Raw genomic sequence first — 66,315 nt, forward strand, 5'->3', positions numbered from 1 at the left:
AGGTATACAAGGAATCCAGATGAAATAGCCTGATATTTGTAGTTATATAAAATTTACAGGATATTATCCTGATATTAGTTTGTTATTTGTATGTTCCCAGATTGCTTTCCAAAAAATATGCTAATTTCTGCATGCACAAAATGTTTTTCTTGGGTTGGTTTCTGCAGTATATGCATATGCACATGCATTATACTCAACACACATTGTCAGACTTCATTTCAGAGCTGATACATGTGTTCCTTTTTTATGATTTAAACTTGCTTCTGTAGGAGGGACTGTATGTACTGTCAAAGTTCAAAAGGCCATTACTTGTGCATGCTGAGATTCAACCAGATTCTTGGAGCCATCTAGAATTGAAGGATGGTATGGAAGACCCTCGGTCTTATTCAACATATCTTAAAACTAGACCTCCTTCATGGTAAGATAGTTCTATGATGTTAACTTCTCATCTTTTAAATAAGTGAACAAACTAATGTATTTTATCTTAGAAGTATTGTTTTCATTATGGATGTTTTAAGCATGACCAAAGTTGTGCATTTTAATAATAATGAAAATAGTTGTAGAAAGCATGGAATACAGAAAAGGACCTCAGAAAGAAGATATAGAGAAAAGGGCGGAAAAAGAGGATAGCCAAAACATAAGGGTTATAAACAACCAGTAGAAAAGAGCCTCTATGCCAGCAAAAAATGAACCCCTTCCCAATACATAGACCGTCTCCTAAGACCCTTTCTGTGAAGCAAGTTTGCCCTCCTGCTTCTGTCGTACAGCTTCTTCAGGGGTGGACCTTAGAGGGCCTGACTGTAACAGGCAAGCTGCTTTGGAAGATCTTTCCATCTGCTATCCTTTGGGCCCTTTAGAAGGAAAGGAACAGCCGTATTTTTGACAACCTTTCCAATGACATAGTTTCAGTCAAAAACAAAGTTATATGTTTTTTATGTTCCTGGTTAAGTGTACAAAGAGCTTTCACTGGAGCTCAGCTTTTTTTTTATTTTTGCAATCTGGACCATTCTTTATCTGATATCTGAAATCTTTTTGTAAATTCCCATTGTACATGGGCTGACGTATCTGGTTTCTCTTTGCAATACAATACTTTACCTTCTTCAAAAAAAAAAAAAAAATAGTTCCTTTTTTTTTTTGGTTTTCTTCCTGCCTGAACATTCTCTTCATAAGAATGTTCCTATTGTAATCCCCAAGGAGCAGGTATTTACCTGACTCTGACAACTGAATGATCACTCTTACTCACATTTTCTTTTACAAATAAAAAGAAGATTATCATTCACTGTTTGTGATCTTCATACAGCTAAGATTCCCATGAAGAAAAAAATTATGGTCGCTTTTTGTGGTTTTATTTCCGCATCTATCAAAAAATCCACCAGATATATATATATATAGTATGTATGTATGTATGTATGTATGTATGTATTATATATATATATATATATATATATATATATATATATGTATGTATGTATGTATATGTATATGTATATATGGTTTTATGGTTTTTGGGTCATTTCTATATAACCAATTACAAATAAATTATATGTTTCTTTAGTTTTTCTTCTGGGCAAGATTAGCTTAAAGAATAGCCATCCATCATTAGGAATGTTCAATATCAAGCTTCTACCTTGTATACCATTCTTTCATTCATTCACTCATAATCAATAAAACCTATGTTGCCAATCAGAAACATGTGCAATTTGAAACTTTGAAGTTTGATCTGAACTTGCATAGACTTTTTAAATATAATAAACCTTGTAATATGGTTTTCTGATTGTTTCCTTTCTTCCATTTTCCTTTCAATCAGGGAGGAGGCGGCTATTAGAGAGTTGTTAACAGTAACAAATGACACAAGGAGCGGGGGACGTGCAGAAGGAGCTCATCTTCACATTGTTCATTTGTCAGATGCAACAGCTTCCTTGGATCTTATTAAGGTACAATCAGTGTCCTTTTTTAGTTTGTTTGTTTTTGCTTTAAATTGAGTATGGAGCTCCATTCTTGAACTTTTCGTCATGAATATCCCATTATCCTTAAATTGAGTAAGAAGCCAAATGTTTTTTATCTCTACTTATCCTTTTCATATCCTACGATGAAGACAATGGAGAAGCTTTACCTAAAAAATGGTCTATAAAACAGTGAACACAACCAAATGCAGTTCATGTCTAGGAAAAGGATGTATGTATAACTTAGAGCAACTTTCTAGATTTAACCAAATTCTAGACTAGTCATACTATAATGGAATATTTTAGTATGACTACATCAACGTGGAGAGTAGTGACCTTAGGATAAACCACTTCAAGGAGCTCCTTCCTTTCATCAGTTTTTGTGGACTAGTGCATTTGATTATGTTGTTTTACCCCTGAAGTTTAAAACAAGTCTTACATTTTTCTGTATTTTAGAAGTAATGGTTATTTAGATGAAATACCCTGCTTGTTTCTTGGATGATTCATTTAAGCAGTATATATACTTCCGTATGTCTACTTTGAGTGGTTTTGATCTCATGAACTTTTGTAGTTCCAATTCAAGAAGCTTATCTCTATTGAAAATTCTATGATAAACAACTATCTTTATAATATTGTATATATACATTTAAACTCTTATACATACACAAACAGTCACAAACAAATATACATAAAAAGTTATGTAGTGACTGGTGAGATGGTAATTTTCTGATCGGAAAACACAGGTTGGCCCCAAGCAGGGTTGTATTTTAATTTGTTTTTAACATTATATCCAAAGTATATTATTGCCGGTACTCATGTTTGAGGCCTAAAATAATGTAGTCCACTTTTAGCATGGTATGTACAAGCAAGTTAGATATATGTCCAGTGATGTACAAGTGCAAATCCCCCCACCCTTGAGCTCAATGACTACTGATGAAATTTTGATCCCTCAAAAAAAATCACATAATCTAAGAGTTTCCTTCCATGATAAATTTAGAATGATAATCTACTTCTTATAGGGAGCCAAGAGCAGTGGTGACAGCATAACTGTTGAAACTTGCCCCCATTATCTAGCATTTTCTGCAGAAGAGATTCAGGATGGTGATACTCGCTTTAAATGTGCCCCACCCATTCGTGATGCTACCAATAGAGAAAAACTATGGGCGTCCATCATGGTATTTTCTAGTTCCATGATTCTCTTTCTGTGCTTGGTATTTCCATAGTCTTGTTTACAATTGTTTGATATATTTTTCATGAAAACTCTGTCTCAGGAAGGACACATTGACCTTTTGAGTTCTGATCATTCCCCAACAGTGCCAGATCTTAAACTTCTTCATGAAGGTGACTTTTTGAAGGCATGGGGTGGCATATCATCCTTGCAGGTTGGTAACCGTTTATTTCATTACCAGAAGAGGGATGCAGAAGAGTGTTGGAATTTAGCAAAGAAAACATTCTAATGAAATTGCTGATGCTATCGTGGCATGTTACTAAAACGAAATACAAAAATAAATTTGGTATGTTGGAAAAAAGACACCACTGGGCATTATCTCCTATTTTTCCAAGGGATAATTGTAACCTAGGTGCTTGTTTTGGGGATTCAGTGGTGGAAAGGTTTTCAAAGAAATTGGCTGCTTAGAAGAAAAATTACATCTGTTTAGGAGGTAGGGTAACCCTTATAAAGTCTTCTTTTAATGGAAGCATAACCCATTTCTAAAAATTGTTTGTGTTGTTTGGTTCATTGTTTATTATATGATAAAAATCTTAGTGAAGTAAAATATCTTTTCATTTTCAATGAGTCACTTCAGTAGTACCAGGACCAAGTACTTAAACATGATTTACGCCCTTCTCTTCTGTATTTGCTTTTATGTGTCTTTATAATTCTCTTTTTTTTTCAAAAATTGATCTTGAAGGTTGACTTGCATGTTAATGAGTGTATGCAGTTTGTTCTTCCTGTGACATGGTCTTATGGACGAAAGTATGGAATCACTTTGAGTCAATTAGCTTCATGGTGGAGTGAAAGGCCAGCTAAACTTGCAGGCCAGCAATTGAAGGTTGTATCTTTTGTTGTGAAATTTTATTTTCACCATCAGAATTCAGAAATCTAGATCAGATAGTCCATGTATTAGTAGTACATTTTTTTTAAACAACAATACTAAAAGAGATCTTGTGCCTCTGCAAACTTTACTGGTATTCTTTTCTGGACTGAGTTAATGAGGGATCCCTACCATGACGTGCAGTCCTAAGGCATCAAGTTAGAACCTACTTAAATACCGTGCCCCATTTTATATCAGTCTTTAAGTCCCTTCTGACACCAATCCATTGGTTAAATCCACACCCTCATGTAAGGGGCCCCATCTTAATTTGTGACCCTTCTTTTTTTATCCCACCATAATATGAATTGTTCATGTGGCAACAAGGATGAGTTCTATACAATTTTTTCTTCTTTTCTATGACTTATTTGGGTTTCATTATCAAAGTGTACATATTATGATATGTTTTCTAGGGATATTATACTTAAACCTATTTTGCACTTATAATCATCATCATCTCCTTGTAAGCCTTGTCCCAACTATATGGAGTTGACTACATGAATCCTGCTCCACCATTCTATTCTGTTCAGCACCATATCCATTGTTAAATTATGGGCCCTTAAATCATTTTTCACTACTTTAAGCCCACGTTCTTTTCAATCCACCCCTAGCTTTTCTAGCTCCTTAACTTGAAAGAGATCACTTCTTCTCACTATTGCTGTAGATGGCCTTCTTTGCACATGCCCAAACCGCCATAGTCTGCTTTCCCTTATTTTATCACCTGTTGGAGCTACTCCTAGGTTTTTTGAAATAAGATTATTGCTGATCTTATATGGCACTGAGCAGAGTATAATGGTGGAACCGGATTCATGTATGTTAGCTATTTATGCATATAAATTCAAGAAAGCTGTATAATATGGAAAATTATAAAAACAATGAAATACAAGTCAAGCAAAAAGGTATATGATCTTGCTATGGCAGTGAAGACCCACTTTACAATGCATCCTCGTTGGCCCCCATTTTAGCTAGACCATCAGCAACAACATTCAAATCCTAGAAATGTGCCCCAAAACAGTTGGACAAGAACCAAAGGGAATCTGGATTTCATTAAGCATGTGGAGCAATCTCCACAGGCCTCTTTCAAATCCTATACTACTCTACTTCTATATGGAAATCCCTTTCAATCAGGACAGATGAAAACCTTAATCCCATGGTGACCCTAAACCAAAAAGAAACACCATTATTTTCACTTCTATGAATGTTTTTCTTTTCTTTTCAATGTGTAAATGTTTTCTGGGTTCCAAAGGTTTATTATCTGACACTTTATGTACATGAATAGTAATTATATGCTCCCAAAATTCATTGGTTCATTCAGGATACAACTTCATACTTCTTATATAGTATGTTTTCCTGAATTAATTATTATTCTTTCAATTGTTAATTTCAGACCCATTTTATAACTCCAGAAAAATGGAATTCATGCAGGGAGCTATTGCAAGTGGAAACCATGCAGATATTGTTGTATGGGAACCTGATACTGAATTTGAACTCAACGAGAACCATGCTACATACCATAAACACCCTGTATGTTTTTTTTCTTACATGTGCTTTTCTTGTTCAACAGACTTGGTACTTTGAACTAAGAGAAAAAAATGATCAAGTTGATGCTTCTCAGCTTGATTAAACAACTTCACTTTTGATATAATGCCAGGATTTCATAAAATGAAAAACAAGTGTTCACTCTAGTTTATTTTTCATTGTTTACTATCATTAATTAGGCCCAAAAAATGTAGCAAATGGATGATCATATATTTCTCATTCTCTGTTTTGATTCTTCCATCACAGTTTCCGGTCTTAATGATCTGTGGCCCACAGGTTCCTGAAAATGCTCAAGATTGTAGTCTTCAGTGAAACCATGGCCCAAAATGTCTTAGGATTGACAAAGTTAACCAAGGAATTCTAGCATTTCTTACTGGATTGTGTTTTCCTCTATGCACAGAGTATCTCGGCCTACATGGGAATGAAACTATCTGGGAAAGTTTTGGCAACTTTTGTGAGAGGGAACCTTGTCTACACTGAGGGGAGACATCCTCCCACTGCTTGTGGTGTTACGATCCTTGCAAATTAAAGGGATAAATTGATGGTATGTCATAGAGCCATTATTTAAAGTTTGGTTAGACTTGGATGGATTAGAAAATATCATTCTTATAGGATTTGGACACAATACACAATACAAAATATCATTCATCAGCAACTTCCTTATACATAGTTATTGTTATTTCAACAGGTTCCAATTAAGGTGGGGCTTCCTGAATCCTGATTGTAGGCAATGCAACAACATAAGTTGTTTCCGCCTCCATCACCTGAACATGTCTGACTGTAGCATCTCAGAAATCATTGTATCCTATCAGGTCATTTTCAGAGCTTGTATTGTGTTTTCAATTGCCGGAAGCTTCTTTCTCGCATGTTTTATCTTGGATATGTGTGATATAATCAGTTTAGTTATTGATCAAGAAAAGGAAATTGTTTCCTAATTAGATAGAAGGTTCAGTCCCCCCCCCCCCCCCCCCGGGTAAAGAATAACCAAAAAAGAAATAGCATTCTTCTCGTTTTCACCCTAAAACATATATGACATATTATCAACTTCTCTGGGTATATTTATATATTGACAATGCATCAATAGCTGGATGTCAGATACCAAGATTAGTTATCATATTGGAATTTGAAACCGATACATTCAATTTCCAGAGGTATCTGCTTGTACTCTATTGCCGTCTAGAAGATGAACAAAGAAAAAGAGAGAAGATTCAATGGTGTGGTTACATGAATTGCAGCGGAGGGATGCCCCAGGTTCAGTTAAAATGAACATCTAATGGCAATACTTTCATGAACCTCAAGAACAAAGAACTAGGCAAGTAATTAGATTTTTTTTTTTTTGGTAGGCAAATAAAACTATTCCACTAAATAAAACTGTCACAGAACAAGAGATTGGGTCCAATCTAATCCAAGTTGAATCAAACACCAAAATATCATGAGAAATCCAAAAAATATATAAAAAAACTATAACACCTGTTGCAATCCAATCCAAAGTGAATGAATATAAGTACTTTTGTAAAAGTCATAAAAGTATGTTGATAAAAGTACTTTTATAAAATGCTTTTATAAAAGTACTTCGTAAAAGTGTTTTTATAAAAGTACTTCGTAAAAGTGTTTTTATAAAAGTACTTTCTATAAGTGCTTTCGTAAAAAATATTTTTATAAAAGTGTTTTTGTGCAAAAATACTTTACTTTTGTAAAAGTATTTTTCATACAATTACTTTTATAAAAGTGATTTTATGTAGAAATACTTTTATAAAAGTGCTTTCATATAAAAATACTTCTATAAAAATGTTTTCGTAAAAGTATTTTTGTAAAAATGTTTTCGTAAAAGTATTTTTCATAAAATTACTTGTATAAAAATGCTTTCATAAAAGTTTTTATGCAAGCTTCAGCTTTGATTAATTTCAAATTAGAAAAGAGTTTGGCTTCATGATTGAATTATTGGAAATTTGGTTTAGATCAAATTCAGACTGATAAAAATATTGACCTAGATTAACATTAACCCAATCCAATAATTATAGCATACCATCCAAATTCAATTCTAGTCCAATCCTGTCCATTGACATTAACCCAATCCTAAGGGAAGGGTACAAGAGGTGGATATGGATCCACTAAAGTTCTGTAGGAGCTCGAATTTCAGTGGCGTAGTAAGACTTTTGTTAGTCAATCGACTTATTGTTTTAATGTTTTATTAGTCAATCTGCTTTATAAGTCGAATTATTGTCGTTTTATGTTTGTCTGGTCCCATTTTAATGCTGCAAGTGGGTCACTTGGAGTTCTCAGCTTGAATTGTTAGTAAGCGACCATCAGGGCGTTGCCAAGATTGAACTGGATACTCATGAGTTATGATGTTCAAACATGTGGCACGGGAAATCAGATCTAAAGTGGGTTTGGTTTGTTGACAAAAAAATGGAATTATTAAAAAAAAGGGTAAATTGCCGAAACCTCTCTTGAAGTTTGCGAGGCAGTTGTTGAAATTTCCCCCTTAAGTCTGGTACTTGAAATCATATCTCTTGAATTTTTTAATACAGTTGCAAGTAGATTTCTCTATCTCTACTAAAAGCCATGAAAATATCCACAATACCCATTCCATTACTTTTAATCGGAATATTTTAAAAATTTTTTCTTTATATTAATGACTACCTCAAACCCTTTTGATCTCTATTCCAAAATTAATTTATTTTTCAAATTTGCCTTTTTTTTCCCTAAAAACCGGCTTCAATAATAACAACTGCATAGGTATTTTAAATATTTTTATGTCTCTTATTAAAATACTCTAACAAAAGGTCTGAACCCTGAAGGGATCTATTTGCAATCGTATCAAAAAATTCAAAAAGGTTTATTGCAATTATCAAACTTTATGAAGGTTTCAGAAAACAAAAAAAAAAAAAAATCTCATATTAGAAGAGAACATGATAGAAAGCAGGACAAAGGAAGGAGTGCAAAGCAACTGTGATCCGGTCACACCGGACAAAGACGGTTCCATGCAGCTTACGTCGTTAAATTTTGACGTATAGGAAGTCGACATGACTAAAATGTACAAAAAGAGAGATTTGGTGGACCTACCCGAACCATGACGGGAGTTAATCGCCATTCTCTCCTTGAAAGGCGCCTGATCTGATGATGACCCAGCACCAGCAGCGAGCAAAACATTGAACCCAACCCAACCTTCCTCAACCTATACCCCACAAACTTGAAGTCTCAAATTCCACGAAGGTTCCTAGCTTTCATTAATTGGCATCAAAATTTGAATAACTAAAACCAAACGAGTCAGTCCGGTACCTGGTTGGAAATCCGGATCAATGACCGGTCTGAGTTTTATAATCATGTCATGGGAATACCTACAATGCCGGAAAGTATGATACGGGAAGAACTTTGAATTTGGCGGCATTGATTATGACAATTGACAAAACAGAAAGATTAATATAAATTCGAATGGAAAGGAACATCCTACAAAGCCCGGAATTTGTTAACTGTGATAATGATTTAGCGTCTATTTCGCATCGATGCCGTTGCTCTAGAAAATGGGATATAGGAAAAATGGTGTTGTAGGAAATGATTACTTGTTTGGAATTGTTTTTTTATAAAAGACGGTGTTCTAAGTCATATTTTGAAAATCAAGAAGGTGTGATTTAGAGCAATGCTGAATTTAATGTTTTTTTTTTAGATTATAGTTCCTTGATGCCAATGAGGACGTGATGTGGCAGTGGTATGGACTTCCTATAATAGATATCAATGCTGAAAACAAATATGGAGCACAGTTGCACAGGTACCAAACAGAAAGTGTTGTTATTGCTCTAGGAAACGTCTTTCCTGGCAGCAACGTTTCTGATGATGTGCAATCCGGCCACTCCTAACTGGAAGTGACGAGGCTTCTAACTGGCGATGGGCAAGAAATACCTACAAGAAGGACGAAAGGGCTCGGGGTTGAACACCCGGCGGGGACTCTCCGATGCTTAAGTTAGAACTCGATAGTGAGCTGAGAAAGAGAATGAGTACGCAAGAAGATGAGAGCTAGAGAGTGGTGAATATGCGATACCTTGGTCCCTAGGGAGTTGAAGTGTCTATATACCGATGCTCTAACGAGTTCGGCTGAGTCGACCACATATCCTTGTTGTGGCGGGATATGCTTGTCAGGTAGTGTCTCGAGGTGGCTGACCGTTATTGTCAGGATTGAAGGCAGGTGGGCTACAGTGACTGTTGCTTGGTACGGTCCCGTCAATCAGGAGAAAATCCACAGGTCGCGATGCCACTTGTCGAGAGACGTGGGTACAACCTTCTGAATCTACAGGTGCTGCATGACGAGGTGCGTAATCGTTGCAAGCTTCATAATCGTCGATTACCTGGTTAACCACGAGCTACGAGTCACTACAAATGACGAGGTGCTTCACTTGTACTTTGTTTGCTAGCATGAGTCCGGCTATCAGTGCTTCGTATTTCGCTTCGTTGTTGGATGCCGCAAACTCGAAGCGGAATGCGTACTCCAGCTTTGCTTCACCTAGACCATATAAGATGACCTCGGCTCCACTTCCTTACTGGTTCGACGAACCGTTTATGTGAAGGATCCAAGGCTCCTCGTCCCAGGTTGACTTTGTTCTAATTGGGGCTGGTTCCGCACTGGTGGAGTCTTCTTCCACGTACTTGATCTCCATCAATTTGGGCGTTGTGGTGCTGAAAGTACATTCTTCCATGAAGTCGGCTAGGGCTTGGACCTTGATTGTTGTTCGAGGTTTGTACCGAATGTCGTACTCGTTGAGCTCTATAGCCCACTTCGCCAGCCTCCCAAACAGTTAGAGCTTGAGTAGTACCTACCTCAGAGGATGATTGGTAAGGACGACAATTGTGTGGGCTTGGAAGTACGGTCGAAGTTTCCAAGCCGTTGTGATCAGTGCATATGCCAGTTTCTCAATATCTTGATACCTAGTTTCAGCACCCTGCAAAACTTTGCTCACGTAGTAGATAGGTCATTGGATCCGGTCTACTTCTTTTATCAGTACCGAGCTGATTACCTCGTCGCTTGCAGAGAGGTACAACTTTAAAACATCGCCCTCCTCGGGCAGGGTTAAAACCAGGATGATGGTCAGGTAATTTTTTAGTTCGTCAAAGGCGGACTGGCATTTCTTAGTCCACTCGAAGTCTTTACTTTTTCTTAATGGCCTTGAAGAAAGGCAGGCATCGATCTGGCGACTTAGACATGAAGCAGCTCAGGGCAGCTATACGACCATTCAACCTCTAAAACTCCTTCAATTTGCGAGGTGGGGTCATATCCAGGATGGGCCTTATTTTTTCAGGGTTGGCTTTGATGCCACGTCGGCTAACTATGTAGCCCAGGAATTTTCCCGAGGTGACACCGAAGGCACACTTGTTTGGGTTTAATTTCATATTATACTTGCGCAAGATTTCAAATACACATTGCATGTCACTTATTAAATAGTTCGGAAGTTGGGTCTTGACGACCATGTTGTCTACATAACATTCAACTTTGTCGCCAATCAGTGGCTCAAAATTTCGATTTACAAGTCTCTGGTAGGTTGCCCCAGCATTCTTTAGCCCGAAGGGCATGACCTTATAGCAATACAGGCCCAGTTTGATAATGAAAGTTGTTTTCTCTTCGTCGGCGGGGTCCATCTTGATTTGGTTGTAGCCCGAGTATGCATCCAGGAAACTCAGCAACTCATGCCCTGAGGTCACGTCCACTAGATGATCAATCTTGGGGAGTGGAAAATAGTCCTTCGGGCAGGCCCGATTCAGGTCGGAATAGTCGACGCACATGCGCCATTTACCATTGGCCTTCTTTACCAGAACCGGGTTAGCCACCCAACTTGGGTAATGGACCTCCCTGATGAAGTCAGCCAGCCCGACCTCCTTGTTGACTATCCTCCAGCGTTTTGGGGCGAGGTTGCCTTTCTTTTATCTAATGAGCCTAACTAAGGGATCGGTATTTAGCTTCTAAGTAATTATTTTCGAGTCTATGCCGGGCATTTCTAGCACGGACCATGCAGATATGTCTAAATTTTGGAGTAGGAAGCTTACCAACCGAGTTCGAAGGGGTTCCACTACTGTTGCTCTGATCTGGAGGGTCTTGGTCGAGTATTCCTTTGAAGTCAGGATGGAGACCGTTTCCTCGATCGGCGTGACTCATTCTTCAGGGTATTCCACGGGCCGCTCGAGCTCAACACCTTCTGTCAGCTTGGTTTTCCCTTTAAGGGCCGCTATGTAACGCCTTCGGGATTCGAGTTGATCACCTCGGGCTACTCCTATGCCGAAGTCCGTGGGGAACTTCATCGTCAGGTAGTAGGTGGACACCACGGCGCGAAGCGCATGGGTGATGGGCCTTCCTATAAGGGCATTGTATAGGGAAGGTGTGCTCAAATCTTGCGACGCTAGGCCACGTCTCGATCTCTACCAGCAATGAGATTCGGCCGAGGGGCCTAACTTCCTCTTCACTGAAGCCCACTAGAGGGGTGTTCGCGGGCTAGAGGTCATTCTCCCTGAGCTGTAGCTTGTCAAAGGTGCGTCTGAACAGGATATTGGCCGAGCCTCCTAAATCCACCAAGACACGTCTGACCTCGAAGTCAATGATCTTCATCCTTATGACCAGCGCGTTGTCATGGGGGTACTGGACTCCCCGCGCGTCATCCTCGGTGAAAGATATGGGGTCTAAAGGCCGTGGGTGCTTCGGTGGGTTCTTTTCTTCATGCTCCAGTTTGCGGACCGAGGTCCTCCCTGCCACCGAGGTGCAGCCCGTGACAATGAATCCGTCGGTAATTGTGCTTATCACCCCGCAGACTGGTCTTTCTTTGGGCGGTCCTTGCTGCTTGGCTTGCCTATTACTAGACTCGGGGGCATCTCTCCTCTGCTCCCCCTGTCGATCTGCTTGGTCTTTATTACTTTTTTGTACAAAATTCTTTAAGTACCCAAATGGTGGTCTTTATGGAAATGGAAATGGCAATATACATTCTTAATGGTGGTCTTTATTACTAGACTTGGAGACTTTTATAGTTTTCGATACTATGATCGTGGTCTTTATGGAAATAGCAATATACATTCTTATTCCTGGTGGCGGGGTCCCCCTTCATCCGGGGTGGCCACCTTACAAATGGTTCATCTTTAATTGTCATTAAGATTTCCCCTCGTCTCGCATTGAGAGGGGTGTAGTTCGTCCTCTCAATTGGAGGAGCTCGGGGGTGCCAACCTGACTTGTCCCCCCTGTCCAGGGACTTGCTCTTCTTCCTCTTACTATTTCTGTGGTGTGCCTTGTCGTCGTCTCTCCTCCTCTTCTCCACTGGGGCTCCAGCCTTCTGGTTCATTTCCTCTTCAGTCTCGATGAACTGGTCGGCGAGCTTGAGGAAAGCGGTGAAGTCCTTAGGCTTGTTCGCTACTACATGCCACTTGAACTCCTGGTGAGTGACTCCTCTTTTGGTTGCAGCGAGTCTCACCGCAGGGTCTAAGCTTGGGATTGAGAGGCAGGTGTCATTGAAGCACTTGATGTAGCTTTGGATGGACTCTTCCTCTTTCTGGATGATGCTAAGAAGTCTTTCCTGTGACCTCGGACACTTCTTGCTAGTGATGAAGTGCAAGGTGAATGCTTGCACGAACTGCGCCCAGCTCCGGATTGTCCCAGATGAGAGATTTCTATACCATGTGCGCGCTACTCCTCTGAAGGTCGTGGAGAAGGCGCACACATGCAGCCTTTGCGACTCCCGGATCTGCTCTCGCCTTACTTTCAGGCTGCTTCGGCTAGTCGAGCTCCGCGAGCTGTTCATGGATTAGTGCACGGCGGGCTTTGGGACACCACCTCCACTGCCTTTTGGCTGAGTTCACGCTAGTGCTGGTTGTTTCGGTGCTGCCGAGTTAGGCCTTGGCCTGGTGTGAGTCTGACTGGAACTGGCTTTTGCGAGCTGAAGGATTCCACCCAGAGTTTGTTGCTAGGACTTCAAACCGATTGCCCGTCGACGAGGCTTCCGATTGCACATGCTGGGATGGACCGGACTTGGTGGGGCGGGCGCTCCCCAGCCTGCCTTGTTGCTGCGAGGTAGCGAGGGCTGTTGGTCCTCTCCTACTATGGGACAAGGCCTGGGAGGTCTCCCCTCTGCGGGGAGGTCAGCTACTTCGGTGGTGATCGAATGACTGCTGGTTCAGCGGTGTTATGGGGCACCACAGTTGGGTTGGCTATTGGCTCTGCTGCAACGCTGGGAACTGCTGCTGGTAGAAGTGACACAAGACTTGTTGTTGATAATGTTGAAGTTGTTGGACTTGCTGCATTTGGTCTTGCATGACGCGTACGCACTGTACTAAGTCACCTAGCGGGTTTTGCCCCACCGCGGGGGGAACCACGGTGGATTCAGTGAAGGTGGCGTTCACCGCAAAAGGGAGTGGGGAGTTCACAGCTTCGGCGGCCTGGGGTAGGTGGAGCGTGGGAACTCCAAAGGTGTTGAGGGGTACAATAAACTGTCTAATACGTACAATGGGAGCTTGGGGATGCCCGCCAGATGTGTTTGTTCCGTTGTTCTGCCGGCGTTGTTATAAGACGCCATTGATGCTGGTGAAAGTTTGGTAGAGAAGTTTTTTTAAACGTTCCCACAGATGACGCCAATTGATGATGCGCAATCCGACCACTCCTAACTAAAAGTGATGAGGCTTCTAGCTAGCGACGGGTAAGAGATACCTGCAAGAAGGACGAAGGGGCCCAGGGTTGAACACCTGACGGGGACTCTTCGATGCTTAAGTTAGAACTCGGTAGCGAGCTAAGAAAGAGAATGAGTACGCAAGAAGATGAAAGCTAGAGAGAGGTGAATATGTGATACCTTGGTCTCTGGGGAGTTGAAGTGTCTATATATCGATGCTCTGACGAGTTCGGCTAAGTCAGCCACGTATCCCTACTGTGGCGGGATATGCTTGTCAGGTAGCGTCTCGAGGTGGCTGACCATTATTATGAGGACTGAAGGCAGACGGTCTACAGTGACCATTGCTTGGTACGGTCCCGCCAATCAGGAGACAACCCGTAGGTCACGACGCCACCTGTCGAGAGACGTGGGTACAACCTTCTGAATTGGTAGGCGCTGCACAGCGCCTGTCGAGAGATGTGGGCGCAGTTCTCTGAATCTGTAGGTGCTGCACTACCAAGCAAAGGACGTGGGAGTAGTGCGGCAGGTACAATTCTGTCAGATAAGAAGCTTCTCACTGGAAGCCGCACTACCCTACAGCGAGCTACTCTGTAGCGGGTTACTCCGTAGCGAGCTACCGGTGACGTGCCGAAGTGATTCTGCTTGAGGCGAGTTGTCTTCGAGGTGACCCACTTGCTTGGGCCTGGAGTGAACTTGTTCTCAGTTCGCGGACTGAGGTGAGCTTAGCTCGGAGTGCAGCTCGGGACGTCGACGCACTCGAGCTCGCTTTGTGGCGAGCTAATACTTGGTGAGTTGTTACTTGCGTCAAGTCATGTCCACGTGCCGGTCCGCTTATGCCAAGTTGTCATATATGCTGAATCACATACACGTGTCACCTAGTTAGGGGGTCGGGTCAAATCACCCTTCATCAGTTTCCAAACAGAAAAAAAGACATCATTTTAGAAAATGGTGCTTCCAACCCACACATCAGTAGCAATGTGAACGTGGTGTATCTACAGCATTGATGCCAAACATATACTTAGGCAATGCTTTGTATTGATGCTTTTTACTGAGAAAACGGTAGCGTCACATAGGCATCATATAAGAGAAAGTAGTACTTTAAACAACGCCCTCTTGTTTGGTACCGTTTTTTAAGAAAAATGTTGCTCCAAACCACACCTTAGAAACCAGGAAAGTGTGGTCTGGAGTAACGTCAAATTCAATGTTTTTTGAGAAAACAATGCATTGCTGCCATCGATGCATTGGCATAGCATCAATGTGGCATCATTTTAGACATTGGATAATATATATCAATGTTGAAAACATGGTTTTCAAAACCGGACCAGACCGGACGATCAGACTAGAAAAACCAAGAACCAATCAGGTGACCTGTTCCGTTTTTTCCAAAAATCGGATTTCCCCCCAAAATCGTTGATTTTGGTTAGCGAACCGTTGAACCGGGCGGTTAGCCATTCAAACGATTTTGACTATTTTTTATTTATTTTGTTTTCTTATCAGAATAGACCGAGCATTCGATTCAAACGATCAGACCATTTGACCCAATAACCGGACCTCTAACCGATTCAATCACTAAATCGGTTTTAAAAACCATAATTGAAAATACTGTTACTAATACTGGTACCAAATAAAACCGGTATTATTTTCTTAGATAACACCGATTTAGAAAACGATACTCGTGCCTAGCATCGTTTTCCTCAAAAAACAATCCCATGTTCCAGCATCCATGTCAAACACCTACTTAACCGGTAGGGATTAATCAATTTCTACGCATCACATGCGGATGACGAAGGATTTCTGACTTTTCATCACATTAGTTGTAAATCATGAACAGCCGCCTATCTTTTATACAATAATATTAAATGGACCGATTAGTGATTAGCGAATGAAACCGAACAAAACAAAAGTAAGAAGTAGTGACATTTCTTTTCAATAGAAAGACAACTCATGGATTAAGATAGCTGACAACATTGATTCTGAAATCACATTATTAGATTATTATGCATGGATGTATGGATGTGCTTTCAGCTTGTCATAATCTAAACCCAGAAAACAGATTAATCATCATCATCTATGCCTTAGCCAGAACAAATTTTTTATTCTACCATTTTTCGATTTTATTCATACAATTTTTGGTATACTTCAATCTCATTTAACCTTTCAATGTTTAACAAATTATTTATTCTAACTGACTGAGTTTATGGTTTTTTATGTAAAATCAGATTTGGTGTTTATAAAATTGTGCTCACACTGCTGATACTAGGGTTTTTAAAACCGAATCGAATAATAAATCATTCAGGGGTTTAGTTCTCAGGTTAAACGGTCCAATCATTCGAATCAAATGGATGGCCCATTCTGATAAAAAAAATAAAAAAATAATGAAAAAACAGTCAAAAGCCATTGTATGATTCAACCACTTGGGTCAACGGTTTGCTGACCAAATTAATGATTTTTGGCCAAAATAACAGTTTTGGAATATTCCGACCATACAGCCCGGTTTTAAAGACCGTGGTTGATACAACCCTTTTCAACCGTGCATTGAAAACATCACACCATAAATAAAAAAAAATACAAGTATAGAAATATTCCCAATGCATGGCTGAAAAAGTATATGAGAGTGGTGTAAACACAATTTTGGGAGGACTGAAACCACCCTCCTGGTCGGCTTCAGTCAGTGCACATCCGTTCCAACAGTCTTTATGGCCTTGCATTGGGAATATCTCCATACTTATATACTTTATTTCATGGGGAGATATTCGCAGTGCAAGGCTGCAAGAGGCTATTTGAACGTTGTGAGCATGTACTTGCACTGATCGAAGCCAAACTCATTACGTAGAACTAGAAAAAAAAGGTTAACAGTTACATTGATCCCTCTATTTTTTGGTCAATTTGCTTTAATCTCATAAGCTGGTTTCCTGGCCGGATTTACTGTATTCTTAACAAAATCAACTCAAGCCTTTGTTGGGTTTGATTTGATTGGTTTCAGTTGAGGTCTAAAAAGAGGAAAAGAAATGGAGATGATGAATTGAAAGGATTGCTTAACGAAAAAATAATTTATGGGTTCAAATCAATGGATCAAATTAAATGTTTAACTAAAACCTAACCAACAAAGACTTATTTATTATTTGACAAAAACCTAAGCCAAGATTGAAAGCTGGCAACTTCAAATGTGAAAGCTCTCCGTCTCTGTAGCCAGATGGTACAGTACAATAAATAGCCATTTCTGATGTCTGATCTCTGAGTGAGCCTTGAGTCCACCAGAACAACAGCTGCACAGTCGAAGAACGCCAACCATGGAAGACTGGTGGTTACGGGTTACTGGTGGCAAAATCAGGTGAACATATGTCTGATACAGACGGCTCCGGCCTTGGAACCTTGGAAGCTTCCTCTGATCTAAACAGTTGGATCAAATATCAATTCTTTTAGGGATTTTTAGTGTTCTAGAATCGGAAAATTATTTTTTTAAATATATTTATGCCTATCTCCCTTATAAACACCACCCCACGTGAATTTTACATTTTTTTCCCTCGATGTTGACCAAACAACTACAACCAGAAGTCACCAACCATTTATTTATGAAGCTGAGAGTGACATTTTGTACTTTGTTGTGCTTGTGATTCGTAACGATTAATTAGCAGGTTTATTTGGCATGAAATTTGCACTTGTTGGTATTACAAGTTTTGTATTCCAAAATTTGAAGCAAAACTTACTATTTTTTGTTGTCTCGTTTACACTCATTATTAATCATTGGTCCAGTGAATTCTACATCCAAAAAATTGACATTCGTTAATTTATTGGTTTTAAAAATTTCGTATCTCAAAAATTGAAGCAAAATTGTCTCATTTGCATTCATTCGTCCAGCGATTGACACATTCCAAAAAATCGATATAAGGTTTGCACATTTAGTATATGATGTGACATTTGCATGACCAGATAAAAAAATAGAAAAAAAAAATTTGATTGTTTGGAACTTTACATATGTAAATTTTTATATTTTGATTCAATTCCATTTGCCCATTTGCCCATATTGAGAGTATCAATGCTTTGAATTATGGTTTTCAAAATCGAATTGGACCAAAAAAATTGGGAATGGATCAGGTGACCGGTTTCGGTTTTCCTCAAAATCAGATTTTCTTTAAAAACTGTTGATTTTGGTTAATAAACTGTTGACCCGGGTAGTTAACCGTTCGAACTGTTTTTTATTTTTAAATTTTTTTAATTTTTTGTCAAAATGGGCTGACCATTCAGTTCAAACGGTTGGACCGTTCGACCTGATAACCGGGCCCCTGATCAGTTCAATTTTAAAAACCATTGTTTGAACTTGATTCTATCTCATTTGCACACAGTAAATAAAACAAGGGGTCAAAGACCTAAAAACACCACCCATTGGATCGGCATCATTTATCTAGGGGGATGGGAAAGCCCAACACATCCATGAAGGCAGTCAGTGGGCCTCCTCAATAGCAACATAACCAACATAGCAAAAAGAAACATCTAAACAGCCTGTAATGCACATGATATATTCTAGAAAGAAGGCAACTTCTGATGGGCACTCTGCAAAACTTCAGGGCTTACTTAGCTAGAAACAGTCTTTCCTTTATAATGAGGAAAGTTGTATATGAGGAAAGTTCCTAATGAGAATTTAGGGTCGGTTTGATTTGTGGTTGGAATTGCAATCGGAATTTAAATCTTTTGAAATCTGAATCAGAATAGTTTATTTTCATAAACTGGAATGGAATGAGAATGGAATTTTAATTCTGCCCAATCAAACAATTGAAACCGAAATGAATTATTCCCATCCTGATTCTAGACCCCTATTCTCGCAAAGCAAACGGGCCGACCCTCAATTAAAATCAACTTTGATGATACAGGAAAATAGAAGAGAAATTGTACCATTAGCTGTATTGCTGGGAATGGGGCAGGTAAAATCCTCGAAATTAAAGTAAAACCATTAGGCATTGCTAAAGTAAAATATGGATGTGTCATTGACAGTCCTTGAAGCCCACAAAATGGGTCTCGAAGTTAATTATAGAACGCCTTACGTCGAAGTTATCGATAGTTATGAAGAGATGATTCCGCATATATTATGTCATTAAGGAGACTAATTAAGCTGTTGACTGGTTGGTTAATGTTGGACATGATTCTTACTTCCTGGATGTTTCTAGGAGTCCTTGGCTCTTTAATTATATTTGTTTTTGTGATTGTTGGGGGCGTGTACCCCATCTCTCACCCTGTCTTGTGTACTCTTTTCCTAATGCCCATAAAAAAAAATTTCCGTCCAAGTATCGGACCACATTGTCTGCTTTCTCAAATGATAATGCAAAAAATTGTATCACTTACCTCTTACTTCAATTTTCTTACATTTTTTTTCCATTTTGTTAGTCAAACAACCTTCCTCCTAAGCCCCCACTTTCAATCTCTTAAGGTTAAGGGAATCTATATAAAATTTGTAAAGGTTTTCTTATATTTTCTTTTTTTTTCTCTACTTTTTCCTTCAAACCAAACACAGTGGGGATCACATAAACATAACAATGCCTAGAACAAAAGTAAATCAGAATTTGTATTCAGTTCATTTGTATCACGAACAAATAGAATCTGATTTTAATAAAGAAAATAGCCTTACCCAATGTTGGTCTCAGCTATCTAAGGTGCTTTTTTTTATGGAATTGGGAAGGGTAAAATGGATGTAAACATAAATACTAACCTTTGGCATTTCTTCTGCACAATTGACTATTCACGAATACAAATCCGTGTTACCAGCCCAAAATTCACCTTTACATCAAAATCTAAGTATTTGCATACAAACGGTTGATAATTAAAATAAAATATTTAATTTGCTTTTCTTCCTTAAAGATTCATGTGTTCAAATACAACAAATACTGTGCATGAACCGTAGTGCACATCCGACGCTTTTCAAGTCATAATAGAAATTATACATTGTGAAACATGGACCAATAAAAAATAAACAGATCATGGAATATCTTTAATATAATTGATAAAAATGTTAGGCCCTTTTTGTTTTTCAAGGGCCACTTGCCCACATAAATGTTTCTTAGAAAACACTTAACACTTACACATGTTCTTTTCATTCCCAAATAAATTATACAATAAATTTTTTTATCCATAAAAAGTCATTATTAGAATGGGCAAACTTTTTTCTTATGTTTTGTCAACTTTTCTTGGATAAAAAATTATTTATTCACCTAGGAGATGAGTATCACTTACTTATTCAAAGAAAATAGCTTTACCATAGGACCCACGACCTACAAAAAAGAAAAAGAAAATAAAATTGGTCATTTTGTGACCCCCTCTTATTCACCCAAAAATGAACCTTAATTTAAAGCGTCACAAATATTTACTTATAAAAAACTATTTATGCATACCATGGTTTTCAAAACCGGACCAGACCGAACGGTCGGACCGAAAAAATCGGGAACCGGTCACGTTTTTCCCCAAAACCGTTGATTTTGGTCAGCAAACCGTTGAATCGGCTGGTTAACCATTCGAACCATTTGAATGGTTTTGACCATTTTTCAATTTTTTTAATTTTCTTAAATTTTTTTTGTCAGAACGGACCGACCATTCAGGTTGCCATTCAACCTGGTAACCGGACCCCTGACCGTTCGATTTTAAAAACCATGATGCATACCCTAAACTTTCAAAACCAACTTAAACATGCCTTGTTGAGAATTTGGATTAGCTGAACACGATGGTTGTTCAGTTTACCGTAAAACCAATGATGAGGTTTCATGTCAGTAATAAATTCACAGGTCCCATTGTAAGAAGTACTGGCCCATGTATTTTACTACCTTATTATTGGTCCCACAGCCTATTGAACAGCCATCACATTCAACCAAACCTTACCTTTCAAAAGTTAAATCTAACAGATAAAACTGGAAAGACAAAAATGGCCTTATCTATTCATTAAATTTTCAAAACATGTCATTTTCTTTCTTTCTTTTTCTCTCTCCTCTCTTTCATCCTTATTTTCTTCAACGTTGCAAGCACTATACCTGATTTGGCCGTTGATACCCAAATGCACATACCAGAGTTCACAAGATTAAAGTTGTGTTGTGGAAGTCCAAATGTAATCAACTTAGACTAATTAGACACAAACACATGTCTAAAAAATCCCCAAATGCTTGAAACACCACTATTGGTATATTATATACTTGGTTTGTCTACCATTGACATGTGCATTAGACATGCACACATGTGTGTTTAAAAAATTCACAAAAAAAAATTCATAACTCAGAACCCTAGATTAGTGGCTCCTCCAAAACCCTAAAAGCTCAGTTTGTAAGGAATACAAATGCAAACATGTACATTGTAATTACATACAAAATACAAGGTTTTGCACTCTACATACTTGAATTTGTACTCCTTCCAAACTAAGCCGAAATTTCAAAACTATCGTGATATTTTTGGCGTGTTCACTAAGATAAGGAGTTTGACTTGGGGATGAGAATCAATGAAGCTTGGTTGGGTTGTGTTTATGGTCAACTTGAGGCCGACCCTAAAACTTGTACTTAAGGCCTGAGCCCAGACCAAGTCCAAGGTTAAGCCTGATTTTCCCAACCCGAGCCTAGCCCACACTGTGATTTGATGCACTCGAGTTGGGCTTGGGCCCAAGCTAGGCTTAGGTTGGTTAATGAACCCACTCTATATATATATATATATATATATATATATATATATATATATATATATATATATATATATATGTGTGTGTGTGTGTGTGTGTGTGTGTGTGTGTGTGTATGCAAAATTTTGCATATACAATCTGTATATTTAGGCCGTGCTTGGGCCAAGTTCAAGCTACCTAAGGGCTAGGCACGGGCTTCAGCCAAAAAGTAAGAAAGCCCGACTTCTTAGGCCCGAGGACTGAAAATCCAAGCCTAGCCCATGTAAAATTTTGGGTTGGCCCACCCAAGTTGCACCCCTAGGTTTTGGTGGACAAAAAGGCCGGAAGATATGAAAATGGTAGAAGATTAAGAAGGCTTCAAGAGTTTGTTGACAAAACAGATGGTTATCCAGCCCTCTTTCTTATGTTCTTGTACTTAAAACCACTTTTATCTTCTTAGTTAATTAGAGAAGTATTTCAGTTGGAATTTTCAAAAATTTGGGTGACAAAACAACTAATTCAGTTGTTATGTTCATGGTTTTAGATGAAAAAGATGATCCCAACATTTTGAACATAAATTGGTATTATAAAAGCATTTGAAGTGAGCTATTAATGGTTCTAAATGGTTCATTGACATAGATCCTATTTGGGCCTGTTCATTTTATGGATTTTGAGAGAGGGAAAGTTGGTCAATGGGATTTTGATTCCCATTGACCAAGATACCCATGATCTTTTTTCATATTTATATGAAGTCTATGAAAAAATTACCTTTCTGAGTATCACTTACTCTGGGGAGTGATATCCATCTCTTAGGTGGATAAGTAACTTTCCCACATGAGGGAAAGTTGCCAATACTTTGGATGGGACAAAATTGTCTCTTTTAATAATGGTTTTTTATGATTAAGATGATCATTGTCTTGTTTAGATGGGAAATGAAAGAACATGAAAAAATACACTTATCTGGATAAGTATTTTCTTGAAAATACCTACCCAAGTAAATGAATTTACTTAGTAAATATAACTTTTCAAAAAACAAGCAAGGTAAGCACATCATATATCTATATAAATATATTAAGCTGAAATGTGTATGAAAAAAAGCCTAAGGATTCAAGAAATGGAATCTAATAGTAACTTTTGCCTTTTTTCCTTTGAAATTACAAGAATGTCACATAAAGACAAACTCCCTTATGTGATTGACTTGTAATTGCCCTTATGTCATTCCAAAATTACACGACTACCACATATATGACAAACCTTCCAGCTTGTAATTGCTTCTATGGTATTTGAAAATTATAAGACTACTACATATAAGACAAACCTTCCAATTTAATTAACTCTAAGGCATTCAAAAAATTACAAGAATGCCACATATAAGACAAATTTACTCTTTATAACAATGCATCTATGATATTCGAAAATTATAGCAATGCCATATATAATTATTTACGATTATGTCATCCTATAAAATAAAATGTCATCCCTCTTCTATCTCCTCCTATTCTTTATCTCAACTTTTATTTATTCATTTATTTATTTTATTATTATTATATAAGCATTTATTTATTTAATAAAATTAAATAAATTATTTTAAATCAATAGAATAAAAGAGATTTGACATTGAGAGAAATATTTTAGTAGACAATTATTTATTTATTTTAATAAATTATTTATTTAATTTATTATTATCTAAGCCTTTATTTAGTTAATAAAAGTAAACAAATTATTTATAAATCAGTAAAATAAAGGAAATTTGGCATTGAGAGAGATTTTAATAGACATTTATTTATTTTACTAAATTATTTATTTTTTATTTTTATCTAAGAATTTATTTATTTAATAAATTTAAATAAAATTATTTATAAATCAATAAAATAAAATAGATTTGACATTTAGAGAAAGATTTTAATAGACATTTATCATGAACCAATTGTTGGTGAAGTATCAATTTTTTTGTGCTTAGTACCTCGTCATTTGGCTTGCTTCCAAGTGGCTGAAGACTCAGAGGCCGAAGTGAACTTTTGCTGGATGAGGACCTAAATGCCAAGTTGACCAGGCCGAGTTGGGGTCAGATTAGGTGTCGAGTTAACTGGGCCGAGCTGGGCAGGTTAGGTACCGAACTGACTGTGCCGAGCTAGGCAGGTTAAGTGACGAGCTGACTGGGCCGAGCTAGGCAAGTTAGGTGATGAGCTGACCAAAGTGTCGAGCTGCCTATTAGGTGCCGAGCTAACCAAAGGGTCGAGCTGCCTATTGGCGAGCTGGATTGATTGTTGAGATTCGTCGTTCTTTAGAGACATGTAGGGAATCAATGTTAGAGGACCCGGGGTGGCTAACCCGGTGAGGTCACTCCGATGCTTAAGTCAGTACTCTCATAGTAGACTGCGAGCTAAAAATCACAAAGTATGAGAGCTAGAATATGCTTATTTTCCCCCCTATGCCATTGGGGTTGGTGCCTTTATATAGGCATTGTTTGGCGTGGGCTTCACGCACCGCATCTGAGATTTTCGAGAAGTCGTCTAAGTGGTCCGAGATTCCCTGAGGCAACCGCCATGCGTGTTGACCACCCTCCGAATCGTTCGACACGTGGGCCAACTTCCAAGGATCGTGGGAGTGTTAGGATATGCACGTCGAATTCGTCGGCGAACACGTCTCATAGGTCGCCAAGTTGGCGCCTGTGCTAGGCCGCCAGTTCGCGCCTAGGCCAGGCTGCCAGGTGGAACACCATCAACTTGGCTAAGGCAAGTTGTTGCCTAAGTGGTTCCGGGTGTCAACTAGTTGTTCCGAAGTGCCATGTGTCACCAAGTCAGTGGAGTGCCAAATCCGCCCTCATCAATTTATTTATTTATTTATTTTATTAAATTAATTCTATCATTATTTTTTAAGCATTTATTTAGTTAATAAAATTAAATAAATTATTTATGAATCAATAAAATAAAGGATGTTTGACATTGAGAGAAAGATTTTAATAGACATTTATTATTTATTTATTTAGAAATAATTTACTAACAAATTGTTCTCTCCCCTTGAACCCAATATTTAGGTAGGATTGTCAATGGGATGGGTTCGACCCGACGAACCTGATGGACCCGAACCTATTGGGCGGGTTCTAGTTCTAGGAACTGGAACCAATGGTCGATTCCGAGTCTTGATATAAGGTCCCAATTACTATCAGTTTAGAATATATATATATATATATATATAATATATATATATATATATATATATAATGTATAACATATTAAATAAATAAATTATATATACTATACATATAATATATATAGAACATTTAATATATATTATACATAATGTATAATATATTAAATAAATAAATTATATATATACTATACATAAATATATATATAGAATATTTAATATATATTATACATAAATATTTATTTTTTGTTTATTATAATCGGGTCTGTCAGGTCTGACCCGATTGTCTCGAGAATCGATCGATTCCATTCTGGTCCAAAAATTACAAACCCTATCTAGTCTAGGTCCTTAACATTTCATGTTGGGTCGGTTTCGGTTCTAACCGGTTTCGACCTAGACCCAACTCATTGACAATCCTATATTTAGGGCTATCAATAGGTAGGTTTGGGCCCAATATTTATGAGGGGGGCCAAAATGTACGTGGAATGGGGGGTCATGGCTTCCCTGCATCCCCTTGGCTCCACCCCTAGGATTGGGATTAAACCTATTCACTTGTCTTTATATCAATTGAACATATTCAAGTCCAAGTTTGAACATAACCTGACCATCAGGCCTAGATCTTGAGCCCAAGCCCAACCCCCATATAAAGCCTAAAGCTCGACCAAAAAATTGAGAAAAAAGATTTGTATTCTTTATTTAACAACATAAATGATTTATTTATATTAAATTGACTTCGAAAATAAAAATTTTATTTATTTATTTATTATTTTATTTTATTAAATTAAATATATTATTATCCATAATTTTTATTTATTTAATTCAACATGCACCCAATATTTAGGGTTGTCAATGGGTCAGGTTTGGTTCTAGATAACTTGAACTAGTCATATCCCAATAATAAATGAATAGTTACTTATTTATTTTATTATAATAAATAAATAATTTATTTATTTTATTATAATAAATAAATAATTTATTTATTTTACAAAATTAAGTAAATTATTATCCATAGATTTCTATTTATTTGATTTACTAAATTATTCAATTAGTTAATAATTTATTTTACTAAAAATTTATTTCTCTTTCTCCTTAAGCCTAATAATTTAAGGCTATCAATAGGTTAGGTCTGCATTGGGCAAGGGCGGAGCTAGGAATTTTTTTATGAGGGGGGCTAAAATCTAAGTGGATTAGTGGGGTGGGGAGTGGGGGAGTGGGAAAATATATATGAAGAGTGGGGATTTGTTGGGCCATAGGGGGCCATGGCTCCTTGGGGTCCCCCTGTCTCCACCCCAGGGTTGGGTGGCCAGACCATCGGGCCTAGATCTTGAGCCCAAGCTCAACCCCCATATAAAGCCCAAAGCCCAGCTAGGAAATTGAGAAAAAAAATATTGGTATTCTTTATTTAACAACAAAATTGATTTATTTATATTAAATTGACTTCAAAATTGAAAATTTTATTCATTTATTTATTGTTTCATTTTATTAAAAAATTGATCTTGGTATCCTTTTTTCCTAAAAACTATTAATTAAAAAAATCACCTTTTGCAAATTCATTTTTTCTATACAATAATTTAGCTTCTGCAAGCCCCTGCAATGTAGGGGCCCCTCCGCTAGTACATACTAACAAGGAAAATGGTGTATAGAAAGAGCCCTTAGAATTCACAAAATGGAATCTTTGGGCTCTTCTCCATTCATCTTCACATGCTCAACGCGTGTGAAAACTTAAATGTAAAACCAACACATAAAACTCAATGTTAAATGTAAAAACCCACATGTAAAACCCAATGGGAGATGCATGTGTAAAAACCAAAATGTAAAACCTAATGTTAAATATAAAAACCAACATGTAAAATCCAATAGGAGATGCGTGTGTAAAAACCAAAGTGTAGGTACATAATAGTCACTAAGACTATCAAAGTACAGAGGGTGTCAAACCAACACTATACAGATGCCTGCGATGAATTCATAACCCATCGTACGTTTGTGATGAGTTCATAACTCATTGCACATATACAATGAACTCATACCTGAAATAGGTTACGATGAGCTTGGTTTACGTGGATCTGCGATGAATCTTAGACACGCGTGAACTTGCAATGAGCTTTAGACACGCACAAACTCGTGATGAACTTCGAACAGGTACGAAATTACTATAGATCGGGAATAAATATCAAAAACACGTGCTTCTTTAAATTACACACGTGGCGGGACATCCCGTGGGCCTAGTAAAAACGAGCAATGTAAATAATGACATCACTCATGCCACGTCGGTTTAAAATGGTCACGAAAGGAAGTAGCATACATGGATTATGAGAATCCTTAAGAGAAAAGTGACTGTTTTCGAAGGATCTCGCTGGACACATGGTGAAACCCCAATAGCACTCCCTTAATAGTCAACATAAAGAAAAGATTCTCTTTCCTAACAGAAAATGTATCATTTTAAATCCTTCTCCTTATAGCCTTGGATTTCTATCTATAAAAAGGGAGAACAGATTTTCCCTAAGGGGGACAAGATATGAGATAATCTTGACCTAGGGTTTCTCAGAAAGGGACTCTCCCTTCTCTCCTCTATTCCTCTCTCTTCCCCACGTCCCTTCTCTTTCCCATCGCCTTCTTCGGACCTTTGAAGACTTAACCAACCTCCATAACCTTACCATGGCACCAACACAAAGTGTGAAACCCAATCTCACCTTATTAAACCACCATTTTTCTTTAACTCTCGTGTAAAAACCAATGTATGATATTCATGAGCATTTGCTAATTACAAAAGTGCCACAAAAATGGCATTATTTATCTCCTTGAATTTTAATCATTGCCTTTTTTTTTAGTTATGCGTATGATACTTAGTTTTTATGTAATTAAAAGAGTGCCATCAACATGTAATTATAATATTGCCACAAAATTGTTATTATTCTCAATTTGGATTCTATTCTTGATATATTGTCTCGATTCTTATCGGGTCCAAGCCTATTCCACCTAGTCACGAATTATAAACATATTATTTATATTGCATTTGTAAATTTATTATATTTTTTTTTTATAAAAACATGTATATATGGATGAAAATAGTCGAAAAGATACTTGTAGTTTTTGCTTTTTTTACTTAAATTGTTATATTTTAATAATTTATTAAATTTTAAAAAATTAAATCAAATTGGGTCAGATTCGAAAATCTGACTTCTTCATCGGATTCGAATTCAGACCCATGTTTTATCATATCCGATCGGATCTTTAGATTGGATCTACAATTAATAGTGTTAGATCAATTTGGATATACCTTATTCGAATCTAATCCGATCCATCTGCATCTCTAGTCAATGGATCGGGTTGAACCTAAAGGGCCCAAACTAATTGGGTAAATTCGATTTTCGGTTCATGAGATATTGTCCTAATTCTTATCGGGTTGGAGATGGTTCCACCCAATCACAAATTAATTTGGAGTTGGGTCTAAAACTATATACATTGAATTGAAAATTTGTGAGTCTAGCGTGAGCTCGAGCTAGGCTACATATTGGGGTAAAGCTTGAGGTAAAAATTTGTGGGGCCAAAACCAGACCAAGTGTAAAGACAAAACTTAGGACCAAGCCTATAATTTTTTGGCCAAGCTAAGCCTTTTCATCTACACCTCTTTAACATCTCAATCGAAATCCATGGAATGAAAGCAAACTAATATTTTAAAACATTTCCTCTTCTCCCAATCTCTATCTCCAAGAATTCAACTACTTCCTCCTATACCTCCCCCATTCCCCAAATCCCTCTAATAAATATGTTTTAGTTAAATGTATTTTTTAAGATTTTATTAATTATTTTAAAGTCATTAGTTATAATTGTAAAATTATTTGTTTTAAAATTTGAGTAATTAATTTAATTTAAGTATTTAATTATATTAATTAAATTAATAATTAATTGATTTACCATAATTAATTAAACAACTAATTAAGTAACAGTAAATTAATTTGCTTCATTTATTAAAATAACTAACATTAAATATGCCTGAATAAAATTACTAAAATGTGTTGTTGTATTCTGTATTCTTATTGCGGGGGCACTCCGCGTCTCCGCTGTATAAGTTGTTTTGAAATGTCCAGAGTATATACAAGTAGTTTCTTTATTTCTTTCTTTTTTTACCCTTTCGTTCCGTTATTCGTACGACTCTTAAGTTTTTTGAACCTAAGCCCTACTAATCCGGCCCGGATATCATGGGTCATGACTGCATGAATTACCTGGTACGGTGGTACACTGGTACCCCACCCCACTTCTGTTCAGCATGAATTAGTGGTAAAAGGATATGTTTGGTTCCATGGAAAAGTAAGTGAAAAAGGAAAAGTGAGAAAAAGTTCTTAAAGAATTATAAAAATGCCATTTAACCAATTTTCTCTTTTTCAAAGTACATACTACAGATCCACGGTTACACACTCTACTCCAGCCAAGGGGGACAACAGAGCCAGCTTCTGACCGGAGCCTTTTTGGCATCTATCTCTCTTTCTTTCTGCTTTCCCGCATTCACTTCCATCGTCCCTACTACTACTATAAAAGGGTTCAGTCAGCAGTTTCTCTCTCCCATCTTCTGTAGACAAACCACATTTTTTCCATTTTTCTATGCGAGTCCGAGATTCCGAGATTTCTGATTCAGCTCCAGCACCATCACTCAACATCTGAAAAAAAAAAAAAAAAAAAAGGAAGAAGAATAAAGAAAACCTACATCTAGCATAGGGGAGGAACGAACAGAGGACCTCGGCAACGAAGAGAGAGTGCTTCAAAGTCCCCCTCTGACGCTTCTACGTTTTTTGTTTTCTCTTTTTGCAATTGGTTACAGAAAATTCCGGCAAGTTTTATAGCTCGAAAATTCTATCGTGAGGAAATATCGCTACTGCTACTGATTACGGTTAATCGAAGTCTTTCTCTCGAGCTCTGAATTTGATGATGCGTGTTGGAAGGTGTTTGCATTTTGGTTGATCGAATAGGGAGATCGGTGTGGTTTGTACAGACTGGAATATCAAAAATGGAATAGCAGTTTCTGTGGAAGAAATCCGGAAGCTCTCATGCAATTAAGATTCGCAAGGTTTGGATACGTAGAGTTTTAGAAAATTTTCTTACATTGTTCCTAGAAATCCGGTGGAGAATCAGCAGATGTATTCCTGCCGAGTGTTTTGAGGGAGTAGATCTGAGGATGTTAGGAGTGAGTGATGGAGTAAGTTTTATACGTTTCAAGAAAATTGAGGATCTTTTCTAAAGCTCAACCTCTGTTTTCCGAAAGTATAAGTAGGGACTGTGCCGTTCAACAACTTTCTTTTATTTTCCTTTTTACAGCACAAGTACTACTCCTCCTCTTCCTCCTTTTTTTATCGAAAAATGAAAGAGAAACTATCAAATACGACTGTCAGAAGAGTTTAGGTGGCGACGAGTAACAGCCATCAGCTCATTTTTGGATTTCCCAGCGACCAATTTTGAGGATTAACCGCGGTGCTAGAGGTGGAAAAAGAAAGGAAAGAGTGACCGATTGCTGAAAGCACGTTAAATGGAATGGAATTACAATTTTTGGCCGTTTTCCAAAGTCCAGTAAGTCGGTGGCAGAAAATGGTTTAGACAAGTCTGAATGCAGTAAATGTTTCCTATGAAAGGTTTGGAGTTATCCTGATTCTATTCTCCTTTCTTTTGTGGTCAATTGGTTTCTATGGCATTTCTTCTTTTCTTTTTTTTCCTTTCTTCTTTTCTGATTGACAAAGGAAAAAGTGGCGAGATCCCATCTTTTTCTTTTTCTTTTTTCTTTTCTTATTTTCCTTTATTGTTTTTGCATTCCCTCTCTTCGTTATCATTGTAGAAAAAGAAAAAGAGAAAATAAGACCTTTGAGAATGACTAATTGTTATCCCGGACCCTGTTTTGAGCGAGATTTTGCGAGTGTTCACTTTAAATGTACTGTCTGTATTCTCTAATATGGGTTTTGTTTCATAATCTAGGAAGCCAGCTGTTTCATCTTGAAGCCTCTCCGTGAAAGTTTCCTACCGGAACAGGAGATTTCTGTGGTATACTGGTATTTATGAAATAGAAGCCTTGGGTATATGAACGAGTTTTGGGATGGCAGATGATGCAAAAGAAGCGCGGTCACTGGCCTTGACTCCAACATGGTCTGTTGCTTCTGTATTGACGATCTTTGTTGCTGTTTCCTTGCTTGTGGAACGTTCCATTCATCGGTTATGCTCTGTAAGTGGCCATGCATGAGTGAGACTTTCTTATGCTTCTGTTTGGATGCAATTATTTCCATTATTCGATTCATGCTTTTCTGCTCAACAGGCTGAGGATTTCCTCGCTCATATAATCATTACATTTCCTATCACATCATGGGGGAACGGCTTTAAGCATCCCCACTATAGCTCTTATCCTTTATGGAAATGGAAAAAAAAAAGTAATGAAAGAAAGAATACCACTTCATCTAAATAGATACTGTATACACAAGCATGCATAAGACACAGTCAGTTTCACACACATTCAAGTGTTAGTTTGATTGAAAATAATAGGCCGAGGGATGGTATCTGCTTTAAGTTGCATTTATTCCGATGTGTTCAATTTTTGTTTCACTGATGAGTAAATTTGGGAAGCCAGTGGTGCATACATCATTTTGAGAACTCCAGTTTGTGAAATTTTATAAAAAAATGAAAAGAAAAATAAAACAATTAGATTTACTGAAACATTCTTTAACATCTGGTGTTTCATCATTAGCTGGATGAAGGAAGGTATAGAAACCAATTGTCTACCTACTAATCATTCCAGCTGTAAGGGCAAAGATGGTTGGCAAGTTTACAATATTGGTGTTACGGTTACTTCCTTTCTCTGTTCAGATTTTTATTACACCCTTGATTCCTTGAAGAAGGCTTTTTAGATTTACGACTCATTTTCCATTTCTTGCAAATACCTATATATACATGTTTTGAGTATTTTTAATAAGGTCATTTCAGAGTTGCAGCTTCGGTGTGTCCTGGGATGATTTTGTAAAGAGAAGAAGAGAAAAGATAGATGGGAGAACAGAGAATTGAGAGAGAGCCGATTTTTGGGTATGGAACCCATCTCATTAGGTTTTATAGTGAAGTACATAAGTTATAAGGATAAATCCACCAAAAAAATATCATGACTGCTTAAATTAACTTGAAACTTACATGGAATTTCGTTTAAAATCTTGCTTGATCAGTATCAAGGTTTTTCTAATTGAAGGTTATAGCTGACTAGTCAGCTATAATTGTTTCAACTAGTGATTAGTGAGAAACCTACTTTGATACCAAGTTGCAAGTTTTGGTGTGTTCCCTTGGGTTATTTTGTGATAAGAGGATGATAAAAAGATAAGACAAAATAGAGGGAAAAGAAGAAAGAATTGAGAGAGGCAAAAATTAGGGCTGGTACCCATCTCATTAGGTTTTACAATGAAGTACATAAATTACAAAGATACCCCTGATTGATAATTGACAAGTATATCTGTGCTAGAATATCTCAACAAGTTCAAGAAAAAGAATTTATTTTCCCTTTAAGGTAGAAAGACACTTCTTATTCTCCTTATGTCTGACTGAATTGAACCCAGATTTCTTCCATATTTATTTTATTTAGCAACAGCATAGCCAACCTCAAATAATTTGTGTCAAGGCTGAGTTGAGTTGAGTTGAGCATTTCGCAACAACATCAAATAAGTTAATTTTTATTAAAAAAAAAAAGTACAGAAACCCTATATTCCTTCTTTTAAAGGGGATTAGGGAAAAAGAAATGAATACTTCTCCTCTTTTAAGGTAGGGAGATACTATTTATTCTTTAGTAGAGTTAAGACCTCGTTTCTTCTTTATTTCTCCATTTATTTATTTTATTTTTGAAACAACATCAAATGCTTTTATTGAATGAAGAGGATTTGTATAATCTCTTCTAATTATAAGTTTCAGGGAACCAATCAACTAGGGGTGCAACTCGGGTTGGCCCAACTTAACATTTTACACTGCTTTGAGTTCGGGCCTTCAGGTTGGGCCCATTCAAATTTTGACAAAAGGCCAACCTTTTTTCCGAGAAAATTTTGACAAAAGGCCAAGTTGCACCCCTACAATCAACCAGAGTACTTTAACAAATGAAGCTATCCCAGAACATAGCTCCCCAATACAAAGAATTTCTACTCAAGTAACTCAACAAGCATCCATCAAAATTCACCTTAACAAATCCTTGTGGTGGTGAGGCATCCATGCTCACTGTATTAGCTACATATGAAAGATTTAGGTCTCTTCTTTTAAAAATGGGATGATTGTTTATTGATTGAGAAAGGAAGAAAAAGAGAAGATGACATTATTATTTTGTCAGAATATCAAATTACTCATTCTGTTCTTTAATCTTATATTCATTAGTACTTTACATCATATTTTCAATTCCCTATTGTAGACACTCCAAATTATAAAAGTTCACTTTTCAAAGCTGTGCTTTTGCACAAAGTTCATTCATTTACTACCTTCTGAATTGTGTCTGATAACTCCAAATTTTCCTAGTATTTAACCTGGATTGTGTTTCTTTTCAAGTGAATTTATGATGTTTCATGACTTCAGTGGTTGCAGAAAACCAATCGAAAACCTTTATATGAAGCTGTGGAGAAAATGAAAGAAGGTATGTGGTATTAATTTTAGAAAATAATATTTGTTCACATATTTAGAGGTATTTTTTATGATGCATTATGAGAAAACATTGCCACTGCAAATAGGAAGTTTGTCTTGATATGAATCCTTTATCTCCATCTTGTTTTGTGTCCTACTTTTTCTTCTAGCTTCATTGTTTTGGTTTCCGTTCTACAGAGTTGATGCTGCTGGGATTTATATCACTCCTTCTAACGGCTACCTCAAGCATGATCTCGAATATTTGCATTCAATCAAAGTTCTATGACAGTAGCTTCTCCCCATGCACCAGGTCTGAGGTTGAAGATACAGAAACTGAAAATAATTCTTCTAAGGACCGTAAACTGTTGATGAGTTACGTTCTTCATCGTTCATTTAGGAGGATATTGAGTGGTTTGAACCAGAATACCTGTAAAGAGGCATGTCACTGAATTCATCTGAAATATTACTAGATCTTGGAATTATGGGAGCACTTTGATAATTGATATTTAACATATTAACTCTCTTTGGCTGCTTTCTTGTCTAATTCTGGATTTTCTATTATGCAGGGTCATGAGCCATTTGTTTCATATGAAGGTTTGGAGCAGCTGCATCGTTTTATCTTTGTCATGGCAATAACACATGTATCTTACAGTTGCTTAACAATGTTACTGGCAATTGTTAAGGTCAGAAAACATTAAAATTAGTTATGTAGGTGTTTTTAGTATTTGTACATACTTCTGATCTGGTATTTCTAAGTTGCAATGATTGCAAAATTTTTAGTTAGATATTGCTCTTGTGCATTTGCAATCCAACAGTCTAATTCCCGTTAAATTTTGCAAGTTTAGGATTACACTATATCAATAGGTAGACTATACTATCATAATTTTAATTTCGAATTCATGTTGAATGATTGATGATGTTGCACAATCTGTTTTAGAACATAATCGTTATATTGCTTATCTTTCATTGCTAAACAATGTACAAGATGCCACTAGGAGAGAAATTCGGAGCAAATTTGCATCCTTCAGGATAACTAGTTGATAATAATAAAGATGACAGAATGAGTTACCAAGTGCTGCAACAACGAAAATGTTAATTGCTTGGAGAAAGCCTATGGAAGAAGACAAGAAATTCCACTAATCAATAGGGGAATAATGTACTGTTAGTCTTATTGCCTTAGGAACTTGTATATCATATGTGCTTGTATGGATAGTGATCAAACATTTTTTGTACAGTGAATCAGTATTGCTTCAGGAGCTTGTATATCTATCTTATAAGCTTCCTTTTTTTTTGTAATATCTCCATTCGTTTTTTGTTTAATGAAACCTTTCAATGCTTGCACCTGAAAAAGGTTTAAATTACATCTTTATATAATTTTCCTTTAATATGGTTTTCCAGCATTTATAAGAAACCAAGAAAAATTATTCCAAAGAAAATGGATTTTGGGTGTGTGTATTGGGCCTAAGAGCTAAGAATGTGCGGTTTGATGATTGTTAATAAAGCAGCTCACGTTCTTGTCTAGGCTCCTAAGTTTCTGCTTCTTATTGGTCATAGTGTTACTACTTGACTGTCCTTGTAACAAAGTAACTTCTACTACCATATATGATTAGGCAAAGCCTTTTTTTTCTGGTCATAAAGGCAAACCTTAAGGAAGTTTTTTCATAAAAGACCTTAATGTTTTGATTTATCATTTGTTATGCATTTCCATTTTCTGTTCTAAATGGAAAGTTGGAATAAAAAAATGTATTTTGATGGATATTATCTAATCAAATTTAATGTATAACTTGTCAAAATATTTTCTGGTAAGAGATAATGTATTAATTTCTTCCTAATGTGCAGTTAACTATATTACTAATAAGCATACACATTTTAAACAGAGAAAAATGTCTATTAGTTTTATTTGTTTATTTCTCACGTATAATGAGTGTATTGACACCATGGGCAGATACATACTTGGAGGAAGTGGGAAGATGAGGCTCATATGGACCAGCATGATTCAATTTCTGGTAAGTAATAGTGTTGGAATATGGGAATATGACATGCAAGTTCTATATCTAGATGGAAAATTAATTGAAAAAGAACTATTAAGTTTAGAACCAGATCGTTAGTTGGATGAGATCAATATACGCCCATTTAATACCTCTTAAGGTTCATGTTTCATAGACAAAAAAGAGAGTAATCATTAATTCAATAGACATGTATGGCTGATAAAAAAATCAATAGACATGTATGGAAAAAATAATTGTTAATTTCTACCTTTCAACTATTGTGTGAGTAGTCCAAATCTCTCTTTCTCTCCAATAACTAGTTTACATAACAGAAGCAAATTTAGATCAATATTTTGTTAACATAAGATTGGTATTAATGTTATAACTATATGTTGATTTGTACTTGAAGTTATAACTATTTATATGAATACTTTTCTGTTCTAAATTCTTGTTGTTCATCGAACCAACAATTCAAGGATTGTTATCTTGAATTACCACAATGCAAAGAGATGGGTGGTTATGTTGGTAATAGGTCTTTTATCGGTTCTTGTTTTTGAGCAAAGCTTTAATCAGTAACCAGCAAGAGATTAGAAAAACAAAAATCTGTCTTCAGTTTCTCAGGAACAATAACAAGGTTTAGGTATTTGAGGATTTAACTTTTTTTTTTTTATCGAAAGAAGTAAGGTGAAGTTATTTTGAGGGTATTGTTGATTTCATTTTAATGTGGCGAGAGAGCTCGTGAAGATTCTTGGAGTTCCAAGATTTTTGCTCAATAGGATCTCAAGTTGTCTGCCAAGAAGTCAACCCCCAGTTTCTGTGGATCTTTGCTGAACTTTTTCAACTAGGGATGTCAATGGGTCAGGTTAAGTGGTAACCCACCTTGACCTGACTGGGTTTCGAATCAGGTTCAAGTTGAAGCAAATCTGTATCAAATTCAACTCATTGATATCTTGTTATAGGTGTCATAATATTGTTGGTTTCAATGTTTTGGTGATATTGTTTTATGTAAATCTCTCTTCTTTGTTAGGAGAAGACTTGAAATTATGTTCTTTTCTCTTTAAATGAAACCTAAAATTATGTTTATCATAAGCCTTCATGAGTATACACTAGGTAACAGATATTTACAATAAAATATTTATCAAACTTCTAAATGGCATGGTAACATTGAAAAATTTATAAATATAGCCTCTACTAAGAATAGGGGTACTGCTACACCCCATCTCCAGTCCCCATTTACTTCTTTGGTTTGCAGGATGGTTATATCTTGTTCTTCCTTCTTTTAATGTGTGTTTCAGAAAGAAATCCATCATTGGGCTTGGGATGCCTATAGGACTTTTTTTATGCTCCTGACACTTGTAACTTATCTAGTTTATTGTACTAATGCATCCTTTAATATTGTTTCCAATAAAAATAAATTCAACTTAACAATTAGGAAAAAGGTTCTCTACTTGGATTAAATAGGGAACTTCCCTACATGGCCTGCCATGTTTCTACCACATGGAGGGTGAGGTAACTGTCTGAGCCATCCACGAACTAGGGAACCTGTGATTGGCCACCTCTGCAATCCTTCTGTCCACATCAACACTGTACCCCACCTTTTTTATCATCTAAGACAGGTAATATTGACCCTTGAAGCTTTCATTATTTTAATATTAAAATTCCCTGAAAGGAATGGTTTATTCTGGACACACAGCATAGCTTTTGAGGCTTAAATTTTCCCCCACTAATAGAGGATAGTTAGAGGAACCATTGGGGCCATTTTGGGCTGTAAACGAATTTGCCACATGGAATGTTCCTTGGTTGTTCAAAAATCTTTGTTGAATGATCCAATAGCAAGCCCATACCCTAACAATATATGGATTAATTATGGTATTGTTCATGACTTGTACTTTTTAAAGATATAATTACATAGTATGTAATAGGCTATTAACTTTAATAGAAAATTTGTGACTGTTGAACTTACATAACTTATTTGGTTTTCTATTCTTTATTTTTTTACCTTATCCTGTTCACATATTCTTACTGATTTTACATTTTTGCTACAGAAGTTACAAGAGAGTTGACGATGCAAAGGCAATCTACATTTGTAAAATTTCATACATCAAATCCATGGAGCAGAAACAGGGTTCTTGTTTGGGTGGTAAGTACCTATGTTCTCGTTTGTAAAATTTAACAATGGACATGGCACTGATCAGAACAGATTGGTAGTACAGGATTCATGTATCAGCCTTTTGCTACCTAAAGGCAAGGTCTTTTGAGGACTCATAAGTGTAGCATGTAGTCTACTCTACTGCAAGTCTGCCACTAACTTCTTGATGAAAAACTTTGAACCTCAATATGCTTCATCTTATTAATAGCTGGGTAGAAATAAATATAGATATCTAGTGACTATTTCAAAAGGGCTTCAAAAATGAAATTGCTTTAAATTCTGTATCTCTTGCCTGGGTTTTTATTTATATATCATGCTGCCATCTTCTCTATGTCAATTATTTGCTTAAAACAAAAAGAATTTGGTAGAACTTTCTGCTTCTTGGTTCTTCGGTCATTAGATCCCCCTTCCCCCAATATAAGCACAGTTTCCAGATACTGAGAGGATCAAAGTTTCCTTATGGACACTAACATGGTGAGCAGGTGAGAGGGTGGATGCCTTGGGGTTGTGACCTGAAATCATGTGAAATTGCACCTTTGTATCCTATAGTTTCTTGTGTCAACTGGTCAATGGTTGAGCATCTTGGCACCTTGAACTCTCTATGCAACTGGTCAAGAATCTTTGTTCCATCCTATTGTAGAAACATATTTTTCTGTAAACTAGGGGATATAGTACTCCCTAATTTTATTCACCTTTCAAAACTCTTCCTCCTACGTTTTTGTGTTTCAATTTTATTGAGATCTTGTCCAATAGAACTTGGTTATGTTTTGGTATTCAATAAGAAGGAAAGTAGATTTGCTATATAGACAAAGTTATTTTTTGTTTTCTTATGAAACTGTCTGAGCAATGGTATTCAATTTGATTTGGGTTGTTGATTTGTAAAGGGCACCTCTTCCCAGTTTTTATGTCATTTTATCTTTCAATTATTGGCACTTGTGGAGTAGCATAAATTCATCTAAAGTCACATGGTAGTCAAAGTTGTCTATAAGATTTTCTTGTTTTACCATTTATTTACTTGTCCTCTTGTTCTCCTCCCTTTTGCAACTTCTGACATTCTGCATGATTTAGATGGGAATCTTAACTCATAGCCAAAATATTTTGAGAATTAAGAAATTGAACTATTGGTAGCCATTGGAGAACAGTGTAAACTAGCCACCCATTTAGGTGGCTTGAGGAGAAAAATAAGCTTCCCTTTTGACTCATCTCCCATCATATACTTTATATTTTTTCATTGGGTTTGCTTGCTGTCTTTTAAAGCCATCTCCATTCTACCTTTTATTCTATTTGAAAGCGTTTTCTGGAATACTAAGTTTGTATATAAATACTTGTAATTAATTTAAAGTTCTTATTTTTGCAGACATGTTTCTTCCGGCAATTTGGTCACTCGGTAGTTCGTTCTGACTACCTGACACTCCGCAAAGGCTTCAACATGGTATACAATAAACCTACAGAATGAAGAATATGTCCAGCTTATGAGTTTATTAAGCCCCTTATGCTTTATATCTGGATTTCTCAGAAATATTGCTCAAAAATAAAAGGGTTCTTGCCTCTTTTATCCTTTATTTCTGATTTCCTTATATCCTAATATGGTTTGTACCTTCTTCAAGTAATCTAAACTAGGGTGATCATGGGCTAGGTCATGCCAAACCTGGGCTGGGCTTAGCAGGCTCTATTCTTGGCCTGAGCTTGGCCGGGCCTAAACTCCGGGCCTGAAATATTAGCCCAACCCTTGGGCCTGGTTCAGGCCTATTTGCAAAAAGTTAAGCCCGGCCTAGGCTCTAGGGTAGATTTTAGATTTAAAGTTTATAATATTTGGACAACCACTATTTGCAGAAAGTTGAAAAGACATTAAGATTTTGAAATTATTCATTGTACTTTGTACTTCTTTAAATGTGTTACTTAAGCACGTATTGTTTGCTGTGTTGGGCTAGAAATGATCACCCCTAATCTAGACAGAAAGCACACAGAATTGCATCTATCAATTAATCAAGAAAATATAAAGTCGGTGCTTGAAGAAAGCAAAAACTTCTCTAAGAAATTGCAATATCTAAATAACAGTTAAACTTGACCTTACTTGAATACTACATAAACACAGAGATCCACATATATAGACAAACTAGGAACTGTCTGAACTCACACTTGTGGACTTGCATCAATTCTTCTCCAGTTCTTATGCTTGGATAGAGTCCATGATGAAGTACCACACTACCACATAGAAAGCCCATGAACAGCATAAGTACAACCAACACAAAAAAATGGCCATAAGTCTACCCTGGAGGGCTGCTCATTGATACAATATAATGTGCAAAAAGCCAAATGCTCAGTTGACCTCTAACATTCTGAGTCTCTTCCTTTTAGCATGTGGCACTGGCAGTTCCTGGCACTTTGGGTGCATATACTAATTTATAACTAAGCTTGGAAGTCATGTTTTGATCCAAACATTTTCAAGGAGCCCCTAATAACCAAAAAATAGAAATGCCTTTCCTTGTTGAGATCATATTTCAATTGCAACTTGATTAATTGCATTATTATGGTCTTGTATATAATGAAACTGTATATCTAGCAAAGAACAAATCTGTTCACTATATGTGGATGTTCAAATATTATTACCCTTTATTGATAAGTGTGTTTCCTTTTTTTTCCCGGCAGAACCACCACCTCACATCAAAATATGATTTCCACAGCTATATGATTCGTTCTATGGAAGAAGAGTTCCAAAGAATAGTTGGTGTGAGGTCAGTTATAGTTTGTTGTAATTTGTTAACCAGTCAATTTCTAAATAGAGGATTGTTTAAGCAATTAGATCATTTCTGCTTTCTTAATTATATGCTTATTTCAAGAATCTTTAATATCAAACTAGACACAGCTTATGTAATTTCAACTAGTCAAAATTTTTGTTTTCTGTAAATTGTTATAAACAACCATTGTCCACATGGTGATCAAGGACATCTTGAAGTAACCTTAAATATCCTCTCTTGGTGGTTGGAGTTCTTGGATTGTATTTGTTGTGCATTGAAGGGAGTTGCCAAAACCAGGGGGTTCATACACGTACCCAAAAACCTAAGCCATTGGATTATGGGACATTCTTGTATATAAGTTTGCACCTCTCATTCCTTTCCAATGTGGGACTCTCTTCATCCCACACACTACTCACATGTGAATCCCATCAATCTCCCTCTCATGTGTAGGGGTGAGCAAAAAAAACTGAAAAATCAGTTAACCGAACCGGTTGATTTGGTTTTGGTTTGGTGTTGTTAAAAAACTGAAGGTACCAGTTCGGTTTCGGTTAACCAATATAAAAAACCGGCAGTTAGCCAAACCGACCGGTATACATGTTTTTCTATCTATTTTCTATATATTTATGTATATTATATATATTTTATATATTATAAATTAATAAATATGCATTATATCTAAATATATATTTATAATATATTATTTATTATTTATTATTTAAAATATAATATTTTATATATATTTATAAATTTTTATTATATATTTATATATTTTTATTATATTTTTATAATATATATTATAAAAACTAAAAAACGAAAAACCGGTGAACCAAACCGATGGTTAACCGAACCAGTCAACCAGTTAACTGACTGGTTTCGGTTCAGTTCCGGTTACCAGTTCTCCAAAAACCGGTACTACCGGTTCAGTTCAAAAAAAAAGGCCCACAGTTCGGTTGCCCGAACCGTGAGCACCCCTACTCATGTGTGAGTCTCTTTCACATTGGGAACTCCATACTCCCACTCAAATGGAAGCTGTTATCATATTGCCAAGCTTGATGCACACCATCCAAGAGCCCTTTGCCCACGACTATTGAGAACTAACCATGGGAGCACATTTCCATTGGTGGGTTCATCATGGGAGACCAACCACTCTTGCGAACTACTCAACCATGGGGAACACCACAAAGTCATGGGAGTTGCCGCATGCATCTTTCAATACTTGCGCCCAGCCAAACCTTTGGCTCTAATACCATTGTTGGGTTATGGGCCATTCTTTATATAAGTCCCTTGCACCTCTCATTCCTTTCCATTGTGGGACTCTCTTTGTTCCATACACTACTCATATGTGAATCCCAACAGTTGAAATATAAACTCTCAATGATATAATGGATTTTTGTTCATTGTTTACCAAAAAAAGGAGGAACCTTAAATATCCTCTCTTGGATGTAAAAGCTCTGCTTGGTCACTATCAACAGTCACTATTGAGTGAATTGTCAACTCAGAAAATGGCTTTTGATTCTGAGTTCTGCTTAGCTCAGTTGAACCTGGTGATGTTATTTCAGAGGAATATGGAACTCAATATTGGACCTCTGATATAGATTGGACATGCTTAGGTCTAGCAAAAATTTTGGAGGGTATCTGTATTTTTAACCCCCCTGGTCCCCTCTCTTTTAATCAGGAGTCCTTTATTATTAGTCCTGTTGAACTATATTGATACAAGATGGCAATGCAGGTCCTCCATGCATCATTAATCAACCCATTGGTGTAGGCCTACCCTCTATGCCAGGGCCAACACCACAAGCTTTTGCCCAGGCTCATCCTAAATTGAGCCCACAGTAAGGATTTTCCAGCTAGCTCATGTTGGAAAGAGGTGTGAATAACTAGCATTTAGCCCATTAGACTCCTTTTTTAAGCTTCTTTTTTTCTTCTATTGGCATTTCTTATTGTAAAGTCTTGCGTTTATTCAATTGTTTGGTGGGAAAGTTGGGGCTTGTAAGAGTTTGTTAAGAAGATTCCTTTCTTTTCTCTGAGTGGTGGTGCACTCTGCAAGTAGAAAATGAAGATTCTTTTCCTGGCACTCTGAGTTATGCATGCAGAGTGATTCCTCTAATAGTGGAGAGGCTACATACTTGGATTTTAATCAATCTAATCATCTCTCCCCACCTAGAGAAAAGAAAAAAAAAAGAAGAGACCTCCTTCTGTCCACCCTTTTCCATTTCTACACAAACAGTTATTATTTCTATCTCAAGGTAGCATATCCCTTCCTCTGTTGGTTGTATTGCAGTTTATCATCTCAACCCATTGAAAATTTTGCAGCTCAACTATATTGCATGTGCTTCACATTTTTTACTTGTAAGAATGGCTGCTTCAAATCTTTAGTATTGACCATTCGAACCTGGCCAACTAAATACCTGGATATTATGTATATTGCTGCAGTGCACCACTTTGGGGATTTGTCGTTGCATTCATGCTGTTTAATATTAAAGGTAAGTCATACAACATAAGTTTTTATCATTTGTCTCTAATAATGGGATGTTTCATACTACTTGTGAAGATCTACTTTTGTTCCTTAATCAGCTTATTTATCTCGTCCCAGACAATATGACAAACATATAGTTCAAGTGTTTCCTTGACTTGCCCAATTGCCAATAGCCAATGGCCAAGATTATTACTTTCTTTGGATGTAATTACTGGTTTATCAATAACCTTAATATACTTAACTAGTTTTCAATATACCTAGCTCTTGATTTCCATATTTTTTATGCAGGGTCTAATCTCTATTTCTGGATAGCCATCATTCCCATCACTGTAAGTTGTCATACTATCATTTTCTTTTTCTTCTTTTTACACACATTGGTCCTGGTGCTGGTGCTGGATCTGGATCTGGGAATACTTTTGTTATACAATCATGCACCTAGAACATATACTGCATATAACCAGCAAAAAAATTGAGAGGCTCAACACTCCAACATATTTTAATACAGTACACAGTATTTTAGTGTGTAAAACTTTACAAAATGTAAGGAAAAATGCCATCTGGAGTTGAAGGTTGGGACCTGGGAACCTTTTATATATATAATGCTCTGGCTTGACTCATCGTTCTTTTTCTCACTTAATAAAATTTTTGTCATTGATTAAAAACAGGATCCATTAAACAGAAAGGAATTGCATAATAGGATTCCACATAACGGACCCTATATAGTTGGGATAAGGCTTTGATGATGACTAAAAATGGAAAATATTAAAAGAAGGGACTAAACCAGAATAACTTGCTTAAATAAACTTAGAATCCTAACCACCTACATGGCCTGCATTTGCATTATTAGCAAACAAATATCGAGGTGAATAATATGCTATTGGCCTCTCATGAGTCTGATCACATTATCCTGAATCCTATGCTCTTTTGCAGCTTGTTCTTCTGGTTGGTACAAAGTTACAACATGTTATAGCAACTTTGGCCTTAGAGAATGCAGGCATAACTGGATTTTTAACAGAGACAAAGCTAAGGCCTCGAGATGATCTTTTCTGGTTTAAAAAACCAGAATTATTGTTATCCTTGATCCATTTTGTTCTTTTCCAGGTTGGTTGCTTTTGTTGTTATGTAAAATTCCTTTTATTTGCCATTGTGGACTGTGAACTAAGGGCAAATTTCGTTTCCTCTAAAATTCTGTGTGCAGAATGCGTTTGAGTTGGCTTCATTTTTTTGGTTCTGGGTACATTCTCTTCTATGACTTGTTTGGTTCTCTTTTCTAAATGAGATTTATATGCTTCTTTCTCTTTTCCTTCTCGGTCTTTAGTATAGGAACTGACTTGAAATTAATTTCCTGTTTTTCTGGGTTAAACCCGGTCTACTCCCTTCCCCCAATCCCCCCTAAAAGAGGAAAACAAAAGGCAAAAGAGTATTCCATTTTCCTGTTATAGTTGAAGCACAATAGAAAGAACCATCAAAATGGAAAAGTGATCATGAAGCACAGGAAACATAGAGAGTCAGATATTCTTTTTTTTTCCTATTAGTTCCAGTGTATCTGCAGGTTTTTTCTGAAGCTACTCTCTTCATTGATTTATTTTACAGTGGCAGTTCGGGTACGACTCTTGCTTTATTAAGAATCACTCGCTGGTGTACATACGGTTGATTTTGGGGTATGCAGTTAGCCTAGACATACCTCTACTTCTTAAGACTCAAATTGATAATACATTTGAAGTGCGAGCCTCACATTCCTTCCTATTGCCTCGTAGGTTTGCAGGGCAGTTCCTCTGCAGCTACAGTACCTTGCCATTGTACGCGCTGGTTACTCAGGTATTCCTAATCCATATGGTTACTCAAGATTCCAATTTTGAATTATGAATTCAACAAATAAAAAGGTAGCTCCTAAGAGGTGGGATCCATGTAATTATGGCCCCTTACAGCCAGATTCAGCTGAATAAATAGAGCTTGGTTACATTTATCTTCTAATGGTTACAATAGCCTTATATGTTCTTGGTACCTGTAGCACTTGTTTTTTTCACCTTCTGTGCTTTGCCTCCATTTTGCACACATACATAAAAGAAAAACAAAAGAAGAAAAAGGAAAGATGAGAAAGGAAGTTATGGCAAACTCCTTGATCATACTGAAGATTATGAACAATGGATTACCATTCAGAGCTAAAAGAAAAGAAGATCAAGAACAATGGATGTGCTTCAAATCATACTTGATGCAGAAATTAAACCATTTAGAAGACTGAACATAGCACACTTCTGCTGTTTTCTTTAAATCATAAAAAAAAAAATCCTGTTACATCTTATATGTACTTTCCAGATGGGGACAAACTACAAGGCAGCCTTGATCCCTCAAAGAATAAGAGAGACAATCCATGGATGGGGGAAAGAAGCAAGGAGGCGGCGGCGGAGGCTTAAGGGCTTCACCGATGATTCAACCATACACACAGATACAAGCACAGTGCATTCCCTTGACGAAGATGATGATCCCGAATCACTCGAGGGCCCTTCCGTGGGTACATACACAGAAATTGAGTTACAACCTGCACCTACTGTTACAACGAGTCCTTCAGTGGTTTCCAACGAAACCTCTAGCAGGGTTGGTACACCCCTTCTTCGAAATGCAGCTTCTCACTCATCTACGATTCCCTTGGGTCTTCAACAGGAGGAATTTCACAGATCCTCATCAATGCCAGTTAGAAGAGATAAATGAACTGGAATTTTCCATTGATGAGTGCTAGAATAATAAGGTTTTTTTTAGTTTATAAATGTATAAAGAATTTGTGATCTAATAGATTGGCTTTAAGGTCTTGAAGATCTTAAGTCTTAATTCGAAGATGTAAAAAAGAGAAGTTTTAGTATGAGCACCTATATTTTTGGCATACTGGGAGGGAGGTGACATGTCGGGACGAAGGGCACTCAAGTCGAAAAAGTTTCATGTTCTTGTATCATATTTTGTAATTCAAGCACCAAAATTGAAGGAATGATCATACGAATTTGTTTTTACTTCTTTGTAATTCACCAGATTGCATGTGAGAATGCAAATTCTAGTTTAAGAAGGCCACTTCGTGCCAAGGTTTTAAAAACTGACCTGGAATCGGAACTGCTTTAGCCACTGGTTTCTGGATCAGCGATTCGACCGTCCGGTTCAAATAGACTGCCCATTCCAATTTAAAAAAATAAAAATTAAAAAAATAATTAAAACCATTATCCAGCTCAAATGGGTCGATGATTCGACTGTCTGGGTTAATGGGTCGCTAACCAAGTCAATGGTTTTTTATCAAAGACCAGGTTAAGGGTTATTGGCTGCCTGGACTGTTCCTGAGCTGAATGGTCTGCCGTTTAGGTTAATGATGGTTCATAAACACTTCTTCGTGCTTAAAAATTGCAGGAGGTTCAGTTATCCCTTCCATCACCCCTTCCAAGACCCCAAATTGCACGGACCCGCATTCGATGAACTTATTTCACACTCAGGAGTTGCTACCCTTTCAAGGTGAGTACAAAGTACAAAATTTATTATGTTCATTCAGTTTTTCTTTTTTTTTTTTTTTTTTTTTTAAAAAAAAAAAGAGAAGAGCTTCTTCAATTATCATCTGGAGCCATATTATATATGTAACTGCCCCATGCATGACATATAGGCAAAAAGGTGGGCAGTTTGATTGTGTTGTCTATTAATATGTACAAAACGTATAGATAAAAAGTCAGAAATGAGATGCTTATAAATACCAAAAGATGCCTGATGTTGCTGGAAATTGTTGCTTTAAGGCCCATTAGGAGCGCTCGTATTTCGGCATCGTAACTATTGATGGCCCAGCAAGAACTTCCTTCTGCAATATGTAGTCTTTCAGTGGAGTTTTCATGATGAATCCTCGTCTTACACTTCCTGTAGCTGGATTAAATGAGCCATCAATATACATGGAGGGAGTGAGTTGATTGAAGTTACAGAATGGGAATGAAGATGAGATTGAGATCTGATGCTGGGTGATGCATTTTGAATACAGTGCTGGAAAGCCTTGTGCACAACCAGGAGTGGATCGGTGTTGGTGCTTTCAAAAAGTAACTTGTTACGTGCTTTCCATATAAAGTAGCTGATCAAGCTGAATTTGCTTAGACTTGACAAAGCTTGTTCTTTACCAAAATGGTTTTGCATTGTTTTGTACCATTCTGATATGATGATATGGACTGGTTGGGTTGTGAGTGAAGATGGGTTGAACCCAATCTGCGAACCACACCAAACAGCTCTTGCATAAGGGCATTGAAAGAATAAATGAAATGCTATTTCTTCTCTCTCCTTGCAGAAACTAAACTGATCAGAACAGCCCAACCATTTATGACATTTATCCTTCGTGAGCAACCCGTCCCAAAGTAATTTCCAGAGAAATAATTGGAAACGGTAGGGAACTTTAAGTTTCCACAGTAAATTCCAGTTAAAATGTGTGGTTGAGTTTGAACATTCTGCATAACTAAAGAAGTGATAAGCTGATCTTACTGAGAAAACTCCCGAATTGTTGTGCTTCCATATGAGTAGATCCTCATATTGATTGGGCTGAGGTGTAATTGCTTAGATGTGAGCAATGATTTCCATATCAGAAAGCTGATTCCAGCTGTGGTCGGGACTTAGCAATTCTGCCACTTTGATGTGAGAACTATTATTCGTGTTATGTGGGGTAACAGTATGCGGAATATGGCCGGGTATGGATGGGATCCAAGGATCGGCTACTGCTGAAATATTTGAACCATCTTTGATAGCCCAGAGCAGATTGGATCTCAGTGTCTGAGACAGTCGGTAAGCATGTTTCCACCAGCATGAGCTCCTGTGTCCTTTCTTGGCAACAAAGAGAGATGTGGTAGAGAAGTATTTCTCCTTCATTATTTTACTCCACAAACCTTGTTTATCGGTAAGTAGCTGCCATATTTGTTTACCAAACATAGCTTTGTTCATTTCAACACTTGTTCTAAATCCGAAGCCCCCTGGGTTTTTTGACAACAGAGTTTTTTCCATGAAATAGTGTGTTGGGTAGGATTATTTGGGTTGGACCCCCAAAATGTTGTGCTTGATTTGTCCAATTTGGAGCTCACCGAACTTGGTAGAATAGTAGTTGACATAGCATAGGTAGGGATTGACTGCATAACCGATTTGATGAGAGTTGTTCTTCCTGCTTGTGATAAGAGCTTAGCACTCCATACATTCACTTCTGAAGAAACTCGGTCAATGACCTCTTTGTGAGAAGTTTGTAGTCTAATGTCCACTCTTATGGTCATTCAGTTCAACCACTACATCAAATACCTCCCAATAACCGTCACATGCATGGTCATTGTACTGAGTAGAAAGTATAAACACTTTTTTGCACAAGCTATCGGCTTTTTAAAAGTCCACAGTCCACGTTTTGGTCTTTTCTCATTTGGTTGGAAAAAGATCTAGCTGCTGAATACAACCCTGAAAAACGCACAAAAAAACACATTTTAACATCAAAGTGGTCTTCAAACCGCTAAAATCTTATGCAAAAGCTTGCATCATCTTTTATCTATATCTTCTAAGAAAGACTTATCAAACGACACCTCAATCTCTTTTCAGTTGCCAATTGATTAGGAATGGCAATGGGGATCCCCATTCCCCATACTAACGAGGACAAGGTTATCCCCATCCCGTCCCCATGGGGATCCCCATTCCCCGTACTTTTTAGGGATTATAACTGATAAAGGCAACTTTTGGGCCCTAATATCAATAAAAGTAATATTTAAAAAAATCAAAAATATGTTAACTTTTTAAAAATAATATCAATTTAGGGCAAAAACATTGTCCATCTTCTTCCTCTTGCAATCCATTCATCAACACCGCCGTCCGCCGCCTATCTCCACCCACCTCCACCTCTGCCTTTGGCAATTTTTCCGAAGGTGGGGGGCAGTGGCGGCGGCGGTGGTGGTCATTCCTCTGCCCAACGCCAAAGGTGGGTGGAGGCAGATGCGGCAATGGCACTGGTGGTCATTCCTCTACCCAACGCCACCACCTCCACCCACCTCCAGCAACGTTGCCGGAAGTGGGCAGTGGCGGCGGCACTGGTGGGCGGAGGTGGTGGCATTGGGCAAAGGAATAACCACCAGCGTCGCCGCCACTTTTGCCTCCGCCCACCTCCGACAACTTTACTGGAGGCGACTGGCGCTGATGAATATATTGCAAGAGGAAAAAGATAAATAGTTTCTTTGCCCTTAATTGATATTATTTTAAAAAAGTAAACATATTTTTGAATTTTTTAAAAATATTACTTTTATTGATATTAGGGTGCCTCGGGGAATGAGCTCAACAAGACATGCACATATGTATTGAGAAGAAAAACGAATTTTAAATAGGAAAAATCTATGGAGAATGACGGTTCAGCCCAGGGTCAGAATTTTTAGGCCCAAAGTACAGTTGGGGTGGGTGCTAGCTCGGAATTGATGTTAATTCATGGATGGGCATTGGTGTATAGCTCAGTGAAAATCAGAAATCCGCATTAAGTTTGTCTATACTTCTCCGAAAAATTCTATGATCCCAAAAGGATATGATAGCGAAAGGGATTTGACTAACCAAAATTCCTCAGTGAATTTTGATAAAAGCAACCCACCGGATTGATTATACCACTTCTATGATGCTGGTTGATTGGTTATAAGCTTAGGTATTATATCTTTCTGATATCATAGGAGAGTTTCTTCTATTCTGGGCATAAGGCAAGACGGGTTATGTTTATTTTCCCCTTTGATAATAGTAAATAAAATTTCAAGGTGGCCATCCCTCTTGATGAGGGTGGATTTGGCCCTCCAGTGGAATTTTGACATGTGGCACCTTGTGACAACTAGGCAAACACCTAGCCAACAAACTTACGAAGTTGGTGACCCACCCGGACACCAGTTTGGCCGGCCTGGCGTGACCTGTGCGTGGCCTAACGCGCGGCATGCATGACCTGCGTGCAGCCTGGCGAGCGGCCTACGCGACTTGGCGCGGCCTGCGTGACCTGGCCGACTTGGACCAGCCTAGCACATGATCCGACCAAGCCGCCCATAAGATGCCCACCGATAAACTCGGCGGCATACATACCCCACGAGCTCAGTAGCTCGCCAAAGAGCCAGGCAACTCGGCAGAGCTCGCCATAGGGAGTTCACCCCCAGGCAGTTCGCCCCCAGACAACTCGCTATAGGCAGCTCGCCACTTGTAGAGAAGTTCGGTACAGGAGTAGTTTGGCATATCGCAGGAAGATCTCCTGCCTGACGACTTGGCCTAGACACTGACCCGTCGGCTGACACAGGCGCCAACCTAACGACCTGGCCCAGACACCGACCCGCCGACTGACGTAGGCACCGCCCTGACAACCCGGCCCAAGCGCCAGCCTAACAACCTCAAGGAGTTCACCACCGTACCCCGGTTCTGACAGGATGTGACGAGTCTTACCATTTGGAGGCTTTTCACCCACCTAACCCGCGAGGACTCCGGTATATAAAGACCTCACCCCCCAAAGAGGAGGGGGATGAAAAAAGGGAAGTAACCCCTGCTCTCTAACTCTCTTATATTATCTTCAAAGCTCTCTACAATCAGAGTGCTAACTTAAGCGTCGGAGAGCCCCCGCCGGGAAAATACCCCCGGGACCTCTGATTCAGTTCTTGCAAGTCCCTCAGCTCCCGCCGCCTACAAAGAGGAGGAAAAGATGGAGTTCTCACAGGTCCCTCAGCTCCCACTGCCTACAAAGGAAAGAAGACCACCTCATGCTGAGGGCAGTCGGATTGCGCCGCACCAGGGAGCTCCACTATTCTCTAAGTCACCGGCCGCCTAGTAGGGAGTTCGCCACCAAGTAGCTCTCCGCCAGGCAATTCGCCACCGAGCAGCTCGCCACCAAGCAGTTCGCCACCAGGGAGCTCGCCACCAGGCAGTTCGCCACCAGCGAGCTCGCCACCATGCAATTCGCCACTAGACAGTTCGCCACCGGGCAATTCGCCACCAGGTAGTTCTCCACCAAGCAGTTCGCCAGTAGACAGTTCACCACCAAGTAGCTCATCACTAAGGCACACCACCACCGGGTCAAATGACGAGGTACTTAACCAAAAAATTTTACATCACAAAACATTGGTACGTGGCCGAAAACGATTACATCACCTCTACCTGGAGTAAAGTTTGGGGTCTAAAGAAAATGCAAAACCACACATGGTGCTGAACGGGATCAGATGGATCGAAAATAAAATCATGCACACTGGATTTGGCAATCTATCACAACTGAACATGCTCAGTACGAATGGGACTCGCATGAGACCCACACCTTATATATATATATATATATATGGAATGCTCGTGATAGGTTGCCTAGCCCGATGTGTAGAAATCGGATTCCCCCCTCACAAAATTGGTTCTTTCACCCACTTCGCAGCCCTTGCAACGGATTGGGAGTGTCTCCCCCATGAATATGAAAACATTTCCATGCATATTGAAAATGATCCCAACGTCTGCAAGGGCTGTGAGGATCAATTTTCTGAGGAGGAAATCCAAACTATGATGTGCATGATTTTTTTCTCCAGCCCATCCAACTAGAAAATCTAAGGCCCCTTTTGATAGGGATCCAGAATAGGAATTCGAGTGGGTTATTCCAATTCTAACTATTTGGTTGGGCAGAATCGAAATCCCATTCTCATTCCTGCTGAAATGACATTTCCCCATTTGAGGGAATAGCCATTCCCTGTTCTTCCCTTGAAAATGAAATGTTATTCCTACTGATTTTAATTTTTTTTTATTCCTTTTTAAACCAAACAAGCTATGAAAATAGACTTCCAATTCCGACTATAAACCAAACGGACCCTAACTAGTGCTAAAATACTTATTTCACTCAAATCTAGATGATCGAATGACTTTCAAACCATCAGATCTACTCATTTTTCTTGTAGAAATTTGCTCTTTCCAATTTCCTTTCCCTCCATATAAACCTAAGCGAATACAAATCATCCATGGAGCTGATTATTGAGCCAAAATTGATCTTTCAAGTGGGACCCATTAGATGATGGCACCGATGCTCTGAAGAATGAAGATCCCCCAAACCAATGATCCATCTACTGATTTTCTTTTTGAAGGCCAATGACCAATCCATTGATATTGATAGTGTAATCGAAAGTAAGACTGAGTTTTCCAATGCGCCCAAGCCCAAATTCTAGATTTGATTGTTGGGTTGCTTCTAGAAAATCAGTTGCTAATTCCAACTCGGCCCAACATATTCCAGCTTCGGTTGGGGGAGTCGCCGACCCCTGTGAATTTTGATTCATGCCTGCCAATTCAATTTTGATTCATGCTCGTTTATTTGATGATGTTCAATTCGATCATGCTGTTGTTATACGTAAGGCTTACGTTGAAATTGATTGATGCTCAAGTCTTTTGAATTCCATGTTATCCTACAACTTCGACACTCTTGGCCCCTGGATTAGCGAACTATGGTCTAAATTTGCTGCAAATTTTTTAAACATGGTGCGGGTTCTGTTGGATTAGTCATTAGCAATCATATTGGTACTTTTCTTCTTTCAAGGGCTTTGCCTATTAAATGTGAAAGTTCTATCATGGCTGAAGCTTTGGCTCTTTATCATATTTTCAGACTCAGATTAAACGTGGCAGTTGATCCATATTATCATTACTACCTGCAAGAGTCTTTTTATCCAACCTTCATTCTTGCTCAGTGAACTGTATTCGACGGATGGCAAATGTTGTTGTTCGTTTAGTTGCCTGACGGGGTTTATTTCTGTCTAGACTTGGTCTACTATTCCAGATTTTTTATGTAATATTGTTGAAATGGACTCTTCATTCTACCTATGGGCTTCTTTCAGAAAAATTACACATACATTCAATATATGGACCCATGCCAACCTTAATCTTTATCTTCATCCGCATTGATTTGTGGGGCCTGCCTCCTGCCTCTTTTGTTTCTTAATAAGGGTAAATTGCTGAAACTTCCCTTAAAAGTTTCGGACCATTGCTGAAATATCCCCTAAATTTTGTTAATTGCAATCATTTCCTTTAAACTTTATAATACGATTGCTAGCAAACTTTCGCTGTTAGAATCCTTTGACAAGAGGCATGAAAATGCCTAAAATACTTATGCAATTATTATTGAGGTTGGTTTCTATAGAAAAAACAAAATTAACTTTATGAACAACAAAAAAAAATTTAAGTTAAAATTTTACCTTTGAATGAATTGATATGAAGGAAAATTTTGGAAAATAAATCAATTTTAGAAAAAGATAATGGATTTTTTGATATAACAATTGAATTGATATGGAGAGAATTGGAAAAAAAAATATATTGGTTCAAAGTAATGCATGAGCATTTTGGTTATTTTCATGTTTATTGTTAAAAGATTCTAAGGTTCGACTATAATACAGAAAAGATATGATATTTGAAAATTGTCAGACCAATCAATTAGAATCGTAAAGATATGATTGATCAAAACTCTTTATACTATGACTTTCCTCCATCATAATTTTTTCCAAAATTCTAAAAGAAGAGATTTACTTGCAACTATATCAAAAAATTCAAAGAAAGTGATTAAAATTAAGAGAGGTTTCATCAATTTACTTTTCTAACAATAATAAATATAAATTTAACCGTCAAAGGGGCTTCACCTGCATCATCTTCAATTCGAACCATCCAAACTCCGAAGAATATCAAAATTCAAGACCCATGTTGACCGAATCATCCCCAACCCTATCCATTATCCAGATCATGATTCTTCCTTACCAAACCAATTAACACAAAAGCAAGTTTGGACTTATCTCACAAAGTCTCGGTAAATGTGGGACCCACCTCCCACAAAAGAGTTTCTATCTACAATCACCTTCATTTAATTGAGCAGAATAAATGAGACAGGTAGTGAGGTGCCGTTTTGAGCAAGTTTTTTTAGAAAGGTCTTCTAGTACTCATATGGCTAAAAACATATATTAAGGATTTGTTTGGTAAATTTTTTTTGAGAAGATCTTCATGTAATTCTCACAGTTAAAAGAGATATTGAGTTTTTTCTATAAGATTTGAATAGCTTGAAGATCATTTGGCAGATACGTGTTTTTCTGTCTGTCATCTACCTTTTTTCGTACAAGATTAAAATATAAAAAACGCAAAAAACTTTATTTAAAACTTCTCAAAATCAGCCTAAAATGAATTTTTACATCTTTTCGATATTTCATCTTTTAACGGTTACATCTTTCACATATCAAACAGAAATAGACAGTCGAAAGATCAAGAAAAAAAATACACCAAACGGACCCTAAGTTTTGGAGGTATTAAAAGATCGTTTATTTCAATCTTCCTCATATTTTTGCAGCCACACACATCTCCTATGTTCAACTTTGGTTATCAAACGAAAAAGATCGATTTTTAGTGTCTCGCCGCCTGAATCTTGAGATTAGAACTACGGTTCAAACTTTGAGAAACCGCTCCGACCCTTGGCTGTATCTTGACTTCCCACCCTCCGTGATTGCAAGATCAACACGTAACCTTAGAACTCAAAGTGGAGTTGCCACGTCATTATAAATGGCCAATTCAATTGCCACGTAATACTGGCGGCGTCCACCAGCGACTTTCGATCGGTTTGGATCTCTTTCTCCTCGGTTGTTATCGCCAACAAGATAATACAATGGAGCTTCAGCATTCTGTGGGCACGTCATATAACTACTCGCTTTTCGTCACTCGAGAGCTGTGGTTGTTAGCTGCTTCTTCAGTTCAGTCGTTTCTTTGTTGTTAGCTTCGGACGGAGAAATGTTGGCGGTTTGCGAGAAATCAATCGGGAAACCACCGGAAGAGCTCAGTCTTCCGACTGTGGGTCCTCAGAAGAGCAGAACCCGGACCGAGATTGCTGAGATTTTCCGCTCTGCAAGGCCGGAGTCGACAGTTTATAGCCTTCCCGGCGGTAATCTCATGGCTTTGTCTCACCAAGACGAAAATCCTCTGCATCCAAGGTATCTTTTAAATTGAAATCTGCCGTTTTTTACGTTTTCTGACATCGGAGAAAGTAGAAAATTTATAAAAAAGTAATTCGATTGAAAAAACATGGTCCCGGCGAGGTTCGAACCCGCGACCTTCGGCTCATAAGACCAACGCTCTAACCAACTGAGCAATAGGACCGGGACAAGGCTCGTAGTTTATTAAATATTTTGATTACTACTACTGACATTGATCGAGCAATCGACAGTGGCTCCCGTAACCTGAGAAGTCGTCGGTCGTCACTGATATTAACAGAGTCCAAAAAATAGTACACTGTTCTACATACCCATTTGAGAAATTGAGACCAGATCTTATATGAAAATGACCAATTCAATTTCTCAATGTTTCGTCATTCGATTTCATATAATTAACCGGAGGAATGAAGCAAAGTTCTGAATGTCTACTTGGAATGTGTATACTTAGGTCTGTGGTGGTAATGGACGATGTCTTCTGCATTTTCATCGGGAATTTAGAGAACATCTCCGACCTCCGGCGACATTACGGTCTGTCTAAACAAACAAACGAAGCAATGCTAGTGGTGGAGGTCTACAAAGTTCTGAGAGATCGTGCTCCCTACCCTTCCGACCAAGTCATCAGAGATTTCGCCGGGAAATTTGCATTTGTTCTCTTCGATGCCAGATGCCACATGCTTTTTGCAGCCAGGGTGAGTTCAATTCGCCTCCTCCACCATAATCATTCTATATTCACCACCTCTGTCTAGTAACGTAGAATTTTAATTCCCATTTGTCAACATGCTAGGACCGGGACGGAGGTGTGAAATTTCAGTGGGGCGTGGCCGGAGATGGGTCCCTTGTCTGCTCCGATGATCCCAATATCATGTCGGAGGCTTGCGGGAGGGCTTCGGCGCAGTTTCCTCCAGGTAGTTTCTTCCCAAATCTCAACCCCATCTCTCCGTCTGTCTCTATCGTTCTCTTACTGATGGGACTGTTGTCTGTCAAAGGATGTATCTTCATGAATTGGAGTGGACTGGTTAGCTTTGATCATCCGCTTCACAAGGTGAGGGCAGTTGCGCACGAGGACAACGATGGAAATATCTCTGCTGTAATTTTCAAGGTAGACTTGTTTACGCGACTCCAGAGCATTCCACGCACCGGCAGCGCTGCCAATTGGGCGGATGTGAAGGTCGTCGAGGCATCGAGTGGGAATGAGTGACCCGCCGGAGCCATATTCAACTGCCAGAGTCCCAGATGTTGCCGGTCGGTGGAAAATGAACGGTGGGCTCTCTCCCGATGCACTAATATCATGTAGAAAGAATATATATCCCATCCCAATTCGCAAGTTCCCAACCCTTGTTCAATGATTATGTTGTTTGGATATGTAAGAACCGTATTTGTTAAATCTTGACATTTTGATGCATATAAATAAAATTTTCTCTGATTATATTATGGCCTTTCGTCCACTTGACTGGATCGGACGTAAACTCAGAGAACTCGCTGGGTCATATACAACTATCATAGCTTCCTCTATGATCAAAATTTCCGAGAACAGAGGAGCTTGCTGCCAACCGTCACTGTAATTTGTCTCCACTGCATATTTGGCAAGATAATGGGCCACGGTTTGATCCAATGCTCTTCTCTGTTGGTTTTCATCCCAATTCCTGATGATATCTCATCACCAGCGCTTTCATCCGCCCATCTTTTGTGACTGGGCTTTTAGGAAGAATTGTGGTTCTTAGCTTCACCTCTGTCTTCATATGTTCCAAGAAGCTTTCGGTCATGGCGGGTTTCGGGCTTAGCTTTTTGACAAAATTTGAATGGGCCAGGCCTGAAGCAGTGTAAAATGTTTATAAGCCCATAACAGGTCGTTAACTTCAAAAAAGCTTACCAACTCCAAACTATCATTTCCTTGATTTGTAAGATCTTTTGTCTTTTCTCTTACATGTTTATATAAATCCTCTATTCATTATTCTTTCTTCTCTTTTGTAATAATGATTTTTAAAATAAAAACTTTTTTATATTTATAAATCCTCTATGTATGCTTCTTTTTTCTTTTTTCTTGTAATGATGGTTTTTAAAATAAAATTAATATTTTTAGTACAGATATCATGGGTATTCTAATTTTTGCTCAGTTCCCTCCCCAACCCACTTCTCATACTCTGGGTGCCCGATCAAACTTCACCATTCTTTTTAGAGCATGCTAAATCCCCAAGAAATTAAATTACAATTCAGGTACCCTTAGATCTATCATTAAATCTTTAAATTATTTTTGAACGGTTATGATTCTATCACATCACCACACTGGTCATACAATTAGATTCCATCATATGAAACAAAACCTTTAAGCAATCAATCACACCTAATTTCAACCTTAAATTCCTCTAAATCCCTCTAAAATAAGCAAAACTCCATTTTAAGCATTCTCAAAACTTTAAATCTTAATCTGAACCAAATTTTTCAATCCATGCCTTTGATAAAAAATACAACTTTTTCATTGAATTCAGGATGATTAAAAATGCCCACACTCCAAATTTCATCCCAAAATTTCTTGTTTAACCCACCATCTAATGAAGATTTTATTTCAAAAATCTTAACTTATTAGCCATAGATCTCCATCATTTTAACCCTATTTGATCAATTAGACTTTATTATTGTGATTAAAGACCCAAAAAAAACCCTATCACGTCAAATTTCATGACTTAATTCATCTGTTTGACCATTAAACTATAAAGGTTCTATTTTAACACCCCATAATAAATAACCCCTTCATATGTTTCAATCTAAGACCCCAAAAGAGTGAGGACCCATGTTAGCCTTTCACTTAACCCCCCCTTTGCCCATTAGACCAATTAGGACAAGCCAAGTAGATCAAAAGAACCCAAAAACCCCAAAGTAACCCCTTAGACTTAAAATTTTACATAAGAGTCATTATGACCATTTCAAAATTACATTTTCTGCCATTGAGATGTCAGATTCAAAAACAACACCATTTGGCATGAGAAACCCAAAAATCATGAAAATTTTTTAATGAACTTATTAAAGCCTTAGAGATCTTCTAAAAAAAGCATGCTAGATTGAGATTTTATAGGTTTTCTTGCACACTCAAGCATGTCTGAAACATTTGACACGTGGTAAATTTGTCTCATACCTACTCCAGCCTTCCTTCACTATAAATATGATAGATTTTGAGCTCTGAGGCAGATTTTTAGAGAGAGAGAGAGAAAAAAAAACTAAAGAGAGAACTCCCACTCAAATCCCCAACCATTTCAGCAAAGGAATTGAGAAAATTTTCAAATCTAGAGTTGAAACTCACTAAAACCACCCCATGCTTCTGTGGATTCATGTTCTAGCCTTCAAGAAAAGCAAAATCCCACTCCAGTGTTCACTCTCTTGCATCAATGTGCAATTTCAAGTCATCCTCTTAGACTAAGTCCTCAAAAACGTCATTCCTGGGTTCTAAGATTGCTACTAATAAACTCAAGCAAGGATATACTCAAAGAGGTAAGTCTCTCAACCTGGCTTTCTCTTTTTACCTTCATTGTAAAGTTTCAAAAAATAATTAATGAATTGGTATATGTATTTCTTTAGTAATAAAGATGGGTGGAGTGTATATATTCTTACGTTGGGGAGCTTCAGTTTGACATTCAATTTCCCTAGTTTGAGTGGTATCTGCAAAATGGAGAAAGTTGGTGGTCTCAAATGAAATCGATAAACGTAGAAGGGAAATTTTGATAACCCTACCTGGCTTTCTAATGGACAAGGGCCCTTGTGTACCATTTTTGTTCATTTCAACATTCGAGGAAAGAGGACCTGCAAGGGTTAAAATAGGAAAAAGACACAAATTAAAGGGTGGTGAGCATTGATTGCTCTTCAATTCTGGTAAGCTGATTCAAGAGTTTTAAGCTTTCCACCTCCCAATCAATGCTAGTAACGAAGCTAATTACAGGTGAAGTCTGCCTTGGTGGTTCTACGATAAAAGTAAATGGCTTCCAATGGCATGGTAGAGTAAGGTCATTTAAGGCATCAATTGAATTGTCCTAATAAAGTGGTGAGATATTATGTAAATTTACAAGACTCTGTAATATGTGGAAAAGGGGGGAGAGTGTAAGGTATATCACTTGAGAGAGCAAGTCTTTAATGGCACACACTGGCTTTCCAACAATAAACTCTGCTTGTTTGCCAAACACTGTGAATGCCCTTTTAACACTGAAGTCTTGGAGATGAATGGATAACTTATACTTGCAACTTGGTGAGAAAATGGCCCAATATTTCGGTAATACCTGAGCATCTATTGGGCATCTTCATTGCTTTCAATCATAGATGCAAGGAAGTACCAGGTTAATTAGCATGCTAAAATGCAAAAGTGTGTACATGTAAAAGGAGATATCTAATAACAAGATTACCAGTTAAAAAGTTTTATTGCCTCATCAACCTTAGGTTCGAACAAAACCTTTGTATACTTTATGGTTGAAAGTGACAAACCTTTGCAAAGGATGATAGTGACACATGTGTAAATGTGCAGGCTTGATTTGAAATAATGTAATTTTGTACACATAGTTCATGAAATCCTGTAACCTTTATAGCTATAGCTGCCATTATAACAATGTCGACATCTATTTGGTGGAGGTAATGTTCTTCAATGTGTACATACTCGTCCCAAAGGATGATAGTGGTAGAAAGCATACTGTGAAGCAAATAGGGTTAAAATCATCTTTTACAAGGTTATCTTTGAGAAGGTAGAGTTAAATCATAATTTAAAACATGCTTACTATTTATCAAGTAATAATATATCTTGTTTGGTGGAGCTCGACGAAATTTTTGTTAATGGGCTAGCATGTAGTGCAAGGCCAATCATGTCTAATAGATATGGACAAGATACAATTGTTAGTATATAGCAACCAATGGATAAATTCAACACAAACCTAGAAAATGTTAAATAATACTAATTTAAATTTAAAAATGTGTACATTGCAATCCAGGAATATCATTCGACAAATCCTTTCAGTTCATCCATTCTTTGGAAGGAATATACTCTAAGGTTTCTTGTGAGCCTTCCACTAAAGTTCCATTAAAGTTTGTATGTATGAAAGAAGCACACGGGAGCAGGTCTAAACCTCATCCTACAAGAATTAAGGAGGAACAAATTAATAATATTGACAAATAAGTAATGGGGATGAAATACATAAGAATGAAAAAAAAAAAAAAAAAAAACTACATATCATATTTGCCCCATGACAATGTTACCGAGCACCTCTTTGCAAACAACATTTTTTGTATGCTCTTTCAATTAATTATCTTTATTATTGGTAAACTTTTCAAACCAGACCTTGAAGATACTCTCGATATAGTAACGTACAACTGCCCGTCAGTGAATATTGGATTTTCTAAATAAATTTCAACAGGTTTCAAAGTTTGACCCTTACTCTTGCTAATTGTCATAGCAAATGAAAACTTGAGTAGAAACTATCGTCATTTAAAGTGGAATGGTAATCCCATGTTTTTGTGTGACATTGTAATGCGTGGGATAAAAACATTTTCCCCGACGTGGCTTCCTGTAATTGAGTTCCGTTACACAAACCAATTGAATAACATAAATGGTGCTCCATTTTTTAGCTAAATTTCATGGTTCAACAATCCACCAAATGTTATAGTGTTTAAGAATTCTATAGGGTACATTTCAGCTACAAAAGATTTTACGTTTAATCCATCAACACTATCAATGTAAGTGTGAATGTCCCCATGCAATAATTGCAGGATTTGGGCATTTATTCTATTAACCTCATCATTCTTAGGAGCAAGAATTGCTCCAACTTTGAGCATCGTCATTTATTCTATTAACCTCGTCCACACATATATGAGTTGTTGTGAAAATTATTCACCAAATCTGGAAATGTACAGTTGATAAGTGGTTGGATTCCTTCACCATCATCATTTACTAAGATGTCATCAAGTACGTCAGTCCAACTTTCATCGCCAGCCATTTTTGGATGAGTACTTGCTATATTCCCCTCACCAATGTCAAGTAGCCATTTTGCAAATAGTACATATTCATGTAAACATGGATATGGATTTTTAAGCAATTGCATGTTTGTTTACAACTCCAAGATTGTACAATTATGTCATAACTTTGACCTCTGTATTATAGCTAAAATTGTGTCAGCACGGCAACCTCTTTGCACAAGAAGTAATATTTATCTAAAATCTCCACCAAGTATAACTGCCTTTCCCCCAAATGGTCGGTGTTTCGCACTTTCATCCACTACTTTCATTAAATCGCATAATGTGCGATCTAATGCCTCAAAAGTATATCGATGTGCCATGGGTGTTTCATCCCAAATTAATAAATGGCTTTTTGAAGTAGCTCAGCTAAGCAAGACTCATGACTAATTGCACAAGTAGATGTTTCATTTAGATCAATTGGGATTTTAAAGCATGAATGTGTTATCTATCCACCTGGCAACAACAATATCGCAATGCCCAATGTTACAACTGTGAGGATGATTTTGCCATCTACCCAAAGCTTTAATATTATTGTATTCCAAAGAAAGGCCTTTCTAGTCCCACCATTCTCGTAAACAAAGTAAAACCTGCCTAAATCAGATTTACAAGATTCCAATATGGTATTATATATCAACAATTGTTCAAAATTTAGGCGAGGATATAACAATTGAAATTATTCCAATGTAGCTCGAGGCTCATAGTTCAATTATTCACAAATGAGCCGATTTGGAGATGTCTGAAGAAAATGGCTACTTGTAAATGGCATGCCTGGGTAATCCTTAAGAGACTTCCCATTCTTATTGAAAAGAAGCTCTATTTTAGCCAATGCCCAATCTTTTCACTCAGCATCTGGCATTTGAAAGATTCGTTCATGTAACACTTTTTCTACCCTTATCACCAAATCCTCAAATAGCTATTCCCAATATTTTAACCAAAGTTGGTACATCGAGCACTTCATTAAAAAACAATATTAAGAAAAACGGTTGCCTGAGGTGTGATGTTGATGCCCAATTAGCAGCTTCTACCAAAGCATAGTCCAACTCATTATCATCGTCAAGATGACCAAGAGCAATGCAAGTATCCTTATAAGTATTATATCTTACTCCATTGATGATGTGTATTTCTACAAAACTTCTAGGCCCATGTACAATGTAAAGCAACATTCATAAATAGTAGCATTCATTAGAAGATGGATGTGCACAATAGAGTCTGCCAATTGAACTACCCTTCTTTCGCCTAATCCATCTTTTTCCATCATCATTCCAAACCCAATAGGTAGGGAATTGAACATATGTTAACTCCATTGCTTCAGGATAAATCCTGTTAGCATCAAACCAAGCAGTAAACATCATCGGCCATTTATGACCCTAAATACTATCCTAGGAATAATCTCCATATCATCAAATACATCAACTTGCTCACCTTTTAGGTTATAATATAACCTCTAAACAGCTGGATTCCTCTATTGTAATGGGAAGTAAAAAAACCTCCAATAAGCCTCATACGTCGAAACAACATTGCCTTATCAAAACTTTTATACATGTATTTGTATAAATACTTTACCACATAAAAACAAGTAACAATTTCAACATTTATGTGGGCATTATACTTCATTGACAAATCTTTATTATACGAAAACAACCCAATGATTGTCAACTTCATATCTACCAACCTTTACCTTCCTCCCATCATTTCTCCTCCTATATATAAGATACCCATCTTCAAGTAGCTGAGTTTCTTCTCAGAATAGTCTAGAATAAACTTTAGAACACCTAAATTCCATTGTGCAAGGAGAATTTAGGTTTATGCGCCCACATGGGCCATGTATCATAAACTTCAACACCATCTCATACAACAAAGGATCCTCAATCTCATCAGGAATTTCCATAGAGACAATTCGATCAACATTAGAACTCGTTAGAGGCTTGAATTTTTAGTCATGGGTGATCAAAATGTGGGCATCAGGCATACCGCACTTTTGAAATTCTATAACATGACGATCTATAAGAAAAGGAAAAAGCTAATTAAAGTGTTGCTTAATGTCAAGAAACATAAATAGTAGTGTTGTAGGTGTGAAGGAAAGTAGCATTAATATTTTAAACAAACCTACTATAACCTTTCCAAATATCTGCTTTACCTCAATATCGTCCAATAATTGTTTTAGTTTGATATGGAAAACACGTGTAATGATATCAAGTCAATCCCTTGGGTTTAGCCATGGCCTATAAGAAATTGCATCAAATACTTCTTTCCAGTTCATATTTGTAGTGAACGTAATAAATAAATCCGGAGGTCCTAATGCTCAACAAATTGTCATTGCATCTTGGTAGTGTTGAATCAAATAATGTGCCCCCCTGTAAAGGTTAAAGGCAAAATGAAATGTCAGCTTATCCTCAAAGCATCTATATCTCCTGTGAGGAGTGCATCCTTTAAGCCCTTGTATGGTTCAGTGCGCAATTTATTTTGATTTTTCCTAACATACCTTAGTCGATCATCGTAAATCACATCATAAGCACAGCATAGATACTGCTGGAAAAGGCGACCACCTTGTAAAATAGTTTTACCTTCAATTGGGCAATGTTGCAATCTAGATGCACAAAATTCCCGCAATATATTTTAGTGTGAAAGCAAGTTGATTGGTGATCTTGAGATTTCATATCAATCCTCCACCCATTTTCATCATAAGGAAAAAGAATGGGGTATTGTAATGCCATGTAAATTGGATGAATTTCATCAATCCGTTGCAATTGGTAGTCAGTTGTAAGCACAACATCACAGTGGATAACATGCTCTTGATCATTGTCTACCATCAAAACAATGACTTTATCCAAAGTTAGCTTGTCATACTGTTTTCCATTTTCATGTCAATTGTCTAAAAACCTAATCTTCACAGTTCAAAATATCTCTCACAGTTTAAGGGTTAAATCCATAAATATCTCTCGCAGTTCAAAATGTCTTGATGTGTAGATTTATTACATCTAACATCTCTTGTAAGCGATGCACTATTGTAGGATCACCTTGTTGGTTATCAAGATTTGCATGAAAAATACCTATTCTATTTTGGATTTCATGTGCTATATCATAAATATATATATTGTGCATATCTTGGCCTTTGCCCATGTTCAAGCAAGAGTGAGCCGATTCGGTGATAAATAATCCCATTAATTTTGAAACTATATGGACTTCTACCATCCATAACATTATAATCTATTATTCCACCCATTGATGTGAAGCAAAACATTAAGTTATATAAACGAATTTGTTCAGAAAACTTTAACTCATGTATATCATGTTTGTGTTTAAATAATTCTTGAAGGAAATGTGGTGTTTGGGGAAACAAAGGAAATATAGGCATTCCATTTTGACAACATACCTGGAATACTAAACGTGAAATGGAACTGCTTGGGCTATGTTCTTGAATCCACATACGAGCTCCACACTTTGAACAATTGATGGTTGGCCCACCAAAATCCCATTTTGACAACATACCTCAGAAAAGGTAATGCTTGGTATTGCCCAAGAAGATGTATGATTCCTAGGCGGAGGCTCACTAGAGGCATCGGTAAAGGGTGATAGCTGCAATTTTGCCCTATGATGCCACAATACTTGTAATTTATGCCAACGATTTTGGGCCCTTATATTTGTTGTGAAATAATTAGAAAAGAGTGTTTGAGTAGATAAATTTAAGGACACTTATGTTAAAAAAGAGAAAGGGATTAAGAATTCAATTTTAAGGAAACAAAACGCAACCATACGTAAACAAGGAAATGTTACCTTGGCTAGTGGTTAACAACCTAATGTGACTTGATCTAGTAGGAAAGGTGGAGAGTTGTATGTCATTGTGGGAACATACCCTCTCTTGAAATAGTGCATGCCTAGATCGTCATGAAATAGGAGTCAAACAATGGACAATTTGCACTTTCCTCATTACAACATCGGTAAACTAAGACAATGATTCAAAATTCATCGTGATAGGAGTAAATTGGGTTGAACTTGAACTTGTTAGTAGAAAAGAAGAGGAAGATGAAGGTTCATCTCCATGGGCCAAATTTTCTTGCATAGAATTGTTATTATTGTGACAATACAAGGGCTTTCTACTACGTAAACAAAATGAGGAGCTCAACAATCTAATTAATGATATAATTAAATATATTACCACACATGTAAGCACTAAGCCTGCGAAAATACATATAATTAATGGCAACAAAAAACACCAAATGGAAGTAATGCCTTTTCAACCAAATAAGTAGATAAAACGCAAAATGTAACTAAAAAGAACAATTATTAAAATAATTAAAATAATAGCACGTAACATAAAGTTGCAACATTAGTTAAGAGATAAAGATACATTACTTGAAATGGAACCACAATGAGACTAGAGCCTTAAAAGCACAATTGAAGAAGCTTAGCACAATAGGAAGGAACAAGAAATTCCAATACATTGTCTATTAAATATAAGACAATAATTCATGAATAAATGCTAATTAATAATTAATATTAATAAAATTAATTATATTAGAACACTATTAAGTATTAAACATTGTTAACTAAATCGGTGTTAAAATATTGTCTATAAATACAGTGAAATAACAAATAACGCTATTTGGTAGCAGTACTTAATATAAGTAGTTCTATCTTTTTATGATATTGTTAAGGGTGATGAAGAAAAAACTAGGAGACCAAACCGAACTGAAAAATCTATTAAACCCGGTTATAAAATTCGGTTAATCGGATTAATCGATTCGGTGCTTAGAAAAAATTGAAGATACCAGTTCAGTTTCAATTAACCAATATAGAAAATCAACAATTAACCGAACTAAAAAATTGGCAAACCTAATAATTGGTTAACTAAACCGATCAACCAGTTATAGGGTTTAGTTCGATTTCAGTTATTGGTTTTCCATAAACCAGTAGAACCAAGTCAGTTTTAAAATAGGCTTATGGTCCAGTTAACCAAACCATGGACACCCCTAAATATTGGCTAGTGAATATATTGTTTATTAAACATTGCTTTTTATATTGAAATTAGATAAATAAGCACAGATAGAGAACCATGTCATTGCCAACACTATAGTTACCCACACATTGCCAATAACAGGCAAAGCATAACAAAATGGTTGCTAATACTAACTGCATACACTGTCAAGCTACCAACACACTAAAGTTAGCACCCAATGGAAAGAGAACCATGTCATCTCTTTAGCAAATTGACATCTGCCTTTCTTTAGCACAATGTGGTTGCCCTTAGACTTGAACCCAGATTAATATTTGTCATTAGAAACACTACAGAATTGAAAAGATACATAGAAAAGAAGGGAGCTTAGACTGCAAACAAGATACAAAAACATATAAAACACACTTAAAACAAACAAAAATCAAGAGGAAGTGAGTCAAATACTACAGCAAAATTTCAAGGGAGGTAATTCATGCATAAGAAGTAGAAATTTGAAAAGTTGTTCA

At 37.3% G+C, this 66,315-nt stretch overlaps 3 protein-coding genes and 1 non-coding gene across 7 annotated transcripts in view; 3 read left to right on the forward strand and 1 right to left on the reverse strand.

The window, feature by feature from the left end:
• ALN (allantoinase) overlaps nucleotides 1-6,507 on the forward strand; it is a 10,967-nt gene extending 4,460 nt beyond the window's left edge. The window contains exons 9-16 of the mRNA XM_088976288.1: nucleotides 270-418; nucleotides 1,808-1,934; nucleotides 2,963-3,118; nucleotides 3,215-3,325; nucleotides 3,884-3,994; nucleotides 5,459-5,557; nucleotides 5,973-6,116; nucleotides 6,261-6,507. Of these exons, the coding sequence (XP_088832414.1) occupies nucleotides 270-418; nucleotides 1,808-1,934; nucleotides 2,963-3,118; nucleotides 3,215-3,325; nucleotides 3,884-3,994; nucleotides 5,459-5,557; nucleotides 5,973-6,101 (882 nt within the window). The 3' untranslated portion in view covers nucleotides 6,102-6,116; nucleotides 6,261-6,507. The remainder of the gene's footprint in view (nucleotides 1-269; nucleotides 419-1,807; nucleotides 1,935-2,962; nucleotides 3,119-3,214; nucleotides 3,326-3,883; nucleotides 3,995-5,458; nucleotides 5,558-5,972; nucleotides 6,117-6,260) is intronic.
• A 22,882-nt stretch (nucleotides 6,508-29,389) lies between these two features.
• On the forward strand, nucleotides 29,390-45,930 carry LOC148875851 (MLO-like protein 11). Of its 4 annotated transcripts, none has more exons than XM_088965503.1 (16): nucleotides 29,390-30,591; nucleotides 30,929-31,172; nucleotides 33,533-33,590; nucleotides 33,776-34,014; nucleotides 34,144-34,260; nucleotides 35,523-35,583; nucleotides 37,611-37,705; nucleotides 39,072-39,146; nucleotides 40,364-40,449; nucleotides 42,886-42,935; nucleotides 43,217-43,257; nucleotides 43,859-44,029; nucleotides 44,127-44,162; nucleotides 44,522-44,589; nucleotides 44,686-44,746; nucleotides 45,245-45,930. In XM_088965503.1, exons 2-16 carry the CDS (start codon nucleotides 31,047-31,049, stop codon nucleotides 45,635-45,637), a joined length of 1,677 nt encoding a protein of 558 aa, XP_088821629.1. In that variant the 5' UTR covers nucleotides 29,390-30,591; nucleotides 30,929-31,046; the 3' UTR covers nucleotides 45,638-45,930. The 4 variants fall into 4 exon arrangements, with proteins under 4 accessions (XP_088821629.1, XP_088821630.1, XP_088821632.1 ...); XM_088965504.1 differs by having other exon boundaries at nucleotides 29,508-30,591; nucleotides 37,614-37,705; XM_088965506.1 differs by lacking the exon at nucleotides 29,390-30,591 and adding an exon at nucleotides 31,933-32,020.
• Nucleotides 45,931-54,229: 8,299 nt separating this feature from the next.
• Nucleotides 54,230-56,304, forward strand: LOC148875852 (stem-specific protein TSJT1-like). Its single transcript, XM_088971811.1, has 4 exons — nucleotides 54,230-54,873; nucleotides 55,322-55,562; nucleotides 55,658-55,778; nucleotides 55,860-56,304. The coding sequence occupies exons 1-4, from the start codon at nucleotides 54,674-54,676 to the stop codon at nucleotides 56,069-56,071; spliced, it is 774 nt and encodes a 257-aa protein (XP_088827937.1). The 5' UTR covers nucleotides 54,230-54,673; the 3' UTR covers nucleotides 56,072-56,304.
• On the reverse strand, nucleotides 54,966-55,039 carry TRNAI-UAU (transfer RNA isoleucine (anticodon UAU)). Its single transcript has one exon. It is a non-coding gene; the product is annotated as a tRNA-Ile (tRNA).
• Nucleotides 56,305-66,315: the final 10,011 nt, after the last annotated feature.

Source organism: Nelumbo lutea, chromosome 1, assembly GCF_056320005.1.
Source record: "Nelumbo lutea isolate HS-2025 chromosome 1, American lotus-T2T, whole genome shotgun sequence".
Taxonomy (NCBI): Eukaryota; Viridiplantae; Streptophyta; class Magnoliopsida; order Proteales; family Nelumbonaceae; genus Nelumbo; species Nelumbo lutea.

Coding starts and splice junctions, on each gene's coding strand:
- LOC148875851 (XM_088965503.1), top strand. CDS start 31,047: ATGGCAGATGATGCAAAAGAAGCGCGGTCACTGGCCTTGACTCCAACA. Junction 43,258..43,858: donor TAGCCATCATTCCCATCACT/GTAAGTTGTCAT, acceptor GCTCTTTTGCAG/CTTGTTCTTCTGGTTGGTAC. Junction 44,030..44,126: donor TCCATTTTGTTCTTTTCCAG/GTTGGTTGCTTT, acceptor TTCTGTGTGCAG/AATGCGTTTGAGTTGGCTTC.
- LOC148875852 (XM_088971811.1), top strand. CDS start 54,674: ATGTTGGCGGTTTGCGAGAAATCAATCGGGAAACCACCGGAAGAGCTC. Junction 54,874..55,321: donor GAAAATCCTCTGCATCCAAG/GTATCTTTTAAA, acceptor GTGTATACTTAG/GTCTGTGGTGGTAATGGACG. Junction 55,779..55,859: donor TTCGGCGCAGTTTCCTCCAG/GTAGTTTCTTCC, acceptor TGTCTGTCAAAG/GATGTATCTTCATGAATTGG.